We start from the raw sequence: 70,074 nt of genomic DNA, 5'->3' as shown, positions 1-70,074 counted from the left end.
TCCTGCTGCTAAAAAAGGGCTGCCATCAAGAGCCGTGAAAACAAGAGACGCCAGAGGCAAGGAAGGGTTGTTATAAATGCCGTCGTAGCCAAATGGAACCATCCTGCATGTGGGCACAAATGCCCAAGGTGTGGCAAATGCAATCACTTTGCCAGTGTGCAACTCCAGAAAGGAAAAGTCCCAGGGCAAATAGATGTTTTTTCCTCGTTGAAGCAGATGACCAATCACAAGATCTGTTCCTCAGTGTGGCTAACCCACGGGACCCCTTGCCACTGGACACAAGTGGCATTAACCCAGGGAACCCCCCACCACTGGACATGAGTGGCATTTACCCGTGGGTCTCTGTAACACAGTGCCTGCTACTCGAGTGCCCCCTTGTGGCCAGCGGTCACTCTGCAGCACCCTTCCTCACTGCTGGAACTCACTGCTACAAGACAGGATGGCAGATGCAGAGGGGAAAGGAGGACAGTGCAAGTGGGAGAAGTGGAGAAGGGGGAAATAGTCTACAGGGTCAAACACAGAACCACACAGAGAAAACGATGTGGCTCTGATCTGGCTGCTTGGCTGACTCAGGAAGGTGGGGAAAGAGACAAGGGGCCTTTCCCCTCTAGGGGACGCTGGATCCAGCGGAACCACAGCAAACACCGGTATACAATAGGAGGAGAACAGGGGCCTGAGAACCAGGTAGAGGAACCACTGGCTGGTCACTGTGCTCCTCATTTTCAGCTCCAGTACCCGCAGGTCCATCCCCCCATGGCAGGATAATGGCAAAGAAGAAAACTCGCAGCTGGGAACTGATTTCCCCTCCCACCCACCTGGGGGTGGCCAGAGATGGATCCTCTGATGGTGCAGGGGTCGATAGCAGTGTCAGGGCAGGGGAGATCCTTGGCATAGGAGGGAGGGACCAAAAGAGGTTGGAGAAAGGGGGGCAGACAGAGATACTGGGACCCTCATGCCTCAGCAGTGGAAGAACAGTATCTCCTTCACCACCCAGCCAGAGACAATCCACCTTATAAACAGAATAGAACCCAGGAGATCAGGCTACTGGCCCCTCCCCCATGTTCTAACCACTAGAACCCACTCCCCTCCCCGAGCTAGGGAAAGAACCGAGGAGTCCTGACCCCCGACCCCCCTGCTAGGATCTAGACCACTAGACCTGCTAGACCCCTGCTAGCATCCTATGTCCCGTTCTGGTGCCCACAGTCCCAGGGGGATGGTGATCAATCAGGGAGGGGTCAGAGAAGAGCCAAGAGAAGGATTAAAAGATCGGAAAACATCCCTTACGCAGCTTACAGGAGCACACGGAGAGCAGGCAGAAGAGGGGTTGGAGGGACAACAGAGGAGGGGAGAAGGGAGACTGGAAGAGGAGGAAGGGCAAATTAACAGAGGGGGTTAGGAATGCACTATGGGAGCGGACCTCTCTGGGCACCCTCTGGTCCTCCAGAATGTCCAGGCTGGGTATGCTCAGCAACGGGTCATGGTCAGAGGAACTCACTGCTACAAGATAGAGCTATGGTCAGCAGGGGAGGGAAAGAGGGATAGCAGACGTGCAGCAAGTGGAGAAGGGGACAGGAGGGATGTTTGGCTCAATGGGGCAGGGAATGGGAGACGGGGCCTTTCCCCACTAGGAGGCACTGACTCTGATCAGGCTTCAGGACCCAGGACTGCCTGGCTAAGGGAGGTGGGGATCGGTGCTGTTGGCTCCTAGCCGATGCCTGTGGAACTCACTGCTACAAGGTAGAAAAAGCCACCACCCCCACCCACCTTGTGCTCATCTGCCCGTGACAGGAACTGCTGCTACACCCTGACTCGAGAGAGTTTGCAGGGTCCTTATCACTTCATTGTAACACAGGAAGCCTCAATCCACCGAGCTGCTTATCTACCCCACAGCCATGCTGCAGCTCTGCTCCAGGGACCTCTGGGCTATTGCCTCTGTCACAGAATGCGCCCCCCCCCCAGACTTGTTAGACTGGCGACCTCTGTACTCTGCAGAATGGCCTAATGGTTAGGTAAGGGGGTATGGGAGCCAGGCCCCCTGGGTTTTATCCCCAGATCTGGGATTGGGGAGCGATTTAGCAGGGGTGGGAGGTCAGAACTCTTGGGCTGTGGGAGGGACGTGCAGTCCTGTGGTTTAGAGATTCGTAAATAGAAAACACCTCATCTGATGAACATGAAACAAGATAGAAAAATTCACCCAGGTCACAGATCCAACCAATTAACTCTGTCTTTTGAGTCCCCATGTTTACCCCATTAATACCCAGTGGCAGGTAGTCCCACAGGCTAATCCCACTAATACCCAGTGACAGGGAGTCCCACTGGTTTGCCTTGGTAATAGCAAATGTCTGTGGCTCCTAGATAGGTTTAGCAAAGAAATTCCCCTTCAGACCCAAGGAGGGGCCTCTGCCCATTGTCTCGACTCACCTGGGCAGCGCCGGACCCAGCGCAGAGAGAGACTCGGATGGTGTGTGTTTCCGCAACAAAGTGTCCGTGAGTCTGTGTTGTCCTGTGTGTTGAGGTCACTCCCCTTAACTCTGTGTCTTCTACACGCTCCGCCTCCACCTGGTCTGTGAGCTGGAGAAGCTGCAAATCATAAATGGCAAAGAAACAGCCACAGCTTTAAAACTAGCCCCCACTCCCCTGCCAGAGCCAGGGATAGAACCCAGAGCCCTGGCTCCCAACACTCCAGCATTTCTAACCCTCTAGACTCCACTGCCCTCCCACAACCTGGGCTAGAACCCAGATGTCCTGAGTCACCCCTCCACTGCTCTCACCACTAACCCTGAGGCCTTGGCAGGGAGCAAGAGCCCTCCAGTCCCAAGGCTGCAGCGGGGGTCTGGGCACTGGGGTTTCCCCCACCTCCACCCAGCGCTTCTGCCGGGGAGTGGTCTCGGCGTGCGGGGGTTTCCCTGGACACGCCCACCCAGTGCTTCTGCCAGGGCTCTGGGATTTCTGCTGGGGCAGGGCATCCATTTTTCCGGGGGTCCCCAATTGGCCAGAGCCCCTGGGCACAGACCCCGTCAGTCCAATGGATTATCCACTACTGCCCAGCCGGGCTCCTTAGACCGGTCAGGCGTGGAGGGTCAGGGACACACAGAAATGTGGGGTCCAGCGGTACCCCGTGTCCAAATATCAACTCCACCCATCACCCCTCGCAGGCAGTCGCATGTGTAAAGGGGCTAGAGCGTCGACGGAGCTCTCAAAGAGGCACATGCCCCAGAGACGCGGTCACAGTGGCTGGCATGAGTGCGGCCAGGCTGATGCCCCGGGGTTGGACGTGAGTGTGCAGAGAGGCAAGGGCTGTTGGATTGAGGGGGCCGCTTGCAACCAGGTGCTGCAGACGCTGAGCTCAGAACTGGGAGCCCGAGTCCTGCCTACAGCTGTGCTGCGGAGAAACTTTTTCCTGTCAGAACCAACGAGTCAAAGTTCTCTGAAATCCACGCGCCCACTCGGCTTGGCTTGAAATTGGCCGTTTCTGAGCATGACCCGGGGCAGAGTGAGAGGGGCAGGTTCAAAGGGTTGTGATCCGGGGCCCTCAGTTAGAGCCGCATGAAAAGGAGCCGCTCTTAATTTTTTCACACCACTCTGAAAACCTGTTGCAGACTCGCATTGACTTGGAAAGTGGCACCAAGACGCAGGGGCTCTGCTGGAGTCTGCAGGAGCAAAGCGTGGTTGTTTGATCAGGGACTTGATGAGATGCAGCCCCCTGAAGGTGAGTTGCTGTTAATATTCACACACTGCACTGACGCCCCCGTGCGGGGGGCAACTGCCTTGAAAACCAGCACTGAGGAATGGAGGCGGGGGTGGGGTTTGTGACACAAATTTGGGGTCATTTGATCAAGGGGTTCCCGCGATACTGGCCCTCCCCACACATGCTGTTTGAACATGTTCAGATGGTTATAATGTTCTCGGTGCAGAGCGAGGGGAAAAAGCAAAGAGGTCAAACTTTGGCAAACATCGAGCCTGGTTGGTACGCCACGGGACAGAGGACCGGTGTGGCCCTACTGCAAAAGTGAATCCGTGCCTCAAGCTGTTCACACCTGTGTTTAATAGAAGTTCACACCTCTGCCAGGTACAGCTTCCACCGGAAATCGAGGGTGAGTAACACCTAGGCTCAGCTGACACGGGGGGGCTTAGAGACACAGCCACAGCTCTTTTGATCTAAACATGGAGATGTTTGATTTCTCGTCCCTATTATCAGCTTTGACCTGGTGTCTTCAGCCCCGACGGAGCTGAATTGGGACCACAAATGGCATGTAAGTCCTGTGCCAATAACCAATTATTCGGGTTGCTGTTCGCTCTGAATAATTGGGGTAGTGGGGGTTGGAGTCCTGAAGTGACTTGGAAACCACCTGCCACCAGTGGAAGCTGGGCTGCTGCAAAGTCCCCGGCTTCCGTCAGTGGCAGGTGAGCCGCAAGGCTCCCAATGTCATGGAGGTCGCTGAGTTACAGGTTTTGTGGCTTCCGCCACCTCCGTGACATAATCTTAGCGTTACTCATGCGGTGTGTGTGTGTGTGTGTGTGTGTGTGTGTGTGTGTGTGTGTGTGTGTGTGTGTGTGTGTGTGTGTGTGTGTGTGTGTAAAATACACACACACACACACACACACACACACACACACACACACACACCCATTAGAACACCATGAGGTCTAGACATTTGAGTGGTTCTTGAACCTCTTGGGTTCTAGGTCTGCCAAAGTTTTTGTAAACCCAAACTGGTCCTATGTGGTCTACGATGTCATATATGAGGTTGGAAACTAGAATGTCCTAGACCACATAGGATCTGTTTGGATTTTTATATTTTGGCAGACCTAGAACCCAAGCTGTTCAAGAATCAGCTATATATCTAGAATACATAGGACTCTATTGGCTTTTGAAACATACAGTGGCTTGGAAAACATGATGCTCTAAATTTAGCCCACATCAGACCAGTTCAAATTCAAAACACTGACAGACCTGAGACCCAAGATGTCAAGGCTGCTTCCCCACTCTGAACTTTAGGGTACAAATGTGGGGGCCTGCATGAAAACTTCTAAGCTTAACTACCAGCTTAGATCTGGTCCGCTGCCACCATTCCCAAAGCTTATTCCCTTCCCTGGGAAGCCTTGAGAAACTCTTCACCAATTCCCTGGTGAATACAGATCCAAACCCCTTGGATCTTAAAACAAGGAGAAATTAACCATCCCCCCTCCTTTCTCCCACCAACTTCTGGTGGATCAAGATCCAAACCCCTTGGATCTTAAAACAAGGAGAAATTAACCATCCCCCCTCCTTTCTCCCACCAACTTCTGGTGGATCAAGATCCAAACCCCTTGGATCTTAAAACAAGGGAAAAAATCAATCAGGTTCTTAAAAAGAAGGCTTTTATTTAAAGAAAAAGGTAAAAATCATCTCTGTAAAATCAGGATGGAAAATAACTTTACAGGGTAATCAAACTTAAAGAGCTCAGAGGACCCCCCTCTAGTCTTAGGTTTAAAGTACAGCAAACAGAGATAAACACTCTGGTAAAAGGTACATTTACAAGTTGAGAAAACAAAGATAAAAACTAACACGCCTTGCCTGGCTGTTTACTTACAAGTTTGAAATATGAGAGACTTGTTCAGAAAGATTTGGAGAACCTGGATTGATGTCTGGTCCCTCTCAGTCCCAAGAGCAAACGACTTCCCAAACAAACAAAAAACTCCCCCCCCCCCAGATTTGAAAGTATCTTGTCCCCTTATTGGTCCTTTGGGTCAGGTGTTACCTGAGCTTCTTAACCCTTTACAGGTAAAAGGATTTTGGAGTCTCTGGCCAGGAGGGATTTTATAATACTGTACACAGGAGAGATGTTACCCTTCCCTTTATAGTTATGACACAAGGTGTTAAGAACTGGCCGAGGATTCCTATAATCCATGAGATCCTATTGAATTTTGAATCAGCAAGATGTGTTATCTGTCACGGTTGGCAGTCTTCTTTCATCTGAACAGTTGGAATGGGAAAAAAATTGTTGAAATAGAGGAGTTAAGCACATGTCTAACTTACCTACAGCCTCCACCCGGGGTTGGTAGCCCACATAGGCCTGGCTTCCTCAGATACCCCAATGGGTCCAGGTGACAATTTGTTCAGCTCCCCAACAACATCTGCCTGACCTCTGGATAGAATCAGAGATTCCAAGGCCAGAAGTAGCATGGTGGTCCCCTAGTCTGACCTGCTGCAAGAACCTCACTGAATTAGTCCCTGGTTGAACTAGAGCAGACCTCTTCGAAATATCTCTTCACCACCCTGAATGTTCATGGGCAGGTGGTTTCTCTGCCACTCCTTGTCCTGCTGGCTTGTTTTACTTACCAGTTGCTCTTAAAATAACTCAGAGCCTCCCCACACGACATATCCCAGTGAGTGGGTCATGTGGTGTTTGTAAATTACGACAGAGCCGCCCCACAAAACTTACAGAATCTATGTAGTTCAAGGAACACCCATGAAGGTTTATTTATTATTATTTTTTATTTCGGTAGCGCTGGGAGCCCGAATCCTGACTGAGAACCCCACTGTACTAGGCCCTATACAAACAGAGCGAAAAGACAGTCCCTGTCCCAGAGAGCTCACAATCTAAGGGGATCCATGGATAGAGACCTGGGCTGGGACACAGCTGACATGGGTTTGTTCCTGGTTCTGCCACTGGACGGACCGAAGGTTCTACTGGGTGACCTTGGCCTAGTCACTTCCCCAGTCTGTGTCCCAGTTTCCCCATTTGTAAAAACTGGAAGACTGCTACTAACCTCCTTGTAAAGTTCTTTAAGATCTACTGATAAGCACTAGAGAATAGCTAGATATCGCTATTATAATGCAGACTCTTCTACCCCTAATGGATTTAAAACCATTTGGAAATCTAGAACCACAATGAAACTTTCAGCAAACAATCTGGAACCTGTTGGATTCTATGTGGTTTGAAAACACTCTAGAATCCAGTGATGTCCTAGATCCAAATGGGAATCTAGAACCCATAGACTTTGAGTTTGAACACATTGAGAGACTTACAATAAATGAGATTCCAGAACCAGCTAACGATGCAGAATCCAAGAGAGTCAATGGGGTTAGAACACATTGAGAGATCTAAAACGAACAAGACTCTGGAGCTTGCTACTAATCTGCTGCCATTGATGACCCACTGAGTTTGAAAAAATTGAGTCACCTAGAACGCACTGAATTCTAGAGAGAGCAGGGAATCTACAATCCAGGGACACTACAGGGTTTATGAATAGTAAGATACCTGAAACCCATTTGGATTTAGAACCATCAGGAATCTAGAACAAATGGGATGGCAAGATTTCAACTCTCCCTAAGTCTGTGCACCTTCAGGCCATCAACTGTTTTGTGTTCTCGACTTCTGACCCGTGTCTTCCACTAGACTCGGAGGCACTGCTGCCGAGGTCGTCGACAAAAGCCGCTTTCACCAGAGTGAGAAGAGACGTTCTGAAGACCTGCCAGAACTTCTCCCCCACAAAGAGGTAGAGGATGGGGGTGAAGCAGGCATTGAAGCAGGACGTGAAGGTGTAAATGACCAAGAAGGCACCCATCACTGACTCTGGCACCTCCTTATTGGAGAGCTTTAAGCCGTGGTAGAGGTGGTAGGGCAACCAGCCGAGGAAGAAGGAAACTATCGCAGCCACCATGACTTTGAAAGGCTTCCCAGCCCACACCAGCTTCTTCTCCTTCATCTTCAGCCCCACGTGGAAATAACATACCACGATGGCGCAGAAAGGAAGCAGAAAGCCCAGCAGGAACCGGACAATGAAGACAGCCAGGTGGACCTGTCTGCCCAGTTCCTGTGTCTCGACTCCATTCCAGTCTCCGGAGAGGGCATAATTGTTGATGCAGATGATTCTGCCCCCCTCTAATACCCGGGTCTCCCGGAAAGCCAGATAGGGAGCGCTGAGACCGAAGGAGGCCAGCCACACCCCTATGACCAGCTTCCCAGCATGGGGGAGGGTGCGGTTATGCCGGGACCAGATGGGATGGTGAGTGAGGGTGTAGCGGTCCAGGCTGATGAGGGTGAGAAGGAAGACAGAGGTGAACATGCCCACGGAGATGCAGGTGTTGAGAAGCTTGCACATGGCCATGCCGAAGACCCAGTGGAAATCCATGAGGAGGGAGACGATGAAGAAGGGGATCAGCAGGGTGAAGAGGAGGGAACAGGAGACCAGGTGGAGGAACCAGAGGGTGGTCACTGTCCTCCTCATCTTCAGTCCCAGCACCCACAGGTACAGCCCGTTCCCCACCACACCCACCAGGAAGGTGGGGAAGAGCAACACTGCAGAGGCCAGGTGAGCAGCACTCACAGCTACAGGGATCTGGCTGGAATTCGCCCCAGTGGTTGGTGGGATATTCGTATTGCCTCGGTCCATGGTGCCCTGGGGAGAGACAGAAGAGGGGTTGGAAGGGACAACAGAGGAGGGGAAAAGAGAAAGTGGAAGAGGAGGAATGAAGAAATAACAGAGGGGGTTAGGAATGCACTATTGGACAGGACCTAACTAGGCACCCTCTTGTCCTCCACAATATTCAGGCTGGATATTCTCAGGAACTGGGCTATAGGCAGTGGAACTCTCTGCTACAAGGTAGAACTATGGGCAGCAGAGGAGGATATGGCATGGGAGACATGGGAGCAGCGGGGAAGGGGACAGTCTGGTAGGTCAAATACAAAGCTAGGCTGAGAATACCACGTCACAGTGATCTGGATGATGGGCTGGCTCAGAAGAGTGAGGAATGGGACACAGGGCGTTTCCCCCTAGCAGACGCCAGGTCCAATCTGTCTGCAGTGCAGGGACAGGCCGGCTCAGGGATGTGGGGAATCAGCCTCTTGACTCCCAGTATTCAGGTGCTGGTGATGGTGGAACTCAGTGTTAGAAGCTGGAAAAAGCCACCCCAACCTGTCTTCTGTGCTGATCTGCCTGTCACAGGAATTGCTGCCATACCCTGACTCGAGAAAGCATGCAGGGTCCTTCTCGCTCTCATTGTAACACAGGAAGCCTCAATCCACCGACCTACTTCTCTGCCCCACAGCCGTGTTGCCAGCCCTGAACAATATGTTCTATCCTAATTGACTCTCTTGGATTCTGCATCACTAGCTGGCTTTGGGATCTCATTTCTTGTAAGCCTCTCAATGTGTTTAAACGGAAAGTCTATTGGTTCTAGATTCCTGACTGGATCTAGGACCTCTGGATTGTTACCTCTGCCTGGCACTGTGCCCCCCATTGTCTTGTTAGATTGGTGTTCTTTCTTCTCTGCAGAATGGCCTAATGGTTAGAGGGAGGGGGTGGGAGCTATTCTTGGCTCTGGGAATGAGATGCAGGGAGGGGGTCTGAAAAATTAACCCATGTCACAGATCTCACCTCCTACTTCTATCTATTGGGTTCTCCAGCTTAACCCAGGGCTACCCAGTTGCAGGGAGTTTCACGGGCTAACCCCACTGATACCCAGTGACAGGGAGTCCCACTGGTTTGCCTTGAAAATGGCAAATGTCTGTGGCTTCTAGGTAGCCTTAGAAGGGAAATTCCCCTTCAAACCCAATGAGGGGCCTCTGCCCATCGTCTTGACTCACCTGGGCAGATCAGATCCCAGCGCAGAGAGAGATTTGGATGGCGTGTGTTTTCCCAGCAAAGTGTCCGTGAGTCTGTACTCAGCATGCAAGAGCCCTCCCCTGTCTGTTAAGTTCCCTCCCCTTAACTCTGTGTCCTCTACATGCTCCACCCCCATCTGCTCTCTGAGATCCACACACTGCAAACCATGAACGGAAATGATCATTGGACACTGTCTTAGCAGAGAAACCACCTAAGTAATAACAATTGCTTTAAAACTGGCTCCCCCTTCCTCCCCGAGCCTGGCATAGAACCCAGGAGTCCTGCCTCACAGCCCCCTCACTCTAATGCACTAGATGCTTGGCCAGCAGCTCATCTACTGAGGCATGGCCCCATGAAGAGGAAGGGCCTGTATTTTGCACAAGTTCTTTCCTGACAGGGGCTGCACCCAGAGATAAATGAGCCCCATTAGCTCACACCAAAGTCTGAGTCACAAATAATGCAACTCCCAGCCAAGGAGTGGGGGCTCTTGTGGTTTAGAGCAGGGGAAGGGGGCACTGGGAGCCAGGACTCCAGGGTTCTGTCCTCAGCTCTGGGAAGGGGGGGTGGGGTCTAGTGGTTAGAGCAGGTCAATAGCCGTTAGGGGTCCTGTGTTATCTATATGTTGTGGGTACATCCCGGCGTGAGACAACTCATGTGAAATGCTGCCCCTTCCTGTTCTAGATAAAATCTCAGTCACACCCGCCCTCCCCAGAGTGTTGGTTACACAGGCCCCATCCTCAGAGCTGGGATCTCTGATGGGAACCCAACGCTACTGGGAAAACAGCCCCCACTGGCACGGTACACTAGACCAAGGTTGAAATCTGAGAGGAGTGGGATCTAGTGGTTAGAGCAGTGTACTGGGAGCCAGGACTCCTGGGTTGTAACCCCAGTTTTGTTTGGAGACTGGGGGTCTACTGAGTTGGAACGGGGAGAGTGGGGTGGAAGCCAGGACTCCGGGGTTATATCCATGACTTTGGGATGGGATGGGATGGGGTCCAGTGACACAGATCAGGGGGTATGTGTGTTGGGAGCCAGGACTCCTGGTTCTTTCTGTATCGGGCTCGGGGACTTGCTGGTTTGTGCAGAGAGGATAATAAAATGCAGGGATTGTCAGTGCTAGGGCTCCACACTTCTGTCTCTCCCTCCCTCTTCTACAATCCCCTTTGTGTTCTTCCCACACCTCCTTAGGGTCTCATGGCCCCTCCGCCTTTCCAGCCAGCCCCGCCACTCATGGCCCCTCCGCCTTTCCAGCCAGCCCAACTCCTCACTGCCCCTCCACCTGGCCCACCAGCCTAGCAGCCAATGGGAGCAACCCCCAGCTGTTCGGGAAGGGAAGGGAAGTGGCAGCTGCATGTGGCAACCTCCCAGTGGGGATGGCTGGCTGTGGGCTCTGCCTGTGGGTTCTGGGGCTGAGGAGGAGGATGATGATGGTCTCCCTCTTGTCCTTCCATCTGGTCCTCACCTACCTGCTCATGTCCTGCTTTATAACTCTGTTCACATCTACAGGGGCAGAGCTTTTCTTGACCTGGTGCTCACAAACAGGGAAGAATTAGTAGGGGAAGCAAAAGTGGATGGGAACCTGGGAGGCAGTGACCATGAGATGGTCGAGTTCAGGATCCTGACACAAGGAAGAAAGGAGAGCAGCAGAATACCCTGGACTTCAGAAAAGCAGACTTTGACTCCCTCAGGGAACAGATGGGCAGGATCCCCTGGGAGAATAACATGAAGGGCAAAGGGGTCCAGGAGAGCTGGCTGTATTTTAAAGAATCCTTATTGCGGTTGCAGGAACAAACCATCCCGATGTGTAGAAAGAATAGTAAATATGTCAGGCGACCAGCTTGGCTAAACAGTGAAATCCTTGCTGATCTTAAACGCAAAAAAGAAGCTTACAAGAAGTGGAAGATTGGACAAATGACCAGGGAGGAGTAAAAAAATATTGCTTAGGCATGCAGGAGTGAAATCAGGAAGGCCAAATCACACTTGGAGTTGCAGCTAGCAAGAGATGTTAAGAGTAACAAGAAGGGTTTCTTCAGGTATGTGAGCAACAAGAAGAAGGTCAAGGAAAGTGTGGGCCCCTTACTGAATGAGGGAGGCAACCTAGTGACCGAGGATGTGGAAAAAGCTAACGTACTCAATGATTTTTTTGCCTCTGTCTTCACAAACAAGGTCAGCTCCCAGACTGCTGCACTGGGCAGCACAATATGGGGAGAAGGTGACCAGCCCTCTGTGGAGAAAGAAGTGGTTCGGGACTATTTAGAAAAACTGGCCGTGCACAAGTCCATGGGGCCGGATGCGCTGCATCCGAGGGTGCTAAAGGAGTTGGCGGATGAGATTGCAGAGCCATTAGCCATTATTTTTGAAAACTCATGGCGATCGGGGGAGGTCCCAGATGACTGGAAAAAGGCTAATGTAGTGCCCATCTTTAAAAAAGGGAAGAAGGAGGGTCCGGGGAACTACAGGCCAGTCAGCCTCACCTCAGTCCCTGGAAAAATCATGGAGCAGGTCCTCAAGGAATCAATTATGAAACACTTAGAGGAGAGGAAAGTGATCAGGAACAGTCAGCATGGATTCACCAAGGGGAAGTCGTGCCTGACTAACCTAATTGCCTTCTATGATGAGATAACTGGCTCTGCGGATGAGGGGAAAACAGTGGATGTGTTATTCCTTGACTTTAGCAAAGCTTTTGATACGGTCTCCCACAGTATTCTTGCTGCCAAGTTAAGGAAGTATGGGCTGGATGAATGGACTGTAAGGGGGATAGAAAGCTGGCTAGATCGTCGGGCTCAACGGGTAATGATCAATGGCTCCATGTCTAGTTGGCAGCCAGTTTCAAGCGGAGTGCCCCAAGGGTTGGTCCTGGGGCCTGTTTTGTTTAATATCTTTATTAATGATCTGGAGGATGGAGTGGACTGCACTCTCAGCAAGTTTGCCGATGACACTAAACTAGGAGGCGTGGTAGATACACTAGAGGGTAGGGATCGGATACAGAGGGACCTAGACAAATTAGAGGATTGGGCCAAAAGAAACCTGATGAGGTTCAACAAGGACAAGTGCAGAGTCCTGCACTTAGGACAGAAGAATCCCATGCACAGCTACAGACTAGGGACCGAATGGCTAGGTAGCAGTTCTGCAGAAAAGGACCTAGGGGTCACAGTGGACGAGAAGCTAGATATGAGTCAACAGTGTGCTCTTGTTGCCAAGAAGGCTAACGGCATTTTGGGCTGTATAAGTAGGGGCACTGCCAGCAGATCGAGGGACGTGATCGTTCCCCTTTATTCGACATTGGTGAGGCCTCATCTGGAGTACTGTGTCCAGTTTTGGGCCCCACACGACAAGAAGGATGTGGAAAAATTGGAAAGAGTCCAGCGGAGGGCAACAAAAATGATTAGGGGTCTGGAGCGCATGACTTATGAGGAGAGGCTGAGGGAACTGGGATTGTTTAGTCTCCAGAAAAGAATGAGGGGGAATTTGATAGCAGCCTACAACTACCTGAGGGGGGGTTCCAAAGAGGATGGAACTCGGCTGTTCTCAATGGTGGCAGATGACAGAACAAGGAGCAATGGTGTCAAGTTGCAGTGGGGGAGGTCTAGGTTGGATATTAGGAAACACTATTTCACTAGGAGGGTGGTGAAGCACTGGAATGCGTTACCTAGGGAGGTGGTGGAGTCTCCTTCCTTGGAGGTTTTTAAGGCCCGGCTTGACAAAGCCCTGGCTGGGATGATTTAGTTGGGAATTGGTCCTGCTTTGAGCAAGGGGTTGGACTAGATGACCTCCTGAGGTCCCTTCCAACCCTGATATTCTATACATCTACCTGGGTTTCCGTTGGGTCTTCGGCATGGCCATGTGTGAGCTCCTCAATGCCTGCCTCTCCCTGGGCATGTTCTCTGCCATCTTCCTCCTCACTCTCACCAGCCTGGACCACTGCACTCTCCCCTGCCGCCCCATCTGGTTCTGGCATCACCGCACTGTGGCTCCGGTCAGGAAGCTGGTTGCAGGTGTGTAGCTGATCTCATTTGCCCTCAGTGCTCCCTAACTGGGTTTCTGGGGTCTCCTGGAGATGGAGGAGGCAGGGTCACCTGCACCAACAAGAGTGGGACAGAGCCGAGACACAGGGCTGGAAGACATGTCTCCATCCGGTCCTGTTTGGGGTGCAGTTCCTTCTGGGCTTCCTGCTGCCTGTCTGCACCAGCGTGGAATGCCAGTGCTGGATGGGGCTGGAGATGAAGAAGAGGGGATTGGAGCGGAGCGGGAAGCATTTCAAAGTCATGGTGACTGCAGTGGTGTCATTCTTTGTCTGCTGGGTGCCCTACCACCTCTATCATGGCCTGCTGCTCTACAAGAATGCATTGCCAGTGTCGGTCACAAGTGCCTTCATGCTTATTTACACCCTCTTGACTTGTTTAAACACTTGCTGCACCCCCCCCCATCCTCTACATCTTTGTGGGGGGAGAAATTCCGGCAGGTGCTCAGGATGTCCCTCATCACTTTGCTCAAGACAGCTTTAGCTGATGATCTCGGCAGCGAAGAACCTGAGACTAGTGGGAAACAAGGGACAGAAGTTGAGGGATCAGAACTGGAGATGGCCTGAAAGTGCCTAGAGTAAGAGAGCATTGGAAACTTGTCATCCCACCTGTTCCTTCATCCCTGATTGAACTAAAAACATGATTGGCTCCTGATATCATGTAAGGGTACAGACTCACCCCTGCGGCGCCCCCTACTGGTTACTCCGGGGAATCAGCTCATCCAGTGTCTGGAGCGCCCTCTGCAGGCCGGTGATCCGCCTTGTCCCTACTTCTGGCCCCTCTGTCCCTCCCAGGACCCCGGTGCCCCTTGTTCTGGGTGCTGCCCCCTGGCAGTACCCCACAGATCTGGGTCTCCCCTCCCTGGGGAACCCCCACCCACTATCCCCACCTTGCCTCAGCACTAGGCCACTGCCAGTCACCAACTAGGCCCCGCTCCCTGGGGCAGACTGCAGTATAGGCCACTCATCACTGGCAAGGGGGGTTTGGACCTGCTGCCTTGGCCTAGCCCTGGGCTGCCCTCTGCAACCCCCAGTATCCCTTGACCCAATGCTAGGCCGCAGCCTGGGGTTTTCCAGGCTGGAGCTCCCCAGCTTCTCAGCCTTTCCCCAGCCCTGTTCCACTACAGGTACCCTGTGTCTAGCTCCCTGCAGCCAGGCCCTTCTCTCCCTAAACATAGAGACAGACTCTGGCCTGAGCTCCTGGCTCCCTGCCTTTATAGGGCCTGCTGAGGCTGTTTGGGGCATGGCCCCAGCTGCAGCCACTTCCCCCAATCAGCTCAGCCTTCACCCTGGGCTATCTCAGGCCCTTCCCGACAGGAGCAGGTGTCCACCCTGCTACACCCCCCCCTCAAGATCACCACCCCTGGGGGTAGGGGTGTCTCCTGGCCTGGACCAGTCGCCCGTGCGCCTCCAGAGCCGCCCGCTTCTTTTCAGAGTCCTCCAGCTGCTTCCGCAGATGGGACTCCTGCTCCACGATGGCCTCATATTCTTTAGCGAGGTCCACCCCACTCGCTTGAGCCTCGTGGAGGGCTCGCTCCGTAGCCTCCAGCTGCGCACGCAGGTCAGACTCCCCCTGAGCCTCCACCCTCAGGGTCTGAGTCCATTTAGTCTCCTGTCCCACGACCACCTGGGTCCCGGCCTCTTGCTGGGCCCACTCGGTCTGGGTTTCCCCATTGGCAACCGGCTCTGTGGTGGTCTGGGTCCTGACTCCCTGCTGGGTCCCTGCCATCTCCACCTCAGTCGCTGTCACCTTCTCCAGGTCCAGTGTGGCCCCTCCCGGGCCTCCAGGCACCTCCATCGGCCGACCCTCAACTCCCTTGAGAGGGCAGTGCCTCCTAATGTGGCCCAGCTTCTGGCAGCCCCAGCAAACTTGCCGCTTCTTGGCTGTCGTGGGCCTTTCAGGATCCCTCCAAGGTCCCTCCCCCTCGCCAGGGCTGACCTGGACCCTTTGCCTCAGGCCTGGGCATGCCCACTGCAGGTGGCTTTCCCGCCCACAGGCCCAACATATCTTCAGCCGCCTGGGTTCCTTTACCCAGTGACCAGCTTGAGGGACTTGCCACTTTCCCTGTTCGAGGCGAGGCACCCTGCCCCCAACCCCGTAGGGACAGTCCCGTCTTATGTGTCCTCTCATGCTGCAGGCATAGCAAGCCCTGCGCCCTCCTTCAGGCCTCCTGCCCTCAGCGCTCCGCTGCTCCCGCCCTCCACGGTTTCTTCTTAACTCCTTCCCCAGGAGTTCCCGCAGGGACTGCTGTTCTTCTGCCAGCCGGCCGACCTGCTCATGGAGGGCCCATAGCACCTCCCACACCTCCTGTTGGGTCCCCCATAATCCCAGCAGCTCTTTGGCCCCCTTCCTCTGGGCGCTGCCTCCGGGCCCCACCCAGGAATGGTACCTGGGGCCTCTCCATAATAAACCCCCACGTACCCAGGGTCCATCATCCCCTGCCTCAGTTTCTCCACCTTCCAGTCTGGGCAATAGTCCCGCTGTCCTGCCTTGCCCCTTGTGTCAGGGGTGGACCGCCTATGCCAGCATTCTCCACCAATCTGTAAGAGTACGGACTCACCCCTGCAGCGCCCCCTACTGGTTACTCCGGGGAATCAGCTCATCCAGCATCTGGAGCGCCCTATGCAGGCCGGTGATCCACGTTGTCCCTACTTCTGGCCCCTCTGTCCCTCCCAGGACCCCGGTGCCCCTTGTTCTGGGTGCTGCCCCCTGGCAGTATCCCACAGATCTGGGTCTCCCCTCCCTGGGGAACCCCCACCCACTATCCCCACCTTGCCTCAGCACCAGGCCACTGCCAGTCACCAACTAGCCCCCGCTCCCTGGGGCAGACTGCAGTATAGGCCACTCATCACTGGCAAGGGGGGTTTGGACCTGCTGCCTTAGCCTAGCCCTGGGCTGCCCTCTGCAACCCCCAGTATCCCTTGGCCCAATACTAGGCTGCAGCCTGGGGTTTTCCAGGCTAGAGCTCCCCAGCCCTGTTCCACTACAGGTACCCTGTGTCTAACTCCCAGCAGCCAGGCCCTTCTCTCCCTGAACACAGGGAGAGACTCTGGCCTGAGCTCCTGGCTCCCTGCCTTTATAGGGCCAGCTGAGGCGGTTTGGGGCGTGGCCCCAGCTGCAGCCACTTCCCCCAATCAGCTCAGCCTTCACGCTGCCTGCTCCCTGGGCTATCTCAGGCCCTTCCCGGCAGGAGCAGGTGTCCACCCTGCTACATATCACAATGTTAATAAACCGAGCAGTATCCTTAGGATTCCAGATTCCTTCTCATCTGCAGAACCCCATGTGTTCTAGGTCTCTCAATCTTTTCAAAGTCAGTATTTCCTTAAAGATTCTAGATCATTATCCGGCTCTAGAACCTAATTTGTTCTTGGTCTTTCAATGTTATGAAACTCAATGGGTGTTCAAGGGTTCAGGATCATTAGCTGAATCCAGAATCTCATTTGTTTTAGATATCTCAATGTGTTATAACCTCACTGATTCTCATGGGTTCTGCATCACTGGCTGGCTCTGGGATCTTCATTTTAAGTCTCTCGGTATGTTCAAACTCAATAGAGTCCATGAGGTCCAGATTTGTGACTATTGCTAGTACCCCATTGGATTCTAGAGCGTTTTCAAACCATATAGAATCCAACAGGTTCCAGATTCTTTGCTTGATGCAAAAATCTCATGGGGGATCTAGATTTCCAAATGGTTTAAAATCCATTTGGCATAGTGTATTATAGAAGAATCTGTCTATTATAATAGCATTATCTAGCTGTTCTGTAGTGCTTGTCCTCCATAGATCTCAACATATTTTACCAAGGAGGTCAGTAGCCATCTCCGGTTATTACAAATGGGGAAACTGAGGCACTGAGTGTGGAAGTGACTTGGCCAAGGTCACCCAGACGGCCAGTGGCAGAGCCAGGAATAGTGCCAAGGCCTCCTGAGACTCAGTCCTGGTCTCTATCTAGCCTGCCTCCCTAGACAGTGAGCTCTCTTGTGCAGGGACTCTCTTTTTGCTCTGTGTTTGTACAGTGCCTAGCACAGCAGGGCACTGAGCCAGGACTGGGGCTCCCAGAACTACTTGAAATAAAATATAATAAGTAATAATCATTCCTGGGTGTTACTTGAACTACCTAGATTCAAGGTTTTTGTGGCAGCTCTGAAATAATTTACAACCACCCCGTGACCTGATCACTGGGATATTGAGTTTGTGGAGCCTCTGGCTTAGTTTAAGAGCAGCCAGTAAGGAAAACAAGCTGGCAGAACAAAGAGCGGCTCCAGAGAAACCACCTGCCCATGAACACTTCAGGGTGATGAAGAGGTAACATCCAAGTAATTATGAAGATCCCACCTGCCAGCTCCAGCCAAGTTACAAACTTTGGCCAAGGCTGGGGGCCAGCAGATCCAATGGACAATAAAGACTTGAAAGGACCCTCCCTGGTGGATTCTCCATCACTGGCAATTTTTTATGGCAGGACTGGGTGTTTTTCTAAGAGATCTTCTCTAGTTCAACCAGGGACTATTTCACGGATGTTCTGCATGAGGTCAGAGTAGGGGACCACCATGCTCCTTCTGGCCTTTAATCTCTGAATCTATCCAAAGGAGAGGCAGACATTGTTGAGGTGCTCCACCAGTTGTCTCCGAGGGCCCACTGGGGTGTCTGAGGAAGCCAGGCTTACATAGGCCACCAGCCAGGGTGGAGGGCTGTAGGAAAGTTAGACATGAGCCAGTCTGTTCTTTTAAAACCTTGTTTCTCTAAATGCTTCATTGCTCATGTTCAGATGGAAACAAGACTTTGGTTGAAGTTGGCTCCTCATTGTTCAGACTCCGGAAGTCAGACCTGTAGTGTAAGCTGCTTGATCCACAGGGTGCTGTAAGCCAGGGTTCAGACTAAGTGTGGGAGAACTGCCAGAGTCCACCTGGGAAAGGTTAAAAGCACAAGGCCTACCACCTGGAGGGTTGCACTCTCAGGACAGAAGTGCAGCTAATCTTGCAAACATGGCATACACTACCTCTCAATGTTTCAATATTCAATAGGATCTCATGGGTTCTGGGAATCCTGGGTGGTTTGTGAATCTCTTGAATTCTAGGTCTGCCAATGTTTTGGAATGTCATCGAATATTATGTGATAAAGAACCTCATGGTTTCCAACCCCCTTTATGTTAAAACCAAAGAGGTTTCCATGAGTTCTAGTTATATTGATGGTTTTAGAACCTTTTAGGTTCTAGGCCTTTCAACTTTCTGAAACATCATCAGATATGATGTGCGCTAGAACCTCATTGTTCTCACCCCCTATATGTTTTAAAACCCAATAGGTTCCCATGAGTTCTCGCTATACCTTTGGTTCTGGAACCTATTGGGTTCTAGGTCTGTCAATGTCTAAAAACTCATTCAGATCCTGCCTGGTTTAGAATCTCATTGTTTCTAACCCCTTGTAGATTTGAAAACCCAATAGGATCCCATGAGTTTTAGTATATGCCTGATTCTGGAAACTCTTGGATTGCAGGTTTGTAAGTGTTTTTAAATGTGATCAGTACCATCGTGGTCTACAAGCTCATGGTTTCCAAGCTCCTCTATGTTTGAAAACCCAATAGGATCCCATGGGTTCTAGATATGTGGCTAGTTCAAGAATCTCCAGAGTTCTTGGTTACTCCATATTTTTAAAAATAAAGCCCAGAGCCCAAACCTCCTTTTGCAGGCATTGCAGAAACTGAGAAGATTCTCCACCCTAATGGTGAAGGGAATAGAAACAGGACCTTCTAGACCTGTTTGTGACATTTCACTCCATATTCCTTATGGAAATATTCTTATGATATGGGTATGAAGTAACTTAGATGTACTTTATGCAAGATGGGTCTTGTAAGATATCATTGGAAAGGTTATAATTTACTGAATGTGGTTATCCAATTTATATGCATGTATCATTTCTGTATCTAAAGTAAGGTATATGGACTTTGTAACCATTACAACGAGGTGTGTATTGGGAAGACACCTACCAGCTGACATGCCATCAAATTTGAAGAGCCATGAGGAAGGAACAACAAAACCATGAAGATACTAATCTCTCTCCCTTCTGGGAGGCATCCAGGGAAGTAACTGTGACACCACTAGCCAGGTGGTCTTGTCATCTGATGCTAAACATTACCTGGGACTTCTTGTAACTTTCCACTGGAAGGGAAGGAGGGTCAAGTTTGGGAAACAAAGGATTCCTGCCTTATGTAAATCTTATTTAAGGGTGGGAAGGAAGGAAAACGGGACTCCTCCTCTCCACGGCCTGTCTGCCCAAGAAGAAAGACTGCTAAAGTCAGCCGAAGGGAGGGCAGGGGGGGGAGTCCAGACTGAGACAGGGGTCCAGTCTGAAAAGAAATATAACTGGAACTCTGAACCACAGAAACTTTGCAACCAGCCTAAAATAACATTTAGGATAAGCAATTACATGTTGTAATGTGTTTCTTAAGTATATTGAGCTTAGCTTGTGTACTTTGTTTTATTTGCTCAGTAATCTGCTTTCTTCTGTCTGCTATCTCTTATACTCACTTAGAATTCACCTTTTGTAGTTAATAAAATTATTTCTTGTTTATAATATAACCCTGTGTGTAAGTTTCATATTAAAAGTGTGGGTGGGGGAGGGAAAGAGGCTGTGCATACCTTCCTCCTCACTGAGGGAGAAGGCAGATTTCATAATATACGTTTGGGTCTGCACTCCAAGGGAGGTGGACATCTGATTGCTGGGGTAAGTCCTTTAAGTTGAGCCTTCCCTGAACTGATATCAGTGTCTGTTTCGTTCTGTAGTTTGGTGTGGCCCTGCCTGTGTGTGTCCTGGAGGAAGCTTAATAGCTTGGCTCAGCAAGACAGGTAAAAAGGATGCCCAGGTTGGCATAACAGGCAGGCTCAGTGGTATCTCATCCCTTCTGGTGGCATCCTAAGGGGGGAAGCCCGTCATACTCTGCACCTAGGGGAGGTCCCAGCTCTGGAAGGATTGTTCCTTGGAGGTTTATGGCACAGGACTCTTGTGCAAAGGGCCAAGGGCTGGGGATCTAAGTTTGCCAAAGTGGCTGGTCATGCTTGGAGCTTCAAGGTTTTGGGTGTCTCCAACTTGAGTGGTCTGATGTTCAGAAAGTGTCGAGCACCCTCCCTGTGGAAAATCAGGTCTCTTTAAGGGTGCTCAGCTGGGAAACATCCCAAAAACTAGAAGCACAAAAAATTGCCATTTTTTAAAGAAACTAAGCCTGAAAGTCAACAGGGCAATGGAGTGAACAGGCCAGATCCTCAGCTGGTGTAAATCGGTGTATGTCTGTTGACGTCACTTCAGAACTCTTGAGTACCTCTACTGCCTCTGGCTGGGGTCTGGTGTGATAGAGCAGTGTGGGTTGGGAGCTATTACTCCTGGGTTCTATCCCTAGCTCTGGGAGGGGAGTGGGATCGAGTGGTTAGAGCAGGGGATGCTGGGAATCAGGACTCCTGGGGTCTATCCCTGGCTCTAGCAGGGAAGTGGGGTCCAGTGGTAAGGGTAGGTGAAGAACAAAAGAAGGATTCCTGCATACTCTACATTTTGCCGGTGCATCGAATTATGAACAGATTCCCATGAAAGGCTGCATCCTCCTGCTGGTAATGCCCAGCCTGCTGGGACATCTCACAGACGGCAGGTTGGATGTACTAAGATGGGGGAGGAAAACATCAGATGCCTCATCTTTAGGTAGAAAGACTAAGAACGGTTCCTGTGGTCCACCCCCTGCCAGCACACAACTCAGCCCAGTTACTCACTGGAGATTTCCTGTGCAAGCTACAGCCTGCAGAGGTGTGAACTGCCCGTGAGCCAAAGTACAAACACTTAGTAGTGGAACGACTTTTGCAATATTTCTGTACCAGTCCCGGCCCCCATTCAATAGCCGAGTTCAGGGGCTGCCCATGCTCTGCGTTTCATGAAGGTCCGAGCCTTCGGTTTTTCCCTGGCTCTGCACCAAGAATGCCCTGACAATCTGAAAATGAGAAATCAGCTCATATTTTGGGGAGAGGGGCTGAATCCTGGGAGCTCCTTGACCCAACGCTCCCAAATTTGCCCCACCAACCCACCCCAGCCTCCATTGCAGAGTGCTTTTTTTCAAGGCAGTTGCCCTACACACAGGGGTTTCAGTTCAATTTGGATATTATCAGCAGCTCACATTCAGGGGGCTGCATCTCATGAACTTCCCAACCTAACCGTCACCCATTTCCCCAGCAGACTCCAGCCCAGCCCTGGTGGCAGCGTGCCAGTTTGCAAGCCAGTCTAAGTCTGCAACTGGGTTTCAGAGCAGTTTGAAAATAGGACGCAAGGGAGACTCCCACACGAGGCATTCTTTTTAGGTGATAAATCTGTGGAATTGTACCAGACTGAAGGTGTCATTAGGAATGTACCATTGAGATGACCTCTCTGGGCCCCCTCTGGTCCTCCACAATGTCCAAGCTGGGTATTCTCAGCAAGTGGGCAATGGCCAGTGGAACTCACTGCTACAAAATAGAGCTATGGGCAGTTGGGAAGGACAAGAGGGATAGTAGATTGGGAAAAGTCAGGAAATGGAAAGTCTAGTAGATAAAATAAAAATCTATGCTGAGACCACCACATGGCTGTGACCTGGAGGGCCTGTTCACTCAGGGGGTCAGGGAATGGTACATGAGACCTTTCCCCAAGAGGAGGCTCTGACCCTGATCTGGCTTCAGGGTCTGGGACTAGCTGGTTCAGGGAGGTGGGGATCAGGAGTGTGGACTCCTAGCATGCAGGAGCTGGGGCCAGGGGAACTCTGCTACAAGTTGGAAAAAAACCATCCCTCCCCCACCTCCTCTCTTGTACTCATCTGCCTGTAACAGGAACTGCTGCTACACCCTGACTCGAGAGCATGCAGGGTCCTTCTCACCCTCATTGTAACACAGGAAGCCTGGGAGCCAGGATGCCTGGGTCCTATTCCTGTCTCTGGGAGGTGAGTCAGGTCTACTGAGTTAGAGCTGCAGGGGCTGGGAGGCAGGATTCCTGCACTGTGGGAGGGATGCGGGGGCTTGTCCTGTGGCTTAGAGCTTCGTAAATGGGGAACACGTCACCGGATTAACATGAAACAAGAGAGAAAAATTCACAATGTCACAGACCCCACCTACTACCTCTGTCTATTGAGTCTAGGGTGACCAGATGAGATGAAGAAAATATCGGGACACCAGGGGGAGGGGGGGGGGATGAAAATAAAATAAAAAAGCCGAGTGCTGCCAGCCGAGCAAAAAAAGAAAAAATTTGAGTCCCCATGTTAACCCCATTAATTCCCAGTGGAAGGGAGTCCCACTGTTTGCCTTGGTAATAGCAAATGTCTGTGGCTTCTAGGTAGGCTTACCAAAGAAATTCCCCTTCAGACCCAACGAGGGGCCTCTACCCATCGTTTCAGCTCACCTGGGCAGCTCAGGACCCAGCGCAGAGACACTCGGATGGTATGTGTTTGCCCAGCAAAGCATCAGTGAGTCTGTGCTGCCCTGTGTGTTGAAGTGTCTCCCCTTAACTCTGTGTCTTCTACACACTCTGCCTCCACCTGCTCTCTGAGATGGAGAAGCTCCAAACCATAAATGGAAATGATCATTTGGACACTGTCTTAGCAGAGAAACCACCTTTAAAATTAGCCCCCACTCCCCTACCAGAGCCAAGGATAGAACCCAGATGTCCTGAGTCACCCCTCCCCTGCTCTAACCACTCACCCTGAGGCCTCGGCAGGGAGCAAGAGCCCTCCAGTCCCAGGGTTGCAGTGGGGGTCCAGGCAATGGGGCTTCCCAGAGTTGGGGACTCATATCCAGCTTCTTGTCCACTGTAATCCCCAGGTTCTTTTCTGCAGAACTGCTGCTTAGCCACTCAGTCCCCAGTCTGTAGTAGTGCATGGGATTCTTCCATCCTAAGTGCAGGACTCTGCACTTCTCCTTGTTGAACCTCAGCGAACTGGAGAAAGCGGAAGCCGTGATTTGAGCAGGGCAGTGTGCAGACAAAGAGATGAACAGCTGCAAACAGCTTGGTTTCCCGAGGTGGCAGGCGGGAGAGGAAACTGAACAGGTTTCAATTTGAGAATGCGGCAGAGAAAAATATACAAGTCTGAAGGAATGAGTGGGGGCGCTGTGCAGGGTGGAGAAGCGTTCACGTCCGAGAGGCAGGAATTTTGCACTGGAAGTCAGCCAGACGGGGAAAGTATAAATCAGTCCGACATCAGTCTACAACCGGCAGCGTGATCTTGTGAATGTGGAGACGTGTGGGACTCACATATTAAGGACCGTGTGTGGCATGGTGTCAGACTCAACGTGAGCTAGGGCAGTGACAGACACAAATTGAACCCCTCAAATATGCTGAGGGCCATTCGGCAGGCAGCTGAAACCATGGTAAGACAATTGAAAAGGCCGGGTGAGCCAGAAAACCACGTACGTACGCTGCAGTGTCAATCCACCTTTCGTAAGCACCGAGACCTGCGGTCATGGGCTGGAGGGGGTCCGGCTGCTAATAAAAGCAGGCCATCAAGAGCCGTGAAAACAAGAGAAGCCAGAGGCAAGGAAGGGTTGTTATAAATGCCATTGTAACCAAATGGAACCGTCCTGCGTGTGGGCACGAATGCCCAAAGTGTGGCAAATGCAATCATTTTGCCAGTGTTCAACTCCGGAAAGGAAAAGTCCCAGGGCAAATAGATATTTTTCCTCATTGAAACAGATGAGAAATTGCAAGATCTGTTCCTAAGTGTGGCTAACCCACAGGACCCCCCACCACTGGACACGATCAGGGTTAACCCATGGGACCCCCCACCACGGGAAAGGAGTGGCATTTACTCGTGGGTCTCTGTAACAGGGTGCCTACTACCGGAGTGGCCCCTTGTGGCCAGAGGTCACTCTGCAGCACCCTTCCTCACTGCTGGAACTCACTGCTACAAGACAGGATGGCAGGTGGAGAGGGGAAAGGAGGACAGTGGAAGTGGGAGGAGCGGAGAAGGGGGAAATAGTCTACAGGGTCAAACACAGAATCACGCAGAGAAAACAATGTGGCTCTGATCTGGATGTTTGGCTGACTCAGGGGGGTGGGAAAAGGGACATGGGGCCTTTCCCCTCTAAGGGGCGCTGGATCCAGCGGAACTGCAGCAAACACCGGTATACAATAGGAGGAGAACAGGGGCCTGAGAACCAGGTAGAGGAACCACTGGCTGGTCACTGTGCTCCTCATCTTCAGCTCCAGCACCTGAAGGTTCAGCCCCCCACAGCAGGATAATGGCAAAGAAGAAAACTCGCAGCTGTGAACTGATTTCCCCTCTCACCCACATGGGAGTGGCCAGAGATGGCTCCTGCGCTGGTCGATAGCAGTGTCAGGGCAGGGGAGACCCTTGGCGTAGGAGAGAGGGACCAAAAGAGGTTGGAGAAAGGGGGGCAGACAGAGATACAGGGACCCTCATGCCTCAGCAGTGGAAGAACAGTATCTCCTTCACCACCCGGGCAAAGACAATCCACCTTATAAACAGAATAGAACCCAGGAGATCAGGCTACCGGCCCCTCCCCCCATTCTAACCACTAGACCAAACTCCCCTCCCATAGCCAGGAAAAGAACACAGGTCTCCTCACTTTCAGATCCCCTGGGCTTGCCAAATAGACCCCCCTCCCAGTTTACCCCTGTTGTTGCATACCGTGCAGTTGGGGGGGGTCTGTTTTTCCAGTAGTGTCGGGTTCCCGTCGGGGGTCTCTAGGTCCCAGCTCCGTGGCCAGGGTCGGTGTAACAGACACGCCGAGGAGAACTCAGAGTTACTGAGGGTTTTAAGCTAGAAAAGGAAGTGACCCCATTTCCACAAATTCCTTTACCAAGGGACTTACCAAGAACATGTAGCTAAAACAGGAATCCTCACTTCTCTTTTCTCAAAGCCCAGCCACCCCACCGCTCAAACCACCAGACTCTACCTCACTTCCAGATCTGGGGATACAACCCAGGAGTCTTGGCCCCCAGGACTCTTTGCTCTACCCTACTAGAGGCCATGCCCCCCCCCAAACTCAGCTAGAACCCAGGTGTCCTGACTCCCAGCCCCCTGCTCTAATTACTAGACCGCACTTCCCTCCCAGAGCTAGGGAAAGAACCCAGGAGTCCTGACCCCCAGACCCTGCTGCTAGGCTCTAGACCACTAGATCGGCCAGCATCCTGTGTCCAGTTCCAGTGCCCACAGTCCCAGGCGGATGGTGATCAATCAGGGAGGGGTCAGAGAAGAGCCAAGAGAAGGATCAAAAGATTGGAAAACCTGTCTTACACAGCTTACAGGAGCACATAGGGTACGGACGCTGCCTTGACAGCTAGCCCGGGTGTAAGCGGCCATGTGGACTGAGAGGCCCAGCATAGGTTAGTAAAGCCACCCCAGATATTTTGGGTACATACCCAATGCAGCACTCTGCACCTGCATGCGGTGTCCTCCACGCCTCCCTTTAGCAGCATAGTGTCCCGATGCTGGAGTGTTTCACTGCTGTCTGGAGGACCGATGCATGTCAGGCCCTATCACCAGCGCCCCACTGTGGCAGAGCCTTGTGGTGACTCCTCAGCAACTGAGCCCTCTGGACAAGTCACACACAGTCTGTACGTGAAATACAAACCAAACTTTGTCCAGGGTACAGTCCAACAGGGGCCTGTCTCAGTGCCCTCTGGAATGTCGATCTGCAGCTATGTCCTTGGACCTGCTCCTCAATCCATCACAGCACCCTGGTTCAAACTGGCTCCCAGCCCCTTCTGGGCTCTCTCAAGTGGTCTCTGCTCTGGTATGAAGTAGTGCCCCAGGGCTCCCTCCCAGGAGGTGATGTCTTTGCCCTCTCTGGGCCTTTCTGGCCCCAGCTCTCCTGCTGGGCCACTAAAAGAGTTCAGTTCCCCCTTCTGGGATGCATCAAAAGTCCAGGCCTCTTTCTGAGTGGCTAGTGGGTGGAGGGATCCAGGCCCACTCACTACTCTGGATCCCAGGCTAGGGACCCCATAGATATCAGCCATCTGCCTTGTGCTTTTAAATAAACTGTGTCACTGCTACAATTCCCTGGGCCACTTCTCCAGCATGTTCTTTACCCACACCTCAGGGGCTTGTCCTGGTTAAGTCTCAGCAGCCATCCCAGAGCTCCTTCTCGCTCCCCCGGGTCTCTGCAAGCACTGCTCTGTCCAAGATCCTGTAGCTCAGCCAGGCAAACCACACTGCCCTTTTATGGGTCAGGATGTGGCAGGGCCACGAGGCCTCCAGCAGGGGGCCTCATACACCCCTCCACAGGCCGAATAAATTGGCACCCAGAAGGGGAGTGTTTTAATTCCCTTTGGACTGAGATGTGGAGTTCTATACACTGCCCCCAGTGTGGACAGTCTTAGACTGAGAGACTTCCGAGCTCCATTTCTGTAGCTTAACAAAGAGAAAGTTAAGCAGGGACCTGATACCCATCTGTCAGTACTTCCATGTGGAGCAAATATTTGACCGTGGGCTCATCAATGTAGCAGAGGAAGGTCTAACATGACCCAGTAGCTGGAGGCTGACGTTAGACAAATTCACGCAGGAAATAAGGTGCTTGTCTTTAATAGCGAGGGGAATTCACCATTGGGACTATTGACTGAGGTTTGCAGTGGATTCGCCATCACTGGCTATTTATAATCAAGGATGGGCATTTTTCTGAAAGATCTGCTGTAGGCATTAGTTTCGGGAAGTGCTCTGGCCTGTGTTATATGGAAGTCAGACTATATGGTTACAACGGTCAATTCTGACCTTAGAATCTCTGAATATAAGAAGCCACAGAAAATTGATATAATTAGCTTTAACCTGTGGAGTTCCCTGCCACTGGATATGAGTGGGGTTAACCTGTGGGACTCCTGCCACCAAAGACAAGCGGCATCAACCTAGGGGACTCTGTGCCACTGAACAGGAGTCTATCAGATGAGCCATTCCTAATTTATGATGCTTTAACCCACCAAACCCCACTCACCTCCCTGAGCTGGAGATAGAACTCAGGAGTCCTGAAATAAGCTCAACTGAGATATGTTAATTTACATCCACGCACAATCTGACCCATTTTCTCCATGCCCCAAAGTAACTAGTGATTTTTGGTTATTCCATTTGGGGAGGGGTGGTTACCCCATCATGAAGTCAGTTTTAACACCAGGTGTTTCAGGTGAACAAGGTTCTAGAAGAGACTGGTTTTTAAAGTTTGAGAGTGGTGAAACCCAGGAGGTTCTAGAATGCTAGGATTCTAGAACCTGTGAAATACCACTGGGTATAAAAAACATACCCCAAGTGCAAGATTCTGGAACTACCCAGGAATCTAGAGCCCAAGGGACCCTACCAGGCTTTAAGAAACTTGGAATCCATGAGGGTCTATCAACAGTGATAGATTTAGAATGCATGGACTTTTATTCAGTTGAAAAGCATTTTGACATCTAAAACTACACACAGTTCCAGAGTCAGCCTAGTATAAAACTCATGGGATCATATGGAGTTTTACACTATTTATACCCATGACAGCTATAGAGTTCTAGAACCAAACAGGAATCTAGAACCCTCTGGACCCTAGGGGGTTATAATTAAGGCTATGTTTTAGTCATGGGTATTTTTAGTAAAAGTCATGGACAGGTCACAGACAGTAAACGAAAATTCATGGCCTATGACCTGTCCATGACTTTTACTATATACCCTTAACTAAAGCTTGGTCAGGGGGCCACGGGTGCTCTTGGGGGGGGCGTTCTGGAGGTGCTGCAGGAGGTGGCCCGCATCCCACTGGTGCTGGGGTGGGCTGCAGCACGTGGCCTGGGACCCCTGCTGGTGCTGGGGGAGAGGCAGGTCTGGCAGGGGCTCCCTACCTGGCTCTGCATGTCTCTGCAGCTCCTAGGTGGAGGAGGGGTTAGTGGGCTCTGCACGCTGCTCCCACCACAATCCATGGCTGCACAGCTCCCATTGGCCAGGAACCACAGCCAGTGGGAGCTCCAGGGGTGGAGCCTGCAGGTGCAGGCAGCACGCAGAGTCCCCTGGCCTCTCCACCGACTAGGAGCTGCAGGGCCATGCCAGTGGGAGCCAGGAAGGCCCCATCCCGAAGGAAGTACCCCCCCCACCTCCTACTCCTTCCCCTAGTCCTGAGTCCTCTCCGACACACCCAAACTGCTGCTGCTGGCCCTGGGGATGCCCAGCTCAGGCACCCCTGAGCCAGCACTGGCCGCTGCAGAAGTCAGAGGTCACAAAAAGTCACAGAATCTGTGACCTCTGTGACAGACTTGGAGTCTTAATTATAATATGCCAAGAGACATAGAACACATGAGAATCTAGAGCCAGCTGTGAATCTAGACCCAAAGAAATTCTATGCAGTAAGGACATATTGATATACCTAGAACCCAATCAGTTTAAAAGTAACAGGTATCTAGATTTTGCAGGAGTTCAAGTTTTTCTCTACTTCCATGCAGTTAGTTTCTCGCCTGTTCTCCCTCTAGAATCTGGTCCAGACACATCACTATCGAGATCCTCATGAAAAGCCGCTTTGACCTGAGCGAAGAGGGACGTCCTGAGCACCTGATGGAACGTCTGCCCCACAAAGAGGTAGAGGACTGGAGTGAAGCAGACGTTGAAGCAGAACGTGATAATGCTAATGAGCAGGAAGGCATCAGTCAATGACTGTGGCACATCTCTGATGAGCGTCAAGCTCTGGTAGAGGTGGTAGGGCAGCCAGCCAAAGAAGAATGACACCACCGCGGCCACCATGACTTTGAAGGGCTTGCTGCTCCGTGCCAGCCCCTTCTCTTTCATCTCCAGCCCCATCCGGCCGTAGCATACTGCAATGATGCAGAAGGGCAGCAGGAAGCCCAGCAGGAACCGGACCACGAACAGCACAACGTACGTGTGTACCCTCCAGGCCTGCACCTCAGCTCTGTCCTGGTCTCTGGAGAGGATGTAATAAATGGTGCAAATGACCCTGTCTCCCTCCACCTCCCAGGTCTCCTGGAAAAACAGGTAGGGAGCACTAAGGGTGAAGGAGGCCAGCCACACACCCATGACCAGCTTCCTGACCCAGGACATGGTGCGGTGTTGCCGGGACCAGACGGGGCGGCAGGTGAGGGTGTAGCGGTCCAGGCTGATGAGGGCAAGGAGGAAGACAGAGGAGAACATGCCCAGGTGGGTGCAGGCACTGAGGACCTTGCACATGGCAGTGCCAAAGACCCAGTGGAAACCAAGGAGAACATGGACAGTGAAGAAAGGGAGCATCAGGGTAAAGAGGAGAGAACAGGAGACCAAATGGAGAAACCAGAGGGTGGTCACCGTCCTCCTCATCTTCAGCCCCAGCACCCACAGGTACAGCCCGTTCCCCACCACACCCACTAGGAAGGTGGCAAAGAGCAACACAGCAATGGCCAGGTTAGTGCTCTTCATGGATGCTGGGGGCTGGCTGGAGTTTGTCCAGGTTATGGGTGAGAGGGTCACGTTGCCTCGGTCCATGGTGCCCTGGGGAGAGACAGAAGAGGGGTTGAAGGTATAATGGAGGAGGGGAAAAGGAGGAAGGGGAAATAGCAGAGGGGACCTCTCTGGGCTCTCTCTGGTCCTCCAGAATGTCCAGGCTGGGTATTCTCAGCAAAGGGCCATGACCAGAGGAACTCACTGCTACAAGATAGAGCTATGGTCAGCAGGGGAGGGAAAGCGGGATAGCAGACGTGTGGCAAGTGGGGAAGGGGGACAGTTGTCTAATAGAGCAAATTACAGCTATGCAGAGAACATCACTTCGGCTGTGACCTGGAGGGACGGTTGGGTCAATGGGGCAGGGAATGGGACACGGGGCCTTTCCCCACTAGGAGGCACTGACTCTGATCTGGCTTCAGGGCCTAGGACTGCCTGGCTAAGGGAGGTGGGATCAGTGCTGTTGGCTCCTAGCATGCTGGAGCTGATGCCTGTGGAACTCACTGCTACAAGGTAGAAAAAGCCACTCCACCCCCACCCACCTTGTGCTCATCTGCCTGTCACAGGAACTGCTGCTACACTCTGACTCGAGAGCGTGCAGGGTCCTTCTCATCTCATTGTAACACAGGAAGCCTCAATGCACTGAGCTGATTCTCTACCCCACAGCCTTGCTGCAGCTCTGCACCAGGGACCTCTGGGCTATTGCCTCTGTCACAGAATGCGCCCCCCCCCCCGACTTCTGTACTCTGCAGAATGGCCTAAAGGTTAGAGAAGGGGGTGTGGGAGCCAGGACCCCTGGGTTTTCCCCAGTTTTGGGAGTGGGAAGGGATTGATCAGGGGTGGGAGGTCAGAACTCCTGGGCTCTGGGAGGGACATGGGGTCCTGTGGCTTAGAGATTCGTAAATGGAGAACACCTCCTCTGATTAACATGAGACAAGGGAGAAAAATTCACCCAGGTCACAGTTCTAGCCTACTAACTGTCTATTAAGTTAACCCCATTAATACCCAGTGGCAGGTAATCCCACAGGCTAATTCCACTAATACCCAGTAACATGGAGTCCCACTGGTTTGCCTTGGTAATAGCAAATGTCTGTGGCTTCTAGATAGGTTTAGCAAAGAAATTCCCCTTCAGACCCAAGGAGAGGCCTCTGCCCATTGTTTTGACTCACCTGGGCAGCGCAGAGAGACTCAAATGGTGTGTGTTTTCGCAGCAAAGTGTCCGTGAGTCTGTGCTGTCCTGTGTGTTGAGGTCACTCCCCTTAACTCTGTGTCTTCTACACGCTCCGCCTCCGCCTGATCTCTGAGATGGAGAAGCTGCAAACCATAAATGGCAATGATCATTCCGCCACTGTCTTAGCAAAGAAACCACCTAAGAAACAGCCATTGCTTTAAAACTAGCCCCCACTCCCCTGCCAGAGCCAGAACCCAGGAGCTCTGGCTCCCAGCCCCCCAGTTTCTCTAATCCACTAGACCCCACTCCCCTCCCACATCTGGGGCTCAAACCCAGATGTCCCGAGTCAACCCTCCCCTGCTCTGACCACTAACCCTGAGGTCTTGGGAGGGGGCAAGAGCCCTCCAGTCCCAACCCTGCATTGAGGGTCTGGGCGTTGGGGCTTTCGCCACCCGATCCAGTGCTTCTGCCAGGTCTCTGGGATTCCGCTGGGGTGGGACATCCAATTTTCTAGGGGTCCCCAATTGGCCTCAGTCCCTGAGCACGGGCCCCCTTGGTCCATTGGATAATGCGCTACTGCCCAGACAGGCTCCTTAGACTGGTTGGGTACGCGGGGACAGGGATGAACTGAAATGTGGAGTCCAGCAGTACCCCCTGGGCTAATATCAATGCCACCCGCTGCCCACTGGAGGGAGTTGTGTGTCCAAAGGGACTAGAGCTTCAGTGGGGCTCCCAAAGATGCACATGCCCCAGAGATGTGTCCACAGTGCCTGGCATGAGCGTGGCTGGGCTGTTGCTCTGGAGTTGGACTTGAGTGTGCAGAGAGGAAAGGGCTGTTGGATTCAGGGGACGCTTGCAACCAGGTGCTGCAGACCCCGAGCTCAGAACTGCCCAAGAACTATTAGAAATACCAGGCAGCCCTGCGTTAAAAGTTGTCGGTGATGGAGAAACCGGGTTGATCTTTTTTAGTCTTTATCATCTTTTGGATCTGCCGGCCCCCAGCCTTGCCCAAGGTTTTGTAACTTGGATGGAGCTTGCAAGTGAGATCTTCACAGTTACTGTGACCTGTGACCAGAGGTGCAGAGGGCAGCCCATACTGAAAATGCCAAGGTCAGGGCAGTCTGCAAACAGAAGAGCAGTTTATCCCAAAACTGGTGGTTAATACAGTAGTTAGAATCACCAACCAGTCAGAAGCTGTGCTCCTGATCCCCCACACTGGTTTTCAAGAAGCCAAGAAAAAAGAAAGAAATCATACAGCCCCCTTTATTGCATTCCAATCTAGGCTCCCAATCAGCAAATAGGTCCAGTAAAGTGAGAAGTTACTTAAAACTCTATTCACTGTAGAAAATGTTCTTCTGATCCCGAAAGGGCCAGCCACATTACCAGATCTATACTGGTTGGCGTGTGTGTAAACTAGAGCCAACAACAACAAAGCATGTCCTGACCATGCAGATGCGTTCTGGACGGGATGGCAGCTTTTCTTATAATAGCTATTTGGCAACAGTTGTTGCTGTGGTGTCAGAATGAAATGAAAAGTAAGGAAAGAGGAGAAGAAACAAGGACTGGCCAGCTAACGTCTCCAGCAATGTCAGCATTTGAAAAAAATATATAGTGTTGCCAACTCTCATGGTTTTGTCATGGGTCACAATCAGTATGGTTTTCTTAAAACCCAAGCTCATGGCGTCAATGCATCTGTGAGAATTTCAGCCTTCCCTCTTTAAAGAAATAGGAAGTTTCTAACTCTCGTGGTGGTGGAGAAAGTTTCCAAATGTGACCCCAGTGCCCCATAAAGGCTCAAAAAGCAGAAGGTAAATAAATAAACCCCAAATCGAGTAGGTTTACATGATTTTGTGATTTTTGGGGAGCCCAACTCAGGATTTTTGAACATTTAGGGATTGCAATATGGAGAGAATCATAGAATATCAGGGTTGGAAGAGACCTCAGGAAGTCATCTATTCCAACCCTCTGTTCAAAGCAGGACCAACACCAACTAAATTATCCCAGCCAGGGCTTTGTCAAGCTGCGCCTTAAAAACCTCTAAGGATGCAGATACCACCACCTCCCTAGGTAACCCATTCCAGTGCTTCTCAACCCTCCTAGTGAAATAGTGTTTCCTAATATCCAACCTAGCCCTACCCCACTGCAACTTGAGACCATTGCTCTTTGTTCTGTCATCTGCCACCACTGAGCACAGCCGAGCTCCATCTTCTTTGGAACCCCTCTTCAGGTAGTTGAAAGCTGATATCAAATCCCCCCTCACTCTTCCCCAGACTAAATAACCCCAGTTCCCTCAACCTCTCCTTGAGAGTCATGTAGCCCAGCCCCCTAATCATTTTCGTTGCCCTCCACTCGACTCTCTCCAATTTGTCCACATCCTTTCTGTAGAGGGGGCAACCAAAACTGGATACAATACTCCAGGTGTGGCCTCACCAGTGCCAAATAGAGGGGAGTAATCACTTCTCTTGATCTGCAGGCAATGCTCCTACTAATACAGCCCAATATGCCATTAGCCTTCTTGGCAACAAGGCCACACTGCTGACTCATATCCAGCTTCTCGTTCACTGTAATCCCCAGGTCCTTTTCTTCCGAACTGCTGCTTAGCCAGTTGGTCCCCAGCCTGTAGCACTGCATGGGATTCTTCCGTCCTTAAGTGCAGGACTCTGCACTTGTCCTTGTTGAACCTCAGCGAGCCGGAGAAAGCGGAAGCCGTGATTTGAGCGTGGCAGTGTGCAGACAGAGATGAACGGCTGCAAACAGCTTGGTTTCCCCAGGTGGCAAGCTGGAAGAGGAAATGGAACAGGTTTCAATTTGATAATGCAGAGAAAAATATACAAGTCTTAAGGAATGAGTGGGGGGCACGCTGTGCAGGGTGGAGAAGAGTTCATGGTCGAAAGGCAAGAATTTTGCACTGGAACTCAGCCAGACGGGGAAAGTATAAATCAGTCCGACATCTGTCTACAACTGGCAGCATGATCTTGTGAATGTGGAGACGTGTGGGATTCCCACATTAAGGGCTGTGTGTGGCATGGTGTCAGGCTTGGCGTGAGCTAGGACAGTGACAGAGACAAATTGAAGTCCTCGAATGAGCTGGGGGCTGTACAGCAGGCAGCTGAAACCACAGCAAGACAATCGAAAAGGCCGGGTGAGCCAGAAAACCACATGCATAGGTTGCAGTGTAAATCCGCCTTTCATAAGCACCCAGATCTGCGGTCACGGTCCTGCTGCTAAAAAAGGCTGCCATCAAGAGCCGTGAAAACAAGAGAAGCCAGAGGCAAGGAAGGGTTGTTATAAAAGCCGTCGTAGCCAAATGGAACCATCCTGCATGTGGGCACGAATGCCCAAGGTGTGGCAAACGCAATCATTTTGCCAGTGTGCAACTCCGGAAAAGAAAAGTCCAAGGGCAAATAGATGTTTTTTCCTCAATGAAGCAGATGACTGATCGCAAGATCTGTTCCTTGGTGTGGCTAATCCATGGGACCCCCTGCCACTGGACACAAGTGGCATTAACCCAGGGGATCCCCCACTACTGGACATGAGTTGCATTTACCCATGGGGCTTTGTAACATGGTGCCTGCTACTCGAGTGCCCCCTTGTAGCCAGTGTTCACTCTGCAGCACCCTTCCTCACTGCTGGAACTCACTGCTACAAGACAGGATGGCAGGTGGAGAGGGGAAAGGAAAATAGTGCAAGTGGGAAGAGCGGAGAAGGGGAAAATAGTCTAAAGGGTTAAACACAGAACCATGCAGAGAAAATGATGTGGCTCTGATCTGGCTGCTTGACTGACTCAGGGAGGTGGGGAAAGGACACGGGGCCTTTCCCCTCTAGGGGGTGCTGGGTCCAGCGGAACAGCAGCAAACACCGGTATACAATAGAAGGAGAACAGGGAGCTAAGAACCAAGTGGAGGAACCAATGGCTGGTCACTGTGCTCCTCATCTTCAGCCCCAGCACCTGCAGGTCCAGCCCCACGTGGGCAGGATAATGACAAAGAAGAAAACTCGCAGCTGTGAATAGATTTCCCCTCCTACCCACCTGGGGGTGGCCAGAGATGGCTCCTGCACTGGCACGGGGATCGATAGCAGTGTCAGGGCAGGGGAGATCCTTGGTGTAGGAGGGAGGGACTGAAAGATGTTGGAGAAAGGGGGGCAGACAGAGATACAGGGACCCTCATGCCTCAGCAGTGGAAGAGCAGCCACCACCCAGCCAAAGACCACCCAGCCGAAGAGAATCCACCTTATAAACAGAATAGAACCCAGGAGATCAGGCTACTGACCCCATCCCCTGCTCTAACCACTAGACCCCACTCCCCTCCCAAAGCCAGGTAAAGAACCCAGGACTCCTGACTTGCAGATCCCCTGGGGTTGACAACTAGACCCCACCCCCTCACAGTTCACCCTTCTTGTTGCATACCGTCTGTTTTCCCAGTAGCGTTGGGTTCCCTTCGGGGGTCTCTGGGTCTCAGCTCCATGGCCAGGGTCTGTGTAACGGACACACTGGGGAGAGCTTCGAGTTACTGAGAGTTTTAAGCTAGAAAAGGAAGTGGTGGTGGTTCCATGAATTCCTTCACCAAGGGACTTACCAAGAACATGTCGGTGAAACAGGAATCCTCACTTCTCCTTTCTTGACACCCAGCCACCCCCCCGCTCAAACCACTAGACTCCACCCCACTCCCAGAGCTAGGGATACAACCCAGGAGTCCTGACCCACAGACCCCGCTCTAAGAGCACATAGGGTAGGGACATTGCCTGGACAGCTAGTCCAGCTCTAAGCAGCCATGTGGACTGAGAGGCCCAGCAAAGCTTAGTAAAGACACCCCAGATTTTTCAGGGTACATACCCAATGCAGCTCTCTGCACTTGCATGCAGTGTTCTCCAAGCCTCACTTTAGCAGTATAGCATCCCGTTGCTAGAGTCATTCATTGCTGCCTGGAGGACCGATGCGTGTCAGGCCTTCTCGTGGGGTGGCACTGGCCTATCACCAGCACCCCCGCCCCCATGGCAGAGCCTGGTGGTGAGTCCTCAGCAACTGAGCCCTCCGGACAAGTCACACACAGTGTGTATGTGAAATACAAACCAAACTTTGTCCAGGGTACAGTCCAACAGGGGCCTGTCGCAGTGCCCTCTGTATCTGCAGCTCTCTCCTTGGACTCCCTCTTCAATCCATCACAGCACCCCAGTTCAAACTGGCTCCCAGCCCCTTCTGGGCTCTCTCAAATTGTCCCTGCTCTGGTATGAAGTAGTGCCCCAGGGCTCCCTCCCAGGAGGTGATGTCTTCGCCCTCTCTGGGCCTTTCTGGCCCCAGCTCTCCTGCTGGGCCACTAAAAGAGTTCAGTTCCCCCTTCTGGGGTGCATCAAAAGTCCAGGCCCGTTTCCCAGAGGCTAGTGGGTGGAGGGATCCAGGCCCACTCACTACTCTGGATCCCAGCCTAGGGACCCTATAGGTATCAGCCACCTGCCCCGTCCCTTTAAATAACGTGTGTTACTGCAACAATTCCCTGGGCCACTTCCCCAGAGGCCCAGCACGTTCTTCACCCACACCTCAGGGTCATGTCATGGTTGAGTCCCAGCAGCCATCCCAGAGTGCCTTCTCACTCCCCGCCCGTCTCTGCAAGCACTGCTCTGTCCAAGATCCTATGGTTCAACCAGGCTATCCACACTCCTCCAGCTCCAGCAAAGAGCTGCACTCAGTACCTTTTATATGGGCCTGCTGGACCTGGATTGGTTGCTCCCTGCAGCCTCTCTGATTCGCTGTGTCCCAAACAGCCACTCTAGGCAGCTTGGAGGACCCTCTCCACTGCCCTTTTATGGGTCAGGATGTGGCAGGGCCGTGAGGCCTCCAGCAGGGGGTCTCAGGGCCTCATCCACCCTGCCACAGGCCTAATAAATTGTCTCCCAGAAGGGGAGTGTTTTAATTCCCTTTGGACTGAGATGTGGAGTTCTATACACTGCCCCCAGTGTGGACAGTCTTAGACTGAGAGACTCCAGGAGTCCATCTCTGTAGCTTAACAAAGAGAAAGTTAAGCAGGGACCTGATACCCATCTGTCAGTACTTCCATGCAGAGCAAATATTTGACCATGGGTTCATCAATCTAGCAGAGGAAGGTCTAACATGACCCAGTAACTTGAGGCTGACGTTAGACAAATTCAGGCAGGAAATAAAGTGCTTATCTTTAACAGCGAGGGGAATTTACCATTGGGACCATTGACTGAGGTTTGTGGTGGATTCGCCATCACTGGCTATTTATAATCAAGGTTGGGCATTTTTCTGAAAGATCTGCTGTAGGAATTAGTTTGGGGAAGTTCTCTGGCCTGTGTTATATGGAAGTCAGTCTCCCTATATGGTCCCAATGGTCCCTTCTTACCTTGGAATCTCTGAATATAAGAAGCCACAGAAATTTGATCTCATTAGGGTTAACCTGTGGGACTCCCTGCCACTGGATATGAGTGGGGTTAACCTGTGGGACTCCCTGCCAGCAGACACAAACATAATCAATCTAAGGGTCTCCCTGCTACTGAGCAAGAGTGGTGTCAATCCAGAGGATGCTCTAACTGGGTGCCTGCCTCCTGAGCGCCTCCTTGAGGTCAGATGTTGTGCTGCAGTACCCGGCCTTAGTTCCCCTTGTATTAATATCAATAGGGAAAAAAACACATTCCTCTTCTGGGGTCCAATTTATTTCCTCCAGACACACATTGGCCTTCTGGGCCCTGAGCCTAGTTTAATGTTTCTATCTCCATATGTAGGGAGTATGGCTCACAGTTCAAGGTCTGTCTCTCCCCTCAGGTCGACTAAAGCCCATTTCCCCATAAGGGACAGCCACCCTGTTATAGACCGCACTCGGTGCTATTGGGATTAACTTGTGGGACTCCCTGCCACTGGGTATTATCAGGCTTAACCCATGGGACTCCCTGCCACTGGGTATTATTAGGCTTAACCCATGGGACTCTCTGACACTGGGGATTAGTGGAGTAACCCAAGTGTGACAGTTTTGGGGGTACCAAGGACTGAGAGTCATCTTCTTACCCTCCATCCCCTCCAAGAGTGCCCACACCTGTTGGTATGGTTCAACTCAACATCACAGCGCTGAGATGTGTTTATAGTGAAAACATGCATATGTTTGTTATCCAAGGAGCGTGATGGAAGAGCCAGTGAGGGAGGGTAATGGGAACAAAAGGGTCATAGAGAAAGCAAAATCACAACTCTCTTCCTAGAGATTTCACTTACAAGGCTGCGATCCCGCCTAAAAAAGTTTCTCTCACCCCTAATGTTCCCAGCCTTTCGGCCAACCCTGGTTGAGATCCCTGGTTGACCTCTTGATGCAGAATAAAATGGTGTCTCTTTGCCTTCTGCTTCTATCCCCCAAAGCCTGGTGTCTTTGCATACGGCCGGTATTGTTTTTTTTATGGGTGCTCCTTTCCATGTAGATGGCCCTCCCATTGCGTTGGCTCATCATGCCTAGTCTACATGGCCAACTTAAAGCCCAGCAAATAAATTTCTTTTGTCGGGCAGGAAGTCCATCTCTCTATCTCTGATGTACTACAGAAGAACCATACGTAACTCCTGCCACTAAAACCCAGTGCCAGGGAGTCCCACTGGTTTGCCTTGGTAATAGCAAATGTCTGTGGCATCTTGATAGGATTAGCAAAGAAATTCCCCTTCAGACACAATGAGGGGCTCCTGCCCATCATATCAGCTAACCTGGGCAGTGCAGAACCCAGTGCAGAGAGAGACTCAGATGGTGTGTGTTTGCCCAGCAAAGCATCCGTGAGTCTGTGCTGCCCTGTGCGTTGAGTTGACTCCCCTTAACTCTGTGTCTTCGACACACTACGCCTCCACCTGCTCTCTGAGATGGAGAAGCTGCAAACCATAAATAGAAATGATCATTCCGCCACTGTCTTGGCAAATAAACCACCTAAGAAACAGCCATTGTTTTAAAACTAGCCCCCACTCCCCTGCCAGAGCTGGGGATAGAACCTAGAGCCCTGGCTCCCAACACTCCAGCATTTCTAACCCTCTAGACTCCACTGCCCTCCCACATCTGGGGCTAGAACTCAGATGTCCTCAGTCACTCCTACCCTGCTCTAACCACTAATCCTGAGGCCTTGGCAGGAAGCAAGAGCCCTCCAGTCCCAGGGCTGCAGTGGGGGTCTGGGCGTTGGGGCTTCTCCACCCCACCGGGCGCTTCTGCCTTGGAGAGGTGTCGGGGTGTGGGGGTTTCCCCAACCTAGCCCACCCAGTGCTTCTGCCAAGGCTCCAGGATATCTGCTGAGGGGGAGCGTCCATTTTTATGGGGGCCCCAAATTGGCCAGAGCCCCTGGGCACAGACCCCATCAGTCCAATGGATAATCCACTACTGCCCAGCCAGACTCCTTGGGGGGGGGTCCAATGGTACACCCTGGACAAATATCAACACCAGCCACTGCCCATTGGAGGCAGTCATGTGTCCAAAGGGACTAGAGCTTCAACGGGGCTCTCAAAGAAGCACGTGCCCCAGAGACATAGCCATGGTGGCTGGCATGAGTGTGGCTGGGCTTATACCCCAAGGTTGGACATGAGTGTGCCAAGAGGAAAGGGCTGTTGCATTCAGGGGGCCGCTTGCAACCAGGTTGTCAAGGTTCCTTCCCCACTCTGAACTTTAGGGTACAGATGTAGGGACCTGCATGAAAACCTCTAAGCTTCTCTACCAGCTTAGATCTGCTTTTGCTGCCACCACTCCCAATGTGCTAATTCCCTTCCCTGGGTAGCCTTGAGAGACTCCTCCACCAATTCCCTGGTGAACACTGATCCAAACCCCTTGGATCTTAAAACAAGGAGGAATTAATCATCCCCCCTTCCCTGTCCCCCCACCAATTCCTGGTGAGTCCAGATCAATCCCCTTGGATCTTAAAACAAGGAAAAATCAATCAGGTTCTTAAAAAGAAGGCTTTTAATTAAAGAAAGAAAGGTAAAAATCATCTCTGTAAAATCAGGATGGAAAATAACTTTACAGGGTAATCAAATTTAAAGATCCCAGAGGACCCCCCTCTAGCCTTAGGTTCAAAGTTACGGCAAACAGAGGTAAAACCCTCTCAGCAAAAGGAACATTTACAAGTTGAGAAAACAAAGATAAAACTAACACACCTTGCCTGGCTGTTACTTACAAGTTTGAAATATGAGAGACTTGTTCAGAAAGATTTGGAGAGCATGCATTGATGTCTGGTCCCTCTCCGTCCCAAGAGCGAACAACCCCCAAAACAAAGAGCACAAACAAAAGCCTTCCCCCCACCAAGATTTGAAAGTATCTTGTCCCCTTATTGGTCCTTTGGGTCAGGTGTCAACCAGGTTACCTGAGCTTCTTAACCCTTTACAGGTAAAAGGATTTTGGAGTCTCTGGCCAGGAGGGATTTTATAGTATTGTACACAGGAGGGCTGTTACCCTTCCCTTTCTAGTTCTGACACAGGTGCTGCAGACACTGAGCTCAGAACTGCCCAAGGACTGGGAGCCCAAGTCCTGTCTGGAGGAGATCTGCTAAGGGCGCTCTTGCAGCCTGGCCGTTGAAACTTTTTCCTGTCAGAACCGACGAGTCAAAGTGCACTGAAATCCAGGTGCCCACTCAGCTCGGCTTTAAATTGGCAAGGCTGAGGGCGGAGTGAGTGGGGCAGGTTCAAAGGGTTGTGATCCAGGGCCCTCAGTTAAAGCTGCATGAAAAGGAGTCGCTCTTAATTTTTTCACACCACTCTGAAAACCTGTTGCAGACTCGCATTGACTTGGAAAGTGGCACCAAGCCGCAGGGGCTGTGCTGGAGTCTGCAGGAGCAAAGCGTGGTTGTTTGATCAGGGACTTGATGAGATGCAGCCCCCTGAAGATGAGCAACTGTTAATATTCACACATTGCACTGACGCCCCTGTGCGGGGGGCAACTGCCTTGAAAACCAGCATTGAGGAATGGAGGCGGGGGTGGGGTTTGTGACGCAAATTTGGGGTCATTTGGTCCAGGGGTTCCCACGATACTGGCCCTCCCCCCACATGCTGTTTGAACATGTTCAGATGGTTATAATGTTCTCAGTGCAGAGCGAGGGGAAAAAGGAAAGAGGTCAAACTTTGGGAAACATTGAGCCTGGTTGGTACGCCACGGGACAGAGGACCGGTGTGGCCCTACTGCAAAAATGAGTCCGCGCCTCAAGCTGTTCACACTTGTGTTTAATAGCAATTCACACCTCTGCCAGGTACGGCTTCCATCGGAAATCGAGGGTGAGTAACACCTATGCTCAGCTGACACGTGGGGGCTTAGAGACACAGCCACAGCTCTTTTGATCTAAACATGGAGATGTTTGAGTACTCGTCCCTATTATCAGCTTTGACCTGGTGTCTTCAGCCACAACGGAGCTGAATTGGGACCACAAATGGCATGTAAGTCCTGTGCCAATAACCAATTCTTCGGGTCACTGTTCGCTCTGAATAATTGGGGTAGTGGGGGTTGGAGTCCTGAAGTGACTTGGAAACCAGGAGTTTCTAGAACTAGCCACAAATCTAGAATTCACAGCATCCTATTGTTTTTTAAACATATAGATTCTTGGATCCCTTGAAGTACTCGAGCATGTCAGATCTGATTGGGTTTCAAGACATTGTCACACCAAAAACTCAAGAGGTTCAAGAACTAGCCAAATATTTAGAACCAATGTGTAAGGCTACGATGTTGTCATAGATATTTTTCTAAAAGTCATGAACAGGGCAATAAACAAAATATCATGGAAGCTGTGACCTGTCCCTAACTTTTACAAAAAACATCCCTGACATAATGGGGAGGGAGGAGGGTCCATCATCCTGCCCCCACCCACCGCAGTGGCTGGGAGCTGCAAGAACCCCATTGCCCAGTGGTTGGGCGGGATCCCCCTGCCACCCTGCAGGGATAGCGCTGTTGGTTTCCCCCCTGCCCACAGCCAATGAGCAGCTCTGGGGTTCCTCTGATGCCGGTGGTGACAGCTGGGAGCTGGGGGGGCCCTGGTTGCTCACGGGAGCTGAGCCACTGAGGGGGGTATTTTGCCAGCGGTGGCGGATGGGCAGCTCAGGAGTCACCGCCGATTGCGGTGGCTGGTCAGTTGTTGGAGGGTCTCCTGCCTCAAGTGGAGTCCCCCGCTGCCGGTTGTGGCAGGTCAGCTGCGAGGCCCGCAATGTCGCGGAGGTCGCCGAGTTACAGTTTCTATGACTTCTGCTATCTCTCTGATATAACCTTAGCATTACTCATGTGGTACTATGGGGTGTGTGTTTATATATGTGTCTATTTTACACACACACACACACACACACACACACACACACACACACACACACACACAAAATCCCAGTAGTACACCACAAGGTCTAGACTTATGAGTGGTTCTTGAACCTCATGGGTTCTAGGTCTGCCAAAGTTTTTTAAAACCCATTTGGTCCTATGTGGTCTAGGATGTCATATATGAGGTTGGAAAATGGGATGTTCTAGACCACATAGGAGTTGTTTGGATTTTAAAGCTTTGGCAGACCTTGAACCCAAGTGGTTCAAGAACCAGCCAAATATCTAGAATGCCTAGGATCCTATTGGACCTGAGACCCAAGATGTTAAGAACTAGACAGGATTCCTAAAATCCATGAGATCCTATTGAATTTTGAATAAGCGAGAGGTGTTATCTGTCACAGTTGGCAGTCTTGTTTAATCTGAGCAGTAAGAATGGAAAAAGATTATTGAAATAGAGGAGTTAAGCACATGTCTAACTTACCTACAGCCTCCACCCAGGGCTGGTGGCTCATATAGGCCTGGCTTCCTCAGATACCCAAGTGGGTCCAGGTGACAACTCGTTCAGCTCCCCAACAACATCTGCCTGACCTCTGGATAGAATCAGAGATTCCAAGTATTGAAAGATAGTGGAGGTCCCCTAGTCTGACCTGTGGCAGAATGTCCCTAAATTAGTCCCTGGTTGAACTGGAGCAGACATGTTAAAAATACCATCCAGCCCTGCATTAAAAATTGTTGGTGCTGGAGAAACCATCAGGGTGAGTCTTTTTTAGTCTTTATCATCTTTTGGATCTGCTGGACCCCAGCCTTCACCCAGATTTTGTAATTTAGCTGGAGCTGGCAAGTGAGATTTTCACAGTTACTGTGACCTGTGACCAGAGGTGCCTAGGGCAGCCCGCACTGAAAATCCCAAGCTCAGGGCAGGCTGCAAAAAGAAGAGCAATTTATCCCAAAACTGGTGGTTAATACAGTAGTTAGATTCACCAACCAGTCACAAGCTGTGCTCCTGATCCCCCACGCGGGTTATCAAGAAGCCAAGAAAAAAAAGAAAGAAATCACACAGCCCCCTTTATTGCATTCCAATCTAGGCTTCCAATCAGCAAATAGGTCCAGTAAAGTGAGAAGTTACTTAAAACTCTATTCACTGTACAAAATGTTCTTCAGATCCCCAAAGGGCCAGCCACATTTCCAGATCTATACTGGTTTGGATTTTACCCAAAAAATTCCACATTGCCAGCAAATCCTTTAACATCTAAAACCAAAGGTTTTACTGTAAACAAGAAGAAAAGAAGAAGCAGAGAGTTCTTAAATGGTCGATTCAATCAGATACACACAGAGACTTCAAAGTCCATTTATCACTGGTGAGTTTGCTGGTTTGTAAAGTCCCTCTGGAACACACCCAAAGCTTGGATGGGTCATTCAGTCCTTTGTTCAGAGGTGCAGTTTGTAGAGAAGTTACTCCAGAGTCAAAAGCAGGACTGAAGACAAAATGGAGAAGATGTAGCTGCATTCTTATATCCTGTGTACATCCTCTGTCCCAAACACAAGTTCCCAGCATATGGGTATGGAAAAGCTCTTGGAGTCCCCTCTACAGAGGCATGTCCCTACAAGTCCTGCTGACTCAAAGGCGTAGCCCCTGGCTTCTCTCAATGGGTTTATTGTACAGCTGATTCCCCTGGATGGGCCATCAAACAGTCTAGGCAGTGCTAATGCCAATCTGTCTGGGGGTTTCACCCAGATACACAGCACACTATCAATATACCACACATACTTATAACTCACAATACATATATGACACATACATATAAACAAGCTTGCCATATTTAGCAAATCATATATTACCACTAATATCTTACGTGGCATATCTGGTATAATTCATGCAATTTCATAATATTAGTATCCATAATATTATGAATGGTCATCCACATTCCATACAGCGTCACAGTTACTAGCTTGCACGTTACCTCTTCACCACCCTGAATGTTCACGGGCAGGTGGTTTCTCTGGAGCTGCTCTTCGTTCTCCTGGCTTCTTTTCCTTACTGATCACTCTTAAACTAAGTCAGAGACTCTCCACACTAAATATCCCAGTGAACGGGTCACACAGTGTTTGTAAATTAAGTCAGAGCCACCCCAGAAAATGTACAGAATCTATATAGTTCAAGGAATGCCCGAGAATTATTATTTATTATTATCTTTTATTTCGGTAGCGCTGGGAACTCCAATCCTAGCCCAGGACCCCGCTGTACTAGCCACTATACAAAACACAGAGTAAAAACACAGTCCCTGTCCCAGAGAGCTCACAATCTAAGGGGATCCATGGACAGAGACCTGGGCTGGGACACAGCTTACATGGGTTTGTTCCCAGTTGTGCCACTTGACGGACTGAAGGTTCTACTGGGTGACCTTGGCAAAGTCACTTCCCCACTCTGTGCCTCAGTTTCCCCATTTGTAAAAACTGGAAGAATGCTGCTGACCTCCTTGCTAAAGTTCTTTGAGATCTACTCATGACTTGCACTAGAGAAGATCTAGATATCACTATAGTAATACACAGACCCTTCTATAATATACTACACCTAATGGATTTTAAACCATTTGGAAATCTAGAACCCCATTGAGACTTTTAGCAAACAATCTGAAACCTGTTGGATTCTATGTGGTTTGAAAGCACTCTAGAATACAGTGATGTCCTAAATCCAGTCGGGAATCTAGAACCCATAGACTTTGAGATTGAACACATTAAGAGGCTTACAATAAAGGAGGTTCCAGAGCCAGCTAGTGATGCAGAATCCAAGAGAGTCAATCAGGTGAGAACACATTGAGAGATCTAAAACAAACAAGATTCTGAGGGTGGCTACTGATCTGGTGCCATTGATGACGCATTGAGTTTGAAAAAATTGAGTGACCTAGAATGCATGGAATTCTAGAGAGAGGAGGGAATCTAGAATCCAGGGACATTGCAGGGTTTATGAACAGTTAGATGCTTGGAACCCATTAGGATTTAGAACCATCAGAAATCTAGGGACAAAGAGGATGCCAAGTTTTCAACTCTCCCTAAGTCTGACCACCTTCAGGCCATCTCTTGTTTTGTGTTCTCAGCTTCTGACCCATGTCTTCCACTAGACTCGGGGCCACTGATGCCAAGATCGTCAACAAAAGCTGCCTTGACTAGAGTGACAAGAGACGTCCTGAAGACCTGCCAGAACTTCTCCCCCATAAAAAGGTAGAGGATGGGGCTGAAGCAGGTGTTGAAGCTGCATGAGAAGGTGTAAATGACCAAGAGGGGGCCTCTCACTAATTCTGTCTCCTCCTTCTTGTAGAGCTTCAAGCCATAGTAGAGGTGGTAGGGCAGCCAGCCAAGGAAGAAGGAAACCACCGCAGTCACCATGACTTTGAAGGGCTTCCCTGCCCATGCCAGCTTCTTCTCTTTCATCTTCAGCCCAACGCAGACATAGCATCCCATGATGGTGCAGAAGGGCAGCAGGAAGCCCAGCAGGAACTCGACCATGAAGAAAGCCTGGTGGATCCGTCTGCCCAGTTCCTCTGTCTCAGATTTTTTCCAGTCTTCAGAGAGGATGTAATTACTGATGCAGATGATCCTGCCCCCTTCCACAACCTGGGTCTCCCAGAAAGACAGGTAGGGAGTGCTGAGACAGAAGGAGGCCAGCAATACGCCCAGAACCAGCTTCCCAGCCCGTGGCACGGTGCGGTGCTTCCGGGACCAAATGGGATGGTGAGTGAGGGTGTAGCGGTCCAGGCTGATGCGGGTGATAAGGAAGGCAGAGATGAACATGACAATGGAGATGAAGGAGTAGAGGAGCTTGCATATGGCTGTGCCAAAGACCCAGTGTAAATCCATGAGGAGGTAGATGATGAAGAAGGGGATCAGCAGGGTGAAGAGGAGGTAGCAGGAGACCAGGGAGAGGAACCAGACTGTGGTCACCGTCCTCCTCATCTTCAGCCCAGCACCCACAGGTACAACCCATTCCCCAGCACACCCACCAGGAAGGTGGGGAAGAGCAACACTGCAGAGGCCAGGTGAGCGGTGTTCACTGCTGCTGGGGGCTGACTGGAATTCACCCCAGTGGTTGGTGGGAGAGTCGTGTTCCCGTGGACCATGATGCCCTGGGGAGAGACAGAAGAGGGGTTGGAAGGGATGACAGTGGAGGGGAAAGAGTAGAGTGGAGGAGGAGGAATGAAGCAATAACAGAGGGGGTTAGGAATGCACTATTGGACAGGACCAAGCTGGGCACCCTCTGGTCCTCCAGAATATTCAGGCTGGGTATTCTGAGTAACTGGGCTATAGCTGGTGGAACTCCCTGCTACAAGGTAGAGCTATGGGCAGCAGAGGAGGAAAAGGGGGGTAGCAGATGTGGGAGGAGTGGGGAAGGGGACAGTCTAGTAGGTCAAATACACAGCTGTAATCTGGGTGATGGGCTGGCTTGAGGGGGGGAATGGGACACAGGGCCTTTTCCCCTAGCAGACACCAGCTCCAATCTGTCTCCAGGGCAGGGACTGGCTGGCTCAGGGAGGTGGGGATCGGTGTTGTTGACTCCAATCATGCAGGCGTTGGTGATGGTGGAAGTCACTGCTACAAACTGGACAAAGCCATCCCACTCACAACCTGTCTTCTGTTCTGATCTGCCTGCCACAGGAATTGCTGCTACACCCTAACTTGTGAGAGTGGGCAGGGTCCTTCTCACCCTCAATCCACTGACCTACTTCTCTGCCCCACAGCCGTGTTGCCAGCCCTGAACAATGTGTTCTAACCTAATTGACTCCCTTGGGCTCTGCATCACTAGCTGAATCTGGAATCTCATTTATTGTAAACCTCTCAATGTGTTCAAACTCAAAGTCTATGGGTTCTAGATTCCCAACTGGATCTAGGACCTCTGGGTTCTTACCTCTGCCTGGGACTGCGCCCCCCATGGCCTTGTTAGATTGGAATTTTTTCTGTGCTGCACAATGGCCTAATGGTTAGAGAAGAGGGGTGGCAGCCAGGACTCCTGGGATCTATCCTCAGCTCTTGGACTGGGGTGCAGGGATGGTCTCGAAGTAATTTTCTTCTATAGTATAGAAGAATCCCTCTGCCCATCATCTCGACTCACATGGGCAGCGCAGGACCCAGCACAGAGAGAGACTTGGATGGTGTGTATTTGCTCAGGAAAGCGTCCGTGAGTCTGTCCCCAGAACCCCTGAGTCCTCCCCTGTTTGTTGTATTCACTCCCCTTTACTCTGTTTCTACATGCTGCACCCCCACATGCTCTCTGAGATCCACAAGCTGCAAACTATGAACGAAAATGATCATTGGACACTGTCTTAGCAGAGAAACCACCTAAGCAACAACCATTGCTTTGAAACTAGCCCCCACTCCCTCCCAGAGCCTAGCATAGAACCAGGAGTCCTGGCTCCCAGCCCCCCGCACTCTAATGCACTAGATGCTTGGCCAGCAGCTCATCTATTGAGGCATGGCCCCGTGAAGAGGAAGGGCCTGTATTTTGCACAAGTTCTTTCCTGACAGGGGCTGCACCATGACCCAGAGTTAACCCAGCCCTGTTAGCTCACAACAAACGCTGAGTCACAAATGATGCAACTCCCAGCTGAGGAGTGTGTGAGTGTGAGTGTGAGTGTGTGTGTGTGTGTGCGGGGGGGGGGGTCTAGTGGTTTGGAGCTTGGGGAAAGGGCTCATTGGGAGCCAAGACTCCTGGGTTCTGTCCTCAGCTCTGGGAAGGGGGGTGGGGTCTAGTGGTTAGAGCAGGTCAATAGCCATGAGGGCTCCTGTGATATCTACATGCTGTGGTTACATCCCTGCGTGAGACAACTCATGTGAAATGCTGCCACTTCCTGTTCTAGATAAAATCTCAGTCACACCCAGCCCTCCCCAGAGTGTTCATTACACAGGCTCCGAGCTCCCCGACAGGAACCCAGCGCTACTGGGAAAACAGCCCCCAACAGCATGGTACACGAGACCAAGATTGAATTCTGAGGAGAGTGGGGTCTTGTGGTTAGAATGGGGTGTGTGGGAAAGGGGCTGGGAGCCAGGATTCCTGGGTACTATCCCTGGTTAGGGGAGGGGAGTAGGTCTAGTGGTTAGAGCGGGGAACTGGGAGCCAGGACGCCTGGGTTCTGTCCCTGCCTCGGGAAGAGGAGTGGGCTCCCGTGGTCAAGGCGCGGCTGGAAGCCAGGACTCCTGGGTTCTATCCCAAGTTCTGTGTGGAGAGTGGGGTCTAGTGAGCTGGAGCGGGGAGAGTGGGGTAGGAGTCAGGACTCCGGGGTTCTATCCATGGCTATGGGATGGGATGGGATGGGGTCCAGTGAGATAGATCAGGGGGTATGGGTGTTGGGAGCCAGGACTCCTGGTTTTCCCTGTATCGGGCTGGGGGACTTGCCAGTTTGTGCAGGAAGGATAATGAAATGCAGGGATTGTCAATGCTAGGGCTCCACACTTCTGTCTTTCCCTCCCTCTTCTACAATCCCCTTTGTGTTCTTCCCGCACCGCCTTAGGGTATCATGGCCCCTCCACATTCCCAACCGGCCTGATCCCTCACGGCCCCTCCGCCTTCCCCGCTGGCCCGGCCCCTCATGGCCCCTCTGCCTTTCTGACCACCCTGACCCCTCACAGTCCCTCTGCTTTCCTAGCCAGCCCAGCCAATCACGGCTCCTCTGCCTTCCCGACCAGCCTGACCCGTCATGGCCCCTCCACTTTCCCAGCCAGCCCAGCCCGTCATAGCCCTGCCGCTTTCTCAGCCAGCCCCAGCTTTCACAGCACCTCTGCATTCCTGACCGGCCTGATCCCTCACGTCCCCTCCGCCTTCCCTGCTGGCCCATCCCCGTGCAGCCCCTCATGGCCCCTCCACCTTCCCGGCTGGCCCAGCCCCTCATGGCACCTCCACCTCCCCCGCCGTCCCGTCCCCTCATTGCCCCTCCACTTTCCCAGCTGGCCTGCCCCCTCATGGCCCCTCCGCCTTTCCAGCCAGCCCAGCAACTCACCCCTAGCTTTTCTCTAGTGCTTCTCCTCAGTAGATCTCAACGTATTTTACTAAGGAGGTCGGTAGCAGTCTCACGGTTATTACAAATGGGGAAACTGAGGCACAGAGTGTGGAAGTGACTTGGCCAAGGTCACCCAGACGGCCAGTGGCAGAGTCAGGAATAGTACCAAGGTCTCCTGAGACCCAGTCCTGGTCTCTATTTACCCTGCCTCCCTAGACAGTGAGCTTTCTTTTGCAGGGACTCACTTTCAGCTCTGTGTTTGTACAGTGCCTTGCATTCCCGGGTGTTAACTTGAATTACATAGATTCAAGGTTTGTGTGGCGGCTCTGAGAAACTTTACAACCACCGTGTGACTCGCTCACTGGGATATTTAGTTTGTGGAGGCTCTGGCTTAGTTTAAGAGCAGCTGATAAGGAAAACAAGCCGGCAGAATAAAGAGCGGCTTCAGAGGAACCATCTGCAGCCCATTCAATCAAGGTGGACGTCGCCCATTCCCAACAGTTGATAAGAAGGTGTGAGTATCAACAGAGGGAAAATTACTTTTTGCAGTGACTATCTACTCCCAGGCTTTATTCAGGCCGAATTTTATGGTGTCCAGTTTGCAAATTAATTCAAGTTCTGCAGTTTCTCAGTGAAGTCTGTTTTTGTTGTTGAAGAATTGCCACTTTTAAGTCTGTTATTGAGTGTACTGGAATATTGAAGTGCTCTCCTACTGGTTTTTGAATGTTACAATTCTTGATGTCTGATTTATTCTTTTGCTCAGAGACTGTCCGGTTTGGCCAATGTATATGGCAGAGGTGCATTGCTGGCACATGGTGGCCTTACAAAAAGTAATTTTCCCTCTGTTGATATTCACCCCTTCTTGTCAGGTGTTGAGAATAGGCCACTTCCACCTCATTGAATTGGTCTCGTTAGCACTGACCCCCCCACTTGGTAAGGCAACTCCCATCTTTTCATGGGCAGTAATATATATTCTGCTTATTGTATTTTTCACTCCATGCATCTGATGAAGTGGGTTTTAGCCCACAAAAGCTTATACCCAAATAAATTTGTTAGTCTCTAAGGTGCCACAAGGGCTTGTTGTTTTTCCTGATACAGACTAACACGGCTGCTACTCTGAAATCTGTCAAACTACTAGGTCAGGTGGTCTTGTCACCTGATACTGAACATTACCTGGGATTTCTTGTAACATTTCACTGGAAGGGAAGGGGGGTCAAGTTGGGGAAACAAAGGATTCCCGCCTTCTGTAAATCTTATATAAGGGTGGGGAGGAAGTCAAATGTGACTCCTCCTCTCCATGGCCTGTCTGCTCAAGAAGGGTGATCAGCTGGGAAACATACCAAAAACTAGAAGCACAAAAAATTGCCAACATTTTTGGGAAACTAAGCCTGAAAGTCAATAGGGCAATGGAGTGAACAGGCCAGATCCTCAGCTGCTGTAAATCAGTGTATGTCTGTTGACTTCTCTTCAGAACTCTTGAGTAATTCTACTGCCTCTGGGAGGGGAGAGGGGTCTGGTAGTTTAGAGCAGGGGGGCTGGGAGCCAGGACTCCTGGGGGCTATCCCTGGCTCTGGCTGGGAAGTGGGGTCCAGTGGTTAGGGTAGATGGGGAACAAATCAAGGATTCCTGCATTCTCTACATTTTGCTGGTGCATGAAATTGTGAACTGAATCCCGTGAAAGGCTGCCTCCTCCTATTCTAGTTAAAAAACCCCGGTAATGCCCAGCCCCACTGGGACGCCTCACAAACGGCATGTTGGATGTGCAAAAATGGATGAGGACAACACCAGACTCCTCATCTCTGGGTGCAGAGACTAAGAATGGTGCCTGTGGTGGGCACCCCCATCAGCACACAGCTCAGCGCTTGTGTTTTTCACTGCAGATTTCTTACGCAACCTACAGCCTGAAGAGGTGTGAACTGCCTGTGAGCCAAACTACAAACACTTTAGCAGAGGGGCAACTTTTGCAATATTTCTGTACCAGTCCCGGCCCTCATTCAATAGCCGAGTTCAGGAGCTGCCCATGCTCTGCATTTCATGAAGGTCCGAGCCTTTGGTTTTTCCCTGGCTCTGCACCAAGAATATCCTGACAATCTGAAAATGAGCAATTGGCTCAAATTTGGGGGAGAAGGGCTGAATCCCGGGAGCCCCTTGACCCAACGCTCCCAAATTTGCCACAGAAACCCCACCCCAGCCTCCGTTGCAGAGTGCCCTATAGACAAAGGTGTCAGTGCAAATTGGATATTGTGAGCAGCTCACATTCAGGGGGCTGCATTCACGAACTCCCCAACCAAACAGTAACCCATTTCCCCAACAGACTCCAGCACACCACATGAGATCTTTCCCCATTAGGAGGCGCTGGCTCTGATCTGGCTTCAGGCCCTGGGACTAGCTGGAACAGGGAGGTGGGAATCAATGGTTTTGACTCCTAATATGCAGGAGCTGGGGCCAGTGGAACTCTCTGCTACAAGGTGGAAAAAAAACATCACTCTCTTACCCCATCTCTTGTACTCATCTGCCTATCACAGGAACTGCTGCAACACGCTGACTCGAGAGCGTGCAGGGTCCTTCTCACTCTCATTGTAACACAGGAAGGCCTCAATGCTCCTCTCCCCCTCAGCCATGCTGCAGCTCTGAACCAGGGATCTCTGGGCTAGTGTCTCTGTCAGGGACTGCCTCCCGCACGGCCTTGTTAGCATGGTGTCCTCTCTGCCCTGCAGACTGGCCTTATGGTTACGGCAGGGGAGACTGTAAGACAGGACTCCTGGGTTCTATTCCTGGCTCTGGCAGGTGAGACAAGTCTAGTGGGTCAGAGCTGCAGTGGCTGGGAGGCAGGACTCCTGGGCTGTGGGAGGGACAGGGGGGTCCTGTGTCTTAGAGCTTTGTAAATGGGGAACACCTCATCTGATTAACCTGAAACAAAAGAGGAAAATTCACCCATGTCACAGACCCCACCTACTACCTCTGTCCATTGAGTCCCCATGTTAACCCCATTAATACCCAGTGGCAGGGAGTCCCACTGGTTTGCCTTCATACTAGCAAATGTCTGTGGCATCTAGGTAGGATTTACAAAGAAATTCCCCTTCAGACCCAACGAGGGGCCTCTGCCCATTTTCTCGACTCACCTGGGCAGCACAGGACCCAGCGCAGAGAGAGACTCGGATGGTGTGTGTTTGCCCAGCAAAGTGTCCGTGAGTCTGTGTTGTCCTGTATGTTGAGGTCACTCCCCTTAACTCTGTGTCTTCTACACGCTCCGCCTCCACCTGATCTCTGAGATGGAGAAGCTGCAAACCATAAATGGAAATGATCATTCGGACACTGTCTTAGCAAAGAAACCACCTAAGAAACAGCCATTGCTTTAAAACTAGCCCCCACTCCCCTGCCAGAGCCAGGGATAGAGCCCAGGAGCTCTGGTTCCCAGCCCTCCAGGTTTTCTAACCCACTAGATCCCACTCCCCTCCCGCATTTGGGGCTACAACCCAGATGTCCTGAGTCACCCCTCCCCTCCTCTAACCACTAATGCTGAGGCCTCGGCAGGGAGAAAGAGCCCTTCAGTCCCGGGGCTGCAGTGAGGGTCAAGGTGCTGGGGCTTCCCCCACCCGACCCGAAACTTCTGCTGGGGAGTTGTGTCAGGGTGCGAGGGTTTTCCCCATCTTTCCCTCACAGTGGTTCTGGCAGGGCTCTGGGATTTCACCTGGGGTGGGTGTCCATTTTTCCGGGGGCCCTCAATTGGCAAAAGCCTGTAAACACGGGCCCCTTTGGTCCACTGGATAATCCACAACTGCCCACCCAAGCTCCTTAGACCGGTCGGGCACAGACAGCCAGGGATGCACAGAAATGTGGGGTCAAGTGGTACCCCCTGGGCAAATATTAACACCACATGCCATCCATTGGAGGGAGTCGCATGTCCAAAGGGACTAGAGTTTCAACGGGGCTCTCAAAGAGGCACGTTCCCCAGAGATGTGTCCACAGCAGCTGCCATGAGTGTGTCCAGGCTGATGCCCCGGGGTTGGACGTGAGTGTGCAGAGAGGAAAAGGCTGTTGGATTCAGGGGGCCGCTTGCAATCAGGTGCTGCAGATGCTGAGCTCAAAACTGCCCTAGAACTGTTAGAAATGCCATTGAATCCTGCGTTAAAAATTGTTGGTGATGGAGAAACCATGGTGGGTCTTTTTTAGTCTTTTGGATCTGCCGGCCCCCAGCCTTGCCCAAGGTTCTGTAACTTGGCTGGAGCTGGTAGGTGAGATCTTCACAGTTACTGTGACCTGTGACCAGAGGTGCAGAGGGCAGCCCACACTGAAAATGCCAAGGTCAGGGCAGGCTGCATTAAGGAGAGCAGTTTATCCCAAAACTCGTAGTTAACACAGTAGTTAGATTCACCAACCAGTCACAAACTGGGCTCCTGATCCCCCACACTGGTTGTCAGAATCCAAGAAAAAAGAAAGAAATCACACAGCCCCCTTTATTGCATTCCAATCTAGGCTCCCAATCAGCAAAGAGGTCCAGTAAAGTTCACTATACAAAATGTTCTTCTGATCCCCAAAGGGCCAGCCACATTTCCAGATCTATACTGGTTTGTATTTTACCCAAAATACAAAGCTGCCAGGCAATCCTTTAGCATCTAAAACCAAAGGTTTTACTGTAAACGAAAAGAAAAGAAGAAGCAGAGAGTTGTTAAATGATCTAAGCAATCAGATACACGCAGAGACTTCAAAATCCATATACCAGGTCCTCAGTAGCATTGGTGAGTTTGCTTGTTTGTAAAGTTCCTCTGGAATACACCCAAAGCTTGGATGGGTCATTCAGTCCTTTTTCCAGAGCTGCAGTTTGTAGAAAAGTGACTCCAGATGTCGGAAGCAGGATTGAAGACAAAATGGAGAAGATGCAGCTGCATTCTTATATCCTGGGTACATCCTCTGTCCCAAACACAAGTTCCCAGGAGGTGGGTATGGAGAAGCTCTTGGAGTCCCCTGTCCACAGGCATGTCCCTACAAGTCCTGCTGACTCAGAGGTGTAGCCTCTGGCTTCTTTCAATGGGTTTACTGTACAGCTGATTACCCTTGATGGGCCATCGAACAGACTATGCAGTGCTAATGCCAATCTCTCTTGGGGGTGTCATCCAGATACACAGCACAAATTGGAGATATCAATATACCACACATATTTATAACTCACAATGCAAAGATGATGCATACATATAAACAAGCTTACCATATTTAGGAAATCATACTTTTTTCATTGATACCTTACATGGCATATGTGGTATGATTCATGCAATTTTGTAATGTTGGTATCCATAATATTATGAATGATCACCCACATTCCATACAGTGCCACAATTACTAGCTTGGACGTTACCTCTTTACCACCCTGAATGATCATGTGCAGGTGGTTTCTCTGGAGCCGCTCTTCATTCTGCCGGCTTGCTTTCCTTACTGCCTGCTCTTAAGCTAAGCCAGAGCTTGCTCACATGAAATATCCCAGTGAGTGTGTCATCACATAGTGTTTTTAAATTATGTCTGAGATGCCCCACAATATTTACAGAATCTATGTAGTTCAAGGAATGCATGGGAATGACTATTTATTATTTTATTTCTTAGTGCTGGGAGCCCCAATCCTGGCCCAGGACCCCACTGTGCTAGACTCTGTAAAAACAGAGAGCTCACAATATAAGGAGATACATAGATAGAGACCTGGGCTGGGACACAGTAGACGGGTTTCTTCCCGGTTGTGCCAGTGGACGGACTGAAGGTTCTACTGGGTGACCTTGGCCAAGACACTTCCCCAGTCTGAGTCTCAGCTTCCCCATTTGTAAAAACTGGAAGACTGCTAATGATCTCCATGCTAAAGTTCCTTGAGATCTACTGATTAGAAGTACTGGAGAAGAACTAAATATCCCTATTGTAATATACAGACTCTTCTATAATATACTACACTTCATTGATTTTAAACCATTTGGAAATCTAGAACCCCAATGAGACTTTTAGCAAACAATCTGGAACCTGTTGGGTTCTATGTGTTTTGAAAACACTCTAGAATCCAGTGATGTCCTAGATGCAATCGGGAATCTAGAACCAAGAAACTCTGAGTTTGAACACATTGAGAGGCTTACAAGAAATGAGATTCCAGATCCAGTGAGTGATGCATAATCCAAGAGGGTCAATTAGGTGAGAAGACATTGAGAGATATAAAACAAACAAGATCCTGGAGCTGGCTACTGATCTAGTGCCATTGATGACACATTGAGTTTGAAAACATTGAATGACCTAGAACACATGGAATTCTGGAGAGAGCAGGGAATCTAGAATCCAGGGACACTGCAAGGTGTTTGAACAGTTAGATACCTGGAACCCATTAGGATTTAGAACCATCAGGATCTAGAAACAAATGGGATACCAAGTTTTCAACTCTCTCTAAGTTGGGGCATCTTCAGGCCATCTCCTGTTTTGTGTTCTCTTGTCTTCCACTATACTCAGGGGCACTGCTTCCGAGATCATCGACAAAAGCCGCTTTGACCAGAGTGAGAAGAGACGTCCTGAAGACCTGCCAGAACTTCTCCCCCACAAACAGGTAGAGGATGGGGGTGAAGCAGGCATTGAAACAGGATGTGAAGATATAAATGACAAAGAGGGCACCCATCACCGACTCTGGCACCTCCTTCTTGTAGAGCTTCAAGCCGTGGTAGAGGTGGTAGGGCAGCCAGCCAAGGAAGAAGGAAACCACCGCGGTCACCATGACTTTGAAGGGCTTCCCCACCCACGCCAGCTTCTTCTCCTTCATCTTCAGCCCAATGCAGACATAGCATCCCGCAATGGTGCAGAAGGGCAGCAGGAAGCCCAGCAGGAACCGGACCATGAAGATGGTCAGGTGGACCCGTCTGCCCAGGTCCTCCATCTCGGCTCCATTCCAGTCTCTGGAGAGGGTGTAATTATTGATGCAGATGATCCTGTCTCCATCCACAACCTGGGTCTCCCGGAAAGCCAGGTAGGGAGTGCTGAGACAGAAGGAGGCCAGCCACACACCCACAACCAGCTTCCCAGCACGGGGCACAGTACGGTGATTCCGGGACCAGATGGGATGATGAGTGAGGATGTAGCGGTCCAAGCTGATGAGGGTGAGAAGGAAGACGGAGGTGAACATGCCCACAGAGATGCAGGTGTTGAGAAGCTTGCACATGGCCATGCCGAAGACCCAGTGTAAACCCATGAGGAGGGATACAATGAAGAAGGGGATCAGCAGGGTGAGGAGGAGGTAAGAGGAGACCAGGGAGAGGAACCAGAGCGTGGTCACCGTCCTTCTCATCTTCAGTCCCAGCACCCACAGGTACAACCCGTTCCCCACCACACCCACCAGGAATGTGGGGAAGAGCAACACTGCAGAGACCAGGAGAGCGGCGCTCACAGATGGTGGGGTCTGGCTGGAATTCGTCCCAGTGGTTGGTGGGAGAGTCGTGTTGCCTTGGTCCATGGTGCCCTGGGGAGAGACAGAAGAGGGGTTGGAAGGGACAACAGTGGATGGGAAAGGGGAGAGTGGGAGAGCAGGAATGTAGAAATAACAGAGGGAGTTAGGAACACACTAGGACACAGGGCCGGCTCCAGGCACCAGCTGAGCAAGCTGGTGCTTGGGGCGGTAGATTGTTCGAGGCGGCATTCTGCCCAATCCTAGGGCGGCACGGCCGATTTTTTTTTATTCCGCTCCAGCCGCCCTGTAGGGGGCGGCGGTGCGGAGAACCAGAGCGCCCTGCAGGGCAGTCCTCTTCCTTCCCTCCCCGCCGACCGGAGCGGAGCCCTCGTGGCAGGCGGCAGGAGGCGGCGCAGCGGGAGGGGCCGCGTGGCAGCGCCCCTGCTGTAGCCCCGGCCGCCCCCTTCTCTCTCTCTCCCGCCCACTCCCTCCCCCTTCCCCCCCCAGCCAGTCCCCCTGCACCCGCTCTCCAGCCACCCCGTTTTTTGCTTTGCCGTTCTGGCCGCCCCGTTTTTTTTTTTTTGCTTGGGGCGGCCAAAAAGCCAGAGCCGGCCCTGCTAGGACAGGACCTAGCTGGGCACCCTCTGGTCCTCCAGAATATCCAGGCTGGATATTCTCAGCAACTCGGCTATTGCCGGTGGAACTCACTGCTACAAGGTAGAACTATAGGCAGCAGAGGAGGAAAAGAGTGATAGCAGACTTGGGAGGAGTGGGGAACGGGGACAGTCTGGTAGATGAAACACACAGCTATGCTGAGAGTACCATGTCACTGTGGTCTTGATGACGGGCTGGCTCAGAGGGGTGGGGAATGGGAGATGGGGCCTTTCCTCCCTAGGAGACGCCAGCTCCAATCAGTCTCCAGGGCAGGGACTGGCTGGCTCAGGGAGGTTGGAATTGCTGCTGTTGACTCCTAGCATGCAGGAGCTGGTGATGATGGAAGTCACTGCAAAAAAGCTGGAAAAAACTGCCCCACCCCCAGCCTGTCTTCTGTGCTCATCTGCCTGTCACAGGAATTCCTGCCACACCCTGACTTCTGAGAATGGGCAGGGTCCTTCTCACCCTCAATGTAACACAGGAAGCCTCTATCCACTGACCTACTTCTCTGCTCCACAGCCATGCTGCCAGCCCTGCACAATGTGTTCTAACTTAATTGACTCCCTTGGATTCTGCATCACTAGCTGGATCTGGAATCTCATTTATTGTAAACCACTCAATGTGTTCAAACTCAAAGTATATGGGTTCTAGATTCCCAATTGGATCTAGGACCTCTGGGTTCTTACCTCTGCCTGGGACTGCACCCTCCATGGCCTTGTTAGCTTGGAGCTCTTTCTGTTCTTCAGAATAGCTTAATGATTAGAGAAATGGGGTGGGAGTTGGGACTCCTGGGTTCTATTCTCGGCTCTGGGAGTGAGGTGCAGGGATGGGGGTCAGAAGTTCTGGCCTGTGGGAGGGACATGGGGTCTGTTGTCTAGAGCTTTGCAAGTGGGAAACACCTCATCTGATTAAATGTGAAAAAGAGAGAAAAAATCGCCCATGTCAGAGATCTCACCTCCTACTTCTGTCTATTGAATGCTCCAAGTTAACCCCAGTGCTACCCAGTGGCAGGGAGTTTCTTGGGCTAACCCTACTGATACCCAGTGGCAGGGAGTCCTACTGGTTTGCCTTGAAAATGGCAAATTTCTGTGGCTTCTAGGTGGCCTTAGAATGGAAATTCCCTTTCAGAGACAACGAGGGGTCTCTGCCCATCATCTCGACTCACTTGGGCAGAGCAGAGAAAGACTTGGATAGCATGTGTTTGCCAAGCAAACATCTGTGAGTCTGTCCCCAGCACGCCTGAGCCCTCCCCTGTGTGTTTACTCCCCTTTACTCTGTCTTCTACATGCTCCACCCCCACCTGCTCTCTGAGATCCACAAGCTGCAAACCATGAACAGAAATGCTCATCGGACACTGTCTAAGCAGTGAAATCATCTAAGCAGCAAGCATTTCTTTAAAACTAGCCCCCACTCACTCCCAGAGTCCTGGCTCCCAGCCCCCCTGCTCTAATGCACTAGATGCTTGGCCAGCAGCTCATCTATTGAGCCGTGCCCCCCATGAAGAGGAAGGGCCTGTAGTTTGCACAAGTTCTTTCCTGACAGGGGCTGCACCCAGAGATAAACGAGCCCCATTAGCTCACAACAAAGGCTGAGTCACAAATAATGCAACTCCCAGCCAAGGAGTGGGGGCTCTTGTGGGTTAGAGCAGGGGGAGGGGGCACTGGGAGCCAGGGCTCCTGGGTTCTGTCCTCAGCTCTGGGAAGGGGGTGGTGTCTAGTGGTTAGAGCAGGTCAATAGCCGTTAGGGGTCCTCTGTTATCTATATGTTGTGGGTACATCCCTGTGTGAGACAACTCATGTGAAATGCTGCCCCTTCCTTTTCTAGATAAAATCTCAGTCACACCCAGCCCTCTCCAGAGTGATGGTTACACAGACCCCATCCTCAGAGCTGGGACCTTGAGATCCCTGATGGGAACCCAACGCTACTGGGAAAACAGCCCCCAATGGCACGGTACACTAGACCAAGGTTGAAATCTGAGAGGAGTGGGATCTAGTGGTTAGAGCAGTTTACTGGGAGCCAGGACTCCTGGGTTCTAACCCCAGTTTTGTTTGGAGAGTGGGGTCTACTGAGTTGGAATGGGGAGAGTGGGGTGGGAGCCAGGACCCTGCGGTTCTATCCGTGGCACCGGGAGAGGATGGGGTCCAGTAAGATAGATCAGGGGGTATGGATGTTCGGAGCCAGGATTTTTGGTTCTTCCTGTATCAGGCTGGGGGAATTGCCAGATTGTGCAGGGAGGAGAATGAAATGCAGGGATTGTCAGTGTTAGAGTTCCACACTTCTGTCTCTCTCTCCCTCTTCTCCAAATCCCCTTTGTGTTCTTCCCACACCTCCTTAGGGTCTCACGGCCCCTTCACTTTCCCAATCATCCCTGCCCCTCTCGGCACCTCCGCCTCCCCGGCCAGCCCGACCACTCATGGCCACTCCACTTCCCAGCCAGCCCAGCCCCTCACGGCCCCTCCAGTCCCCAACTGGCCCGGCCCCTCACGGCCCCTCCACTGCCCAGCCAGCTCAGCCCATCACAGCCCCTTCGCCTTCCCAACCAGCCCAGCCCCTCACAGCCCCGCTGCCTTCCAGCCAGCCCGACTCCTCCACCTTCCTGGCCAGCCCAGCACCTCAAGGCCCCTCCACCTGCCCAACCAAGTTCTATAGCCAAGTTCAGGGGCTGTACGTGCTCACCCTCACTGTAACACAGGAAGGCCTCAATCCACCAACCTGCTCCTTTGCCCCTCAGCCATGCTGCAGCTCTGAACCAGGGACCTCTGGACTATTGTCTCTGTCTGGGACTGCCTCCCGCCTGGCCTTGTTAGCATGGTGTCCTCTCTGCCCTGCAGACTGACCTTATGGTTAAGGCAGGGGAGACTGTGAGACAGGACTCCTGGGTTCTATTCCTGGCTGTGGCAGGTGATACAGGTCTAGTGGGTCAGAGCTGTAGGGGCTGGGAAGCAGGACTCGTGAGAGGGATGGGGGACAGGGGGTTTCCTGTGGCTTAGAGCTTGGCAATGGGGAACACCTTATCGGATTAACATTAAACAACAGAGAAAAATTCACCCATGTCACAGACCCCACCTACTACCTCTGTCTATTGAGTCCCTGTTGTCGGAGACTGATACCTAATTACAACAAGCATTTATACCTTTCAATAATGAGGGACAGCTGCATTTTGTTATACATAAGCCATCTTGATATCTTATTTCTTAATTGTTTTGACTCTTGCCAACATACAATATTTCCTATACCTTATCTACACAAGGTCTTCTACACCTTATCTATACAAGGTCACAATAACTTCTCACACAGTACTTTCTCACCCGCCTCACACAATCCTCGCTTCTACAAATCTCGCGTTATCAGGGCTACAGTTAGCCTGACTCTTGCTAACAAACTGTCATGCATTGCAGTTCTTTTCTGACAGTTCTTTTTCTGCTTCCACACTGTGTTAACCCCATTAATACCCAGTGGCAGGAGTCTCACTGGTTTGCCTTCATACTAGCAAATGTCTGTGGCATCTAGGTAGGATTTACAAAGAAATTCCCCTTCAGACCCAATGAGGGCAGCTGCCCATTGTCTCGACTCACCTGGGCAGCGCAGGACCCAGCGCAGAGAGAGACTCGGATGGTGTGTGTTTGCCCAGCAAAGTGTCCGTGAGTTTGTGCTGCCCTGTGTGATGAGGTCACTCCCCTTAACTCTGGGTCTTCTACACGCTCCGCCTCCGCCTGATCTGTGAGATGGAGGAGCTGCAAACCATAAATGGAAATGATCATTCGGACACTGTCTTAGCAAAGAGACCACCTAAGAAACAGCCATTGCTTTAAAACTAGCCCCCACTCCCCTGCCAGAGCCAGGGATAGAGCCCAGGAGCTCTGGTTCCCAGCCCCCCATTTTCTCTAACCCACTAGACCCCACTCCCCTCTTGCATCTGGGGCTAGATACCAGATGTCCTGAGTCACCCCTCCCCTCCTCTAACCACTAACCCTGAGGCCTCGACAGGGAGCAAGAGCCCTCCAGTCCCAGGACTGCAGTGGGTGCCCGGGTGATTGGGCTTCCCCCAGCTGACCAGGAACTTCTGCTGGGGAGTGGTGTCGGGAGTGGTGTCAGGGTGCGAGGATTTTCCCCACCTTGCCCGCCCAGCGCTTCTGTCAGGACTCCAGGATTTCCGCTGGGGTGGGGGTGTCCATTTTTCTGGGGGCCCCCAATTGGCTGGAACCTTTACGCATGGGGCCCGTTGGTCCAGTGCATAATCCGCTACTGCCCAGCCAAGCTCCTTAGACCGGTCAGGCACGGAGGGACAGGGATGCACATGAATGTGGGGTCCAGCGTTACCCCCTGGGAAAATATCGACGCCACCTGCCGCCCATTGGAGGGAGTCGCATGTCCAAAGGGAATATAATTTCCACAGGATGTGACTGTGGTGTCTGGCATGAGTGTGGCCGGGCTGATGCCCCGGGGTTGGACGTGAATGTGCAGAAAGTAAAGGGCTGTTGGATTGAGGGGGCCGCTTGCAACCAGGTGCTGCAGACGCTGAGCTCAGAACTGCCCAAAGCCTGGGAGCCGGAGTCCTCCCACAGCAGGTCTGCTAAGGGCGCCCCTGCAGCCAGGCCTGCGGAGAAACCTCTTCCTGTCAGAACCGACGAGTCAAAGTGCTCTGAAAAACATGCACCCACTCGGCTTGGCTTGAAATTGGCCGTCTCTGAGCAAGGCCGGGGGCAGAGTGAGTGGGGCAGGTTCAGAGGCTTGTGAACTGGGGCCCTCAGTTAAAACCACATGAAAAGGAGCCGTTTTTAATTTTTTTACACCACTCTGAAAACCACATACAGACTCGCATTGACTTGGAACGTGGCACGAAGCCGCAGGTGCTATGCTGGAGTCTGTGGGAGCCAAAGGCAGTCGTCTGATTGGGGACTTCAGGAGATGCAGCCCCCTGATGATGAGCTGCTGTTAATATTCACACATTGCACTGATGCTCCCATGCGGGGGGCAACTCTCTTGAAAACCGGCAATAGAGGCGGGGGTGGGGTTTGTGATGCAAATTTGGGGTCATTTGGTCCAGAGGTTTCTGCAATACAGGCCTCCCACACACATACACACACACACATGCTGATTGAACATTTTCAGATGGTTATAATGTTCTCGCTGCAGAGTGAGGGGAAATAACAAAGAGGCTGAACTTTGGGAAATGTAGAGCCTGGATGGCCCCTGAGCTCAGCTATGCAACAGGACCGAGGGCCAGTGCAGCCATACTGCAAAAGTGAGTCCGTTCCTCACGCAGTTCACACCTCTGCGAGGTACGGCTTCCACCAGAAATTGAGGGTGAGTAACACCCACGCTGAGCTGACACGTGGGGGCTTAGAGACACAGCCACTGCTCTTTTGATCTAAACATGGAGATGTTTGTTTTCTCATCCCTCTTATCACCTTTGATCTGGTGTCTTCAGCCACAATGGGGCTGAATTGGGACCACAGATGGCATGTAAGTCCTGTGTCAATAACCAGTTCTTTTGGTCTCTGGTTGTTCTGAACCACCAAGGTGGCAGGGGGGACTCATTTGGAACAAGTTCAAATTATTATTATTATTAGTTAACGAAAAGGTGTGTTTGTGTGTGGGGGGGGGGGGAGGATTGTTTCAGTCCAAACAAAATGTTTTTTTTTTTCTGAGCTTGTTTTTTTACACATTTTAAATGAATTAAAAAACTGAAGAATTTCAAGAAAAGCTGTTTCAAATAAGAAAATCAAAATTTTTTATATTGAAATTGTCAGCTTTTTGGTGGTTGAGCAAAACAATTTAGCAAATTTGAAACTAATTCATTCAATGTTTTGGTGTCATTAAGTCTACTGTAATTGCTAAACACCATTTCCTCACAGAGCTGGGGTTTGAACCCAGGAGTCCTGGCTCCCTCCCCCACCACTAACCTGCAAGACTGCACTCATTTCCCAGTGGCAAGAGAAGAGCCCAAGAACTCTGAAGTGAAGTCAACAGCTCTACACTGATTTACACTGGTTGAGGATCTGGCCTGTTCGCTCCATGCCCTACTGCCTTACAGACTTAATATTCCAAAACAAGTGGTGATTATAATTTATGCTTCTACTTTTGGGGGGGTTCCCAGATGAACACCATTAAACAGGCCTGATTTTCCAGAAGAAGAAGCGGAACCCTTTGTGAACATCAGGCCTCTTGGAAAGTGGCTCAAGACAGTACATGATTCCATGTGCTTGGAACCCTTCAGGTACTAGACCATGTCAGATCTGATTGGGTTTCAAGACATAGTTATACCTAGAACTCAAGAGGTTTAACAACTAGCCAAATATCTTGAACTAATGTGGTACTATTGTGTGTGTGTGTGTGTATTTTACACACACACACACACACACACACACATTTAAAAACACAATAGTACCCCATGAGTTCTAGATATTTGAGTGATTTTTGAACTTCTTGGGTTCTTGCTCTGACAAAAAATTTTAAAATCCAAACTGGTCCTATGTGGTCTAGGGCGTCATATATGAGGTTGGAAACTAGGATGCACTAGACCACATAGGATCTCTTTGGGTTTTAAAAAATGGCAGACCTAGAACCCAAGAGGTTCAAGAACCATCCAAATATCTAGAATGCATAGGATCCAATTAGATTTTGAAACATAAAGTGGCTTGGAAAACATGTCTAAATCTAGCCTTTGTCAGATCAGATCGCATTCAAAACACTGACAGACCTGGGACCCAAGAGGTTAAGAACTGGACAGGATTCCTCAAATCCATGAGATCCTACTGAATTCTGAATCAGCGAGAGGCGGTATCTGTCAGGTTTGGCAGTCTTCTTTCGTCTGAACAGTAGCAGTGGGAAAAGATTTTAAAACAGAGGGGCTATGTGCATGTCTAACTTACCTACAGCCCTCCACCCATGGGCAGTGGACTACACAGGCCTGGCTTCCTCAGATACTCTAGTGGGTCCAGGTGATAACTGGTACAGCACCCCAACAACATCTGCCTGACCTCAGTATAGAATCAGAGATTCCAAGGCCAGAAGTATCATGGTGGTCCCCTAGTCTGACCTGCTGCAGAACATCTCTGAATTAGTGCCTAGTGGAACTAGAGCAGACCTGTTAGAAATACCATCCAGTCCTGCTTTAAAAATTGCAGTGATGGAGAATCGACCAGGGAGGATCTTTTTAACTCTTTATCATCTTTTGGATGTGCTGGACCCCAGCCTTGGCCAAGGTTTTGTAACTTAGCTGGAGCCAGCAGCTGAGGTGCAAAGGGCAGCACACACCGAGAAAGGCTAGGTCAGGGTGGGCTGCAAAAAGGAGAGCAACCTGTGAGAAGCTGTGCTCCAGATCCTCTACACTGGTCATCAAGAAGCCAAAAATAAAAAAGAAACCCCATAGCCCCCTTTATTGAAATCCCAATCAGCAAATAGGTCCAGTAAAGTGAGAAGTCACTTAAAATACTATTCACTACACAAAATGTTCTCATCACGAAAGGGCCAGCCACATTCCCAGATCAATACTGGTTTGGATCTTACCCAAAATACAACGATGCCACCCAATTCTCGATAGGCCATCCAACAAGCAGGATAGTGTCTGGGGGTGTCACCAAGATACACAGCACAGGTTTGAGATATCAATGTACCACATATATTTACAACTCATGATACAAAGAGGATGCGCACACACAAACAAGCTTATCACATTTATCAAATGATAACTTTTCCACTGATAGCTTACATCGCATATCTGGTATGTTCATTGCAATTTCATATCCATAATATAATGAATTATTACCCATATTCCATACAACATCACTATTATTAGTTTGGACGTTACCTCTTCACCACCCTGAAGTGTTCATGGGCAGGTGGTTTCTCTGGAGCAGCTCTTTATTCTACTAGCTTGTTTTCCTTACCAGACACTCTGACACTAAGCCAGAGCCTCCCCACACTAAATATCCCAGTGATTGGATCATACAGTGTTTGTAAATTATGTCAGAACTGTCACACAAACCTTACATAAACTACGTAGTTCAAAGAAAACCTGGATATTATTATGACCTCAGCTGGGATGTAGGAGACCTGCATTTGTTCCAGTTCTGCCACTAGCCTGCTGGGTGACCTTGGCCAAGTGACTTCCCCACTCCATGCCTCAGTTTCCCCATTTGTAAAAAATGGAAGACTGACCTCCTTGGTAAAGCTCTTTGAGATCTATTGATGACAATCACTAGAGAAGAGCTAGACATCACTATTATAATACACAGATTCCTCTATAATATACTATATCTAACTTATTTTAAACCATTTGGAAATCTAGAATCAAGATGAAAGTTTTAGCAAACAATCTGGAACCTGTTGAATTTTATGTGGTTTGAAAACACTCTAGAATCCAGTGATGTCCTAGATCTAGTCAGGGACCTAGACTCAATAGACTTAGAATTTGAACACACTGAAAAGCTTACAGTAAATGAGATTCCAGAGCCAGGTAGTGATGCAGAATCCAAGAGAGTCAATTAGGATAGAAAACATTGAGAGACCAAAAACCAACAAGATTCTGGAGCTGGCTATCATTCTGGTGCCACTGATGACCCATTGAGTTTCAAAAAAATTGAGAGACCTAGAATGTATGGGATTCTGGAGACAGCAGGGAATCTAGAATCCAGGGACACTGTGGGGTTTATAAACATTAAGATACCTGGAACTCACTAGGTTACAGAACCAGCAGGAATCTAGGAAGAAAAGGGATGCCAAGTTTTCAACTCTCCCTAAGTCTGGGCACTTTCAGACGATCTCTTCTTTTGTGTTCTCGACTTCCAACACTTGTCTTCCATGAAACATGGGCGCACTGATGTCAAGATCGTCAACAAAAGCTGCTTTGACCAGAGTGAGAAGAGACGTACTGAAGACCTGCCAGAACTTCTCCCCCACAAAGAGGTAAAGGATGGGGGAGAAGGAGGCATTGAAGCAGGATGTGAAGGTGTAGATGACCAAGAGGGCACCCGTCACTGACTCTGGCATCTCCTTTTTGTAGAGCTTCAAGCCGTGGTAGAGGTGGTAGGGCAGCCAGCCGAGGAAGAAGGAAACCATCGCGGCGACCATGACTTTGAATGGCTTCCCAGCCCACGCCAGCTTCTTCTCCTTCATCTTCAGCCCCACACGGATATAGCATCCCGTGATGGTGCAGAATGGCAGCAGGAAGCCCAGCAGGAACCGGAACACAAAGATGGCCAGGTGGACCCTTCTGCCCAGGTCCTGCGTCTTGGTTCCATTCCAGTCTCCAGAGATGTTGTAATTATTGATGCAGGCGATCCTGCCCCCGTCCACCACGTGGGTCTCCCGGAAAGCCAGGTAGGGAGTGCTGAGACCGAAGGAGGTCAGCCACACACCCACGACCAGCTTCCAAGCCCGGGGCATAGTGCGGTGATTCCGGGACCAAATGGGATGGTGAGTGAGGGTGTAGCGATCCAGACTGATGAATGTGAGAAGGAAGACAGAGGCGAACATGCCCATGGAACCGAAGGCATTGAGAAGCTTGCACGTGGCCATGCCAAAGACCCAGTGGAAATCCAGGAGGACGTAGACAGCGAAGAAGGGGATCAGCAGGGTGAAGAGCAGGTAGCAGGAGACCAGGTGGAGGAACCAGAGCGTGGTCACCGTCCTCCTCATCTTCAGTCCCAACACCCAGAGGTACAGCCCGTTCACCACCACACCCACCAGGAAGGTGATAAAAAGCAACACAGCACAGGCCAGGTGAGCGGTCTTCATTGTCACTGGTGTCTTGCTGGAATTTGCCACTGTGGTTGGCGAGAGTGCCATGATATCTTGTTCCACGGTACCCTGGGAAGAGACATTAGAAGAGTTGGAAGGGACGACAGTGGCAGCGAAAAGGGAGAGTGGAAGAGGAGAAGGGAGAAATACCAGAGTGGGTTAGGAAGATAACATTGGAGAGGACCTCGCTGGGCACCCTCTTGTCTTCCAGAATATCCAGGCTGGATATTCTGAGAAACTGGGCTATAGCCGGTGGAACCCACTGCTACAGGATAGAGCTGTGAGCAGTAGGGGAGGACAAGGGGAATAGCAGACATGGGAGAAGTTGGGAAGGGGACACTCTAATAGATCAAATATACAGCTATGCAGAGAATACCACGTAGCTGTGATATGGATGTCTGGCTGGCTCAGAGGGGCAGTGTCTGGGCCATGGGGCCTTTCCACTCTAGGGTGGCCAGCTCTAATCTGGCCCTGGGGCAGGGGCTCAGGCCTACTCAGTTAGGTGAGGATAGGGGCTGTTGACTCCTAACATGCAGGAACTGGTGCTGGTGGAACTCACTGCTAGAAGGAAGACAAAACCACCCCTCGCCCACCCCATCTCTTGTGCTCATCTGCCAGTCACAGGAATTGCTGCTACCGCTTGACTCATGAGAGCATTCTTCTCATCCGCATTGTAACTCAGGAAGCCACAATCCACCGAGCTGCTTCTCTGCCCACCCCCACCCTCCCCACCGCTGTGCTGTCAGCGCTGCACCAGGGACCTTTGGTATTTTGCCTCTGTCTGGGATTTTCCCCCTCACAGCCTTATTAGCTCTGTAGAAAGGCCTAATTATTAGAGAATGGTGGAGGGGCTGGGAGGCAGGACTCCTGGGCACTGGGAGGGACATGGGATCCTGTTTCTTAGACACTTCTAATGGGGAGCACCTCATCTGATTAACATGAAACAAGAGTGAAAATTCACCCACATTAGAGATCTCACCTACTACCTCTGTCTACTGAGTGCCCCACGTTAACCGCAGGGCTACCCAGTGGCAGGGAGTTTCACAGGCCAACACCACCGATACCCAGTGGCAGGGTGTTTCACAGGCTAAAATAACTGATACCCAGTGGCAGGGAGTTTCACAGGCCAACACCACCGATACCCCGTGACACGGAGTTTCACAGGCTAACATAACCGATACCCTGTGACACGGAGTGTCACAGGCTAACATAACCGATAGCCAGTGGCAGGGAGTTTCACAGGAGAAACCCACTGATACCCAGTGGCAGGGAGTCCAACTGGTATGCCTTTACAATAGCAAATTTCTGTGGTTTCTCGGTGGCCTTAGCAGGGAAATTCCCCTTCAGACCCAACAAGGTCAGACTCACCTGGGCAGCAAGTGGTGAAAACACATACCCAGCCCAGAGACTCGAATGATGTGTATTTGCCCAGCAAAGAGTCCGTTTGTCTGTCCCCGCCTCAGTACTGCCCTGTGTGTTGAGTTCACTCCCCTTAACTCTGTGTCCTCTACATGCTCCGCCCCCACTTGCTCTCTAAATAGAAAAGCTGCAAACCATAAACGGAAATGATCATTCGGACACTGTCTTAGCAGAGCAACCACCTAAGAAACAGCCATTGCTTTAAAACTAGCTCCCACACCCCTCCCAGAGCCAGGGCTAGAACCCAGTCATGGCCACTAGCCCCACCTTGCTAGGCACTGTATAAAGAGAGAGGGAAAAGACAGATCTTGCACGAGAGAGCTTACTGTCTAAGGAGTCAGGGTCGATAGAGACCTGAACCAGGTCTCAGGAGGCCTTGGTATTATTCCTGGCTCTGCCACTGGCAGACTGAGTGTCCTGGGCCAAGTCACTTCCTCACTCTGTGCCCCAGTTTCCCCATTTGTAAAATCCAGGAGACTGCTACTGACCTCCTTGGCAAAGTTCTTTGAAATCTACTGAGATAACTGGCTCTGTAGATATGGGGGAAGCAATGGACGTGATATATCTTGACTTTAGCAAAGCTTTTGATACGGTCTCCCACAGTATTCTTGCCAGCAAGTTAAAGAAGTATGGGCTGGATGAATGGACTATAAGGTGGATAGAAAGCTGGCTAGATCGTCGGGCTCAACGGGTAGTGATCAATGGCTCGATGTCTAGTTGGCAGCTGGTATCAAGCAGAGTGCCCCAGGGGTCAGTCCTGGGGCCGGTTTTGTTCAACATCTTTATTAATGATCTGTATGAGGGGATGGATTGTACCCTCAGCAAGTTCGCAAATGATACTAAGCTGGCAGGAGAGGTAGATACGCCGGAGGGTAGGGATAGGGTCCAGAGTGATCTAGATAAATTGAAGGACTGGGCCAAAAGAAATCTGATGAGTTTCAACAAGGACAAGTGCAGAGTCCTGCACTTAGGATTGAAGAATCCCATGCACCACTACGGGTTGGGGACTGACTGGCTAAGCAGCAGTTCTGCAGAAAAGGACCTGGGGATTACAGTGGACAAGAGGCTGGATATGAGTTGATGGTGTGCCCTTGTTGCCAAGAAGACCAATGGCATATTGGGCTGTATTAGTAGGAGCATTGCCAGCATATCAAGGGAAGTGATTATTCCCTTCTATTCGCCACTGGTGAGTATTGCGTACAGTTGTGGGGCCCCAACTACAGAAAAGATGTGGACACATTGGAGAGAGTCCAGCGGAGGGCAACAAAAATGATTAGGGGGCTGGGGCACATGACTTATGAGGAGAGGCTGAGGGAACTGGGCGTATTTAGTCTGCAGAAGAGAAGAGTGAGGGGGGATTTGATAGCAGCCTTCAACTACATGAAGGGGGGTTCCAAAGAGGATGGAGCTAGACTGTTCTCAGTGGTGGCAGATGACAGAACAAGGAGCAATGGTCTCAA

The 70,074-nt window shown here is 51.0% G+C and overlaps 4 protein-coding genes and 2 pseudogenes across 4 annotated transcripts; 1 reads left to right on the top strand and 5 right to left on the bottom strand.

Annotated features, from left to right (window-relative positions):
- Nucleotides 1-7,329: 7,329 nt before the first annotated feature.
- Nucleotides 7,330-23,480, bottom strand: LOC135892567 (probable G-protein coupled receptor 33). The gene is made up of 2 exons (XM_065420366.1): nucleotides 23,304-23,480; nucleotides 7,330-8,385 (listed from the first exon to the last, which is right to left on the bottom strand). Exons 1-2 carry the CDS (start codon nucleotides 23,478-23,480, stop codon nucleotides 7,330-7,332), a joined length of 1,233 nt encoding a protein of 410 aa, XP_065276438.1.
- Nucleotides 10,580-14,179, top strand: LOC135892568 (probable G-protein coupled receptor 33; annotated as a pseudogene).
- Nucleotides 23,481-28,999: 5,519 nt separating the features above from the next.
- Nucleotides 29,000-33,797, bottom strand: LOC135892564 (probable G-protein coupled receptor 33). Its single transcript, XM_065420365.1, has 4 exons — nucleotides 33,698-33,797; nucleotides 32,376-32,381; nucleotides 31,541-31,611; nucleotides 29,000-30,046 (listed from the first exon to the last, which is right to left on the bottom strand). The coding sequence occupies exons 1-4, from the start codon at nucleotides 33,795-33,797 to the stop codon at nucleotides 29,000-29,002; spliced, it is 1,224 nt and encodes a 407-aa protein (XP_065276437.1).
- Nucleotides 33,798-45,481: 11,684 nt separating this feature from the next.
- Nucleotides 45,482-46,530, bottom strand: LOC135892563 (probable G-protein coupled receptor 33; annotated as a pseudogene).
- A 9,295-nt stretch (nucleotides 46,531-55,825) lies between these two features.
- LOC135892562 (probable G-protein coupled receptor 33) lies at nucleotides 55,826-61,476 on the bottom strand. The gene is made up of 2 exons (XM_065420364.1): nucleotides 61,423-61,476; nucleotides 55,826-56,869 (listed from the first exon to the last, which is right to left on the bottom strand). Exon 2 carries the CDS (start codon nucleotides 56,861-56,863, stop codon nucleotides 55,826-55,828), a length of 1,038 nt encoding a protein of 345 aa, XP_065276436.1. The 5' UTR covers nucleotides 56,864-56,869; nucleotides 61,423-61,476.
- Nucleotides 61,477-66,208: 4,732 nt separating this feature from the next.
- On the bottom strand, nucleotides 66,209-68,581 carry LOC135892745 (probable G-protein coupled receptor 33). Its single transcript, XM_065420542.1, has 2 exons — nucleotides 68,564-68,581; nucleotides 66,209-67,264 (listed from the first exon to the last, which is right to left on the bottom strand). Exon 2 carries the CDS (start codon nucleotides 67,241-67,243, stop codon nucleotides 66,209-66,211), a length of 1,035 nt encoding a protein of 344 aa, XP_065276614.1. The 5' UTR covers nucleotides 67,244-67,264; nucleotides 68,564-68,581.
- Nucleotides 68,582-70,074: the final 1,493 nt, after the last annotated feature.

Source organism: Emys orbicularis, chromosome 20 (assembly GCF_028017835.1).
Source record: "Emys orbicularis isolate rEmyOrb1 chromosome 20, rEmyOrb1.hap1, whole genome shotgun sequence".
In the NCBI taxonomy this organism is placed as follows: Eukaryota; Metazoa; Chordata; order Testudines; family Emydidae; genus Emys; species Emys orbicularis.
The sequence above is the reverse complement of the archived record's forward strand: the minus strand, read 5'-3'. Positions and strand labels throughout refer to the sequence as shown.

Excerpts from the sequence above, each read along its gene's own strand:
- LOC135892567 (XM_065420366.1), bottom strand. The coding sequence starts at position 23,480 with ATGCACTACTACAGACTGGGGACTGAGTGGCTAAGCAGCAGTTCTGCA. Across the intron at positions 8,386-23,303 it reads CTCCCTGCCGAGGCCTCAGG|GGCACCATGGACCGAGGCAA; the intron begins GTGAGTGGTTAG and ends GTCTCTCCCCAG.
- LOC135892564 (XM_065420365.1), bottom strand. The coding sequence starts at position 33,797 with ATGCAGTGCTACAGGCTGGGGACCAACTGGCTAAGCAGCAGTTCGGAA. Across the intron at positions 30,047-31,540 it reads CCCCCTCCCAAGACCTCAGG|GGCACCATGGACCGAGGCAA; the intron begins GTTAGTGGTCAG and ends GTCTCTCCCCAG.
- LOC135892562 (XM_065420364.1), bottom strand. The coding sequence starts at position 56,863 with ATGGACCAAGGCAACACGACTCTCCCACCAACCACTGGGACGAATTCC.
- LOC135892745 (XM_065420542.1), bottom strand. The coding sequence starts at position 67,243 with ATGGCACTCTCGCCAACCACAGTGGCAAATTCCAGCAAGACACCAGTG.